Below are 72,089 nucleotides of genomic sequence, written 5' to 3'. Positions count from 1 at the left end.
TATTATCTAAGGTCCCATGGGGCAACAGTCTAGTCAGGAGAAACACAGAGGTAGACAACACGGAGAGAGGCTGGGGCCTGTGGAGAAATTACTCTAAGTTATTGGCGTTATCATGACTTAAGTAAGATTTTCTGTCCTCTAACCTTCAGCAAAAGTCTCCTTGTGGGTACAAGTACGTTACATGCATGGGGGGTGTGTGTGTGTGTGTGCGCGCGCATGCGAAAATTGAGGAAAAAGGACTGTATTTCATCTATGGGTGTAGCCTTCTGTAGAAAATCAGCATACATAGGTGCAGGGATGTTGATCCTTAAAATGAATGTCTTCAAGAGTAGCCTTGCATTTGATGCTGAAGAGGAAATATGAATGTTCTCAGGCCTCCTCCAAATCTCAGAAGAGCTTGGTAGGGCACTGGGCATTCATGGGGAATCCATGCCAATTTATTTTGAATTTTAAAAGTCTGGGTTCCTCTGCTGACATTCAGTTTATCCATAAATACAGTTAATATTTATGTATTACTTCACATTTTCTAAAACGTTTTCACATATAGCACCTCAACTGAGATACATATTGTACATATTTTGCATCTTTACTTTGACATAACAACATTCTTCAAGACCCAACTAGAGGATCTCATCAGATGCTAGACCCTGTTCCTTCTATATCCATTGACCTTGACACGTATTTCTATTAGAGCACTTAAACCATAAAATCAATAATGTTTTTTCCTTTACTAGGATGAAAGCTGATTAGAGGCAAGGACTATAACTGACTCACTTTGTATCACTAAATCCTAGCATGGTGCCTAACACCCAGTTGGCATTTAGTATATGTTAATTGAAAAATTAAAAAAATGTATAAAGGTGACTGTCTTTTCAGTTTTTAAAGATGCAATCAAAATACAACCATGTAAAATGTGTTTTTATGCTATTCCCTAAATTATAGGCTGTACAGATTATCAAAATGCAAAAGGAAGGAAATAGGTAAAAAAGAAAAGGCAACATGCACACTTGTTAAGTGTATGTTAATACAAAATGTGTTTATATAATTTTCTAAATGTGAATGTTTAAATGTGATTAACCTTGAAGCACTATTGAAATTATCTTCTTTGGCTTTTATTGGTGGTAAGTAATTATTCTTCTTAGTTGGAATAATAGCTACAAACAAGGAAAGTGTGAATATGCTTGTTTTTGTTCACAAAGATTTTTGCTCCAAGTTTATTAATGTGGACTTGAAAAAAAAAAGAAATTTGAAAAAAACTGTTTTATCTTATTAATAACACCTCATAAAAAGCTGTTCTATTGCTGGTGCAAAGCGACTTTCAAATATTTGTAGCATCAGATCATACCTTTCTTGTAGTTACGAGTTGCTAGCCCTGAGGTACATTTTCACGTAGTTAGTTAGATGCTTTGTCTTTTATCTCTAGCCAGACCTTCCTTCTTTAATCACTTTGGTTTTACGTGTGGAGTAGACAGTTGTTGTTAGGTTTCTGCTTTAAAAAAAAAAAAAAAAAATTATGTCTTAATTGGGGGAGGTGTGGGTCAGAATTGGGATTACTCTGCTGTGAACTTCTTCCAACCCGTCTGGGGCTTAGATGCCTCAAACTGAACTCAGCATCCAGGTGTGGTCTTCTCAGAATTTCAGAGACCTTGTCAGTCTGTAATGGGATGAAACATGTCTTCATCTGTCACTTGGTAGAACTTCTTTGGTGTTTAAATGCTGTCTCCTTGGTTCTCATGTAGATTTGAGTCAAAAAGTGGGTATCAACAAGCTACTATGTCTATGAGTCTTAAATAGCTCTTCCATAAAGGTGCTTTTTGTTGTTGTTAAGTAGTCCAGTTATCTATGGTTGTGTAACAAACTACCCCAAACCTTGTCGGCTTAAAACAGTCATTTTGCACATGATTTGTGGATCAGGAACTTGGGAAGAGTTTGGGTATTTCGTCACTAATCCACGTGTCATGAACTGGGCAGACAGGGCCGAGCAATCCATTTTGAAGATGGGATCTTCACTCCCACGTGGGACACCAACATGCTTCTTGGCCCCTCCCTCTCTCTTTCTCATGGTTTCTTGTTCTCCAGCCCTCTCTAAGTGTCTTAGGATTCTCACAGTTTCACCTTCAGGAAGGGTTTGTATCCCTTTAACCAGCAGCAACTGTACAGAACTCCAGGGAAAGATCAATTTAGGTGCCAACCATCCAGGTCAACATATTGTAGCCAGGGAGGCAGGGTCCCTGTAAACACAGAAAGTCTCATAATCCTCATTATGGAAGAAGAGAAGTAACTTTTTAGGCAAGAGGAGAGCACCATCAGTAGTATTCCCGTCTTACAGATGACTCACCTAAGGTGTGACAAGAGTGGAAAGGTCTCGTGGCTGCACAGCTAGCAAGCAGAGCAGCTGCAATTCAAACTGGGCAGGCTATCCAGGGCTCCGGAATCTTACCCCGGATCTTTTCACCATTCCGTGTGCTTTTCTGTGTTTCCAGATCAGTTATCAGTTGCTCCCTAGTTGGGCAGAGTTTGTTTTCCCTTTAAAAACAAACAAAATTCCTTGAGATCACTGCATCCCTAAGGTTTCTGAGTAATTTACAATGTGCTTTTATCATTTTCTCTTTAACTGTAAACTATGTCAGGTAATGAGCTCTTTTTTTCCTGCTTTACTATTTTCTTTGCTTCAAATCATAGAAGAACAAGATTGTGGTCTTCCAGTTACACATTTGTTGTCCAGGCATTTTCCCAGTTGCTAAGGTTTCTCTCCCATTCTGTCTATTGAATTGATAGGAATCTAGTTCTCATAAAGGCATGACAAAATCAGACTTTTTGTGTGCTACAGACCTCCTCCAGCTTGCAAGGGAGTCAACTCCACAGGAGGCTGCCTCAAACTGGGGCTTTCCTGTAGAATGCTACAATGTTGCTTGACAAGCACCCCACATCACAATGCAGGCACTTGTGCCTGTGTGACTGCTTAACCTCTCCTCACCTGAGCAAAGCCCTCAGCACAACTTTCTCTTTGGTGTGAAAAGGGGGCTCCAGAGAGTAGCTGCTTTACGGATGCTGATGAATATCAGGAAAGAACAGCAGGATTGGGATAGATAGAGGAAGAGTTATCAGAATAGGAGCATAGGAACTATACACCAGCTCTGGCATTCCCTTATCAAATGATCATACATAATTAAATTGGGAAGGGGAAAATGACTATTTTTAAACAAGCACAAGAAGTATTATTTTGGAGACTGGTAGAATGTGAGCAAAGCCAGCTATTCATGCCGTACCCAGGAGCTCAGACAGAACTAAATTATGCTTCAGATTAATGCATTGGTCAGTTCAAAGGTTAGACAAACAGCTGTTTCTCAAGGAGGCACACTACAAAGCTCAACTGTTCATTGGAAGGTCTATAATGGTCTCAACGGATTCCCAAAGGAGTCACTGTTATTTGTTTCTGATTGGGAGATACCCAAAGCTGACTCCATGCTACCGATGACCTTTATTGCTAGGGCAGGAGGGCCAAACTCTGGAGCCAGTGTGATTTGACCAGTCTCTGGGAAAGAAAAAGAAAAAAAGAAAGAAACCCACCCACACATACATGTCTTCAGTGACTCAAAGATTATGCACAAACCTGAAGTTTAGATGACTGAAAGTGTACTTGCTCATTTCTGCAGAGATGTAAAATAACTTAAAATAGTAATCTATTCAAGAATGCAGTTTATAGTAGTCAGGTTTGATTTAAGGCAAAACTATGTGACTGGCAGTAAAAATAAGAAATAAAATAAGTTACATCTTTATTCAATATTTACCATCATTCCCTTGATGATTTTGAAGTACTTGAGTTGAGTAACTATCCCTATGAAACAGTTAATTGTAAAAGGAACAACAAATCTATAAGATAATGTCACAGAAAAGAGGGAGAGAATTGAAATTAAAGTTGTAGATTGGGATATATCATATATTCAAATATGATTATATTTAAAGTTAAAAGTATTTAAATTCAGGTGTCAGAAAGATAAGGTAACTTCTCGAAGAAGTCCTGAGATATTTTCAAGGGTTCTTCCCAGATGATTTCAAATGTCTCCCAAGAATGTGATCCAGCCATTTATTCACCTGCAGAATCATTATCTGACACCTACCACTAGTTATTAACTGTTATCTTCATGCTTCTTTACCATAATAAATTCCTAGGGCTTATTTATTTATTTATTTTGGGATTTTTTTCTCATACTTAAGTTCTGTGTTAAAATTAATAACCTTCATGAATTTATTTCATTTCCACAAGGTCATTCAGTATTCATGGAACTCAAAAAAACTCTTGAGCACTTACTAGAAACAGAGCACACTGAGATTTAGGAGAAGAGAGGGAAGAAGTTTCTTAGTAGAGGTGGCCTCCACCTAAGATGAGCCCAGCAAATTCATGATTTTCCTGGGGAGAGGGTGGAATAGATATTCAGATATTTACTTATCAATGCATCAAATATGTATTCATTAGAGTACTCACTAATTTATTCAACAAATATGTCCATGTTATATCTTGAAGAGAGGATGTTAGATTCTTTACTGTTTTAAAGTAATTCTGTAATTCTTGGCTGGTATAAGCATGAAAACAATTAAGATGGCATCAGAAGTCGTTATTGAGAAATGAGTTTGGCCCTTGAGGAGAATTCGGGTAGGTTAAGGGGACCACTTGGCAGAGAATACATCAAAATTGAGTTTATATAGATTAGAGAACAGTGGTGCCTCTGACAGACTTAAGGATGTGGAGAAGGAACCCAGCTCCAGGGAATGAGAGTACTGAATAAAACACATTAAGTTCCAGTAGCATTTTCACTAAGCAGATAAAGATAAGAAACTTGAAATTGGGAAAGTCGAAAAGACTTAGTAAGGGTTTTGAGAGTCATACGTTGATAACTTCATTTGAGAATCAACAGGAGGAGAACAAAAAGATTTTTGAATAGTAAAAATGGCCCAATTTCAAAAGCTTACATTTGTAATGAAATGGGTTCATATAATCAGCTGCACCTCGAGGTCCACATGTAAAGAAAACCCACAGTCGAGATTATTTGGGTCTGAGAATTGTCACAGTGGAAGACCAAGGAATGATACTGTCCCGGGTACAAGCCAGGGCTGTAGCAAAGTCAGTGACAAGCTAGGTGGTCCAAGCTAGGAGGGAAGAAAACTAAAATCAGAAGGGAGCTTTTTTTAATGCAGACATATTGATTGCAACCATGTGACTAAAAGAGACCAATGAGCAAGAAGATCAGGTTCAACTGGGGCTGTCAAGAGGGAGAAACTACCAGAAAGGTGTGTGATGTGGCACAGTGGAAAATATGGAAGAGGCACCAAGACTGTGGGTCCCCATCACTATCAGGCATAGGGTTTCTCATCTGAATAACAAAACCACTTAACAGATAAAATGAGACATATAGGTAAGCCCACTACATACATGTGAACTTGTTCTCTCTCATTATTCTGTCTTCACAACTTTTTTAAACCCACTTTGAAATGAGTTAGAAGTTGTGTGCAGAAGACAAAGTTTTAAGACCTAATTTTTATAGAAACCAGAGCAAAAATACATTCAGATCCATGAATTGGTGGTACTACTTCGAAACTACTTTTATAGGAAGAGGAATATAAAGGAAAGAGAATTATGGCTATTGAGATCTTTCTTTTTTTTTTTTTTTTTTTTGAGACAGAGTCTCACTCTGTTGCCCAGGCTAGAGTGAGTGCCGTGGCGTCAGCCTAGCTCACATCAACCTCAAACTCCTGGGCTCAAGCGATCCTCCTGTCTCAGCCTCCCGAGTAGCTGGGACTACAGGCATGCACCACCATGCCCGGCTAATTTTTTATATATATATTTTAGCTGTCCATATAATTTCTTTTATATTTTTAGTAGAGATGGGGTCTCGCTCTTGCTCAGGCTGGTCTCGAACTCCTGAGCTCAAACGATCCGCCCACCTCGGCCTCCCAGAGTGCTAGGATTACAGGCGTGAGCCACCGCGCCCGGCCGAGATCTTTCTATTATATATACTTTTTATTTTCTGGAGATTAAAAAGAAAAGTGTTACTGTATATTTTAATTTCAATTTACTATAGAAATTTGCCATTTTGTAATTTGCTTAATGTTAAGTTTATAACTGAAGTTTTATAAAACTTAGAAAGTCTGTCAATGAAAAAAACTACTTAAATTGATGATATATTTCATTTGGGTATTTATCTATTTCCTATATCCTAGAAACAATTGGACTTTTTTTTAGGAAAAAAGAGAAACTTCTTTTGTTTCTAGTAGTAATTTACTTCTCAAAAATAAGACAGTATTCAGAATAAAGTATTGGGACAATTAGTATTCAACATTTTTGAATGTTTTATACCTCCCAATATGTTTCTGCATTAGACTAGGTTAATTTGTACTTATAAGAAGGAACAATATATAATAATATTATTGTAAACTCAATATTATTTTAAACTCTCCTTTGAATTGGTTGTTGTCTGGTCACAAATTCTCAGACTTAGGGCTCCTGAAGATATTAATGATTAATGGAAGGAGGCACAGGATGAAACAATTTGGAGCCCCAGTATAGAGAGTCAAAAATCTTCTACTCATTTTCATTGAACATGTTGATAAGTTTCAGAAATCTTGACAGTCTTCCAAACTGTGCCCCTATTTCTTTCATGAATCTACATGAACATTAAGACATTGTGCTCTTATCTTCCTGAGGATTTGGCCAAATTATTGAGAAGAAAAATCATAATCCAGTATTCAAAAACACATGAATGACTATAGTTAACAATGCTATATTGTGTAGTTTCAGATAGTCAGAAGGAGGAGATTGAATGTTCCCAACACAAAGGATAATGTTTGAGATGGTGGATATGCTACTTATCCTGATCTGATCACAATATATTATATGTATGGAAACTTCGCTATGTACCCCATGAATATGCACAATTATTATTTGTCAATTAAAAAGGTACATGAATAAAAGCAACAATGAGAAAATCAAAAGGACATTGTTTTGTACCACCTTGCTTCTTTTTGTGGCTAGCTTGGGCTTTCTGGTCCCCTACCCTGGGACTATGTCTTGTTTCCAGCATGGTAGACCAAAAGAATTGGAGATTTTCAACTCAATAACCATAAAAAAGTTTAATAAAGTTGAATATTATTTATAGAGCCACTTAGAGTGAGGTGGATGTGTGTGGTGACAATAGTTAATTGATTGGGTAGTAAGTTCCATATTTTAATATTCAGATAGGCAATTGTCTAACAGAAATTGGCTTTTCTTATGACATGAAATTCAGAAAGTAAAGAATTATAACATTTACCAGTTTTTTGGACATGGTAGAAAGTTTGAAGGCCAGTATGTGATGTTATATATTGTCACACTTTTTGAACATTTTATGAGAAAAGTTAAGGTGTTATTAAATTATTCTATGATGTAAGTTGAAAGAAAATATTTGCAAAATCTCATATAGCATACATACTGTAGCTGATTCCTTTATTCATTTAGGAATTTCTAAAATTACTTGCTTAGTCATGCTATTTATGATGAATCTGATTGTTTAAATTGTTAAGCTGCTCAGTGGTTAAGAGTACATCTCCTAAAGATATTATAAACTCCGAAACTGTTAACTTTGCTCTCAAGAAACCTTTGATGAATATATTTCCAACTGAGGACACATCCAATTTCTTCCCAATCACAATACAGGTTCGGACTTGAGAGTGACATAATCAGCACAGCAAAGTCATCCTGTCCCCTGTCCAACTGAGGAGCCTTCATCTCACCCTAAATCAGAAATGGTTGGTCTGTGTGATCCACACTAGAGCAGGAGAAAAAAGGTGCATTGTAGGCAAACCCTTTATGGCTGACAGCAAGTTACTTTCTTCTTTTTATCAGCACAGTGTCCCTTTTCCAGCCTTTTCTGATCACATTTTTCCACAAAATGGGTCTTAGTTCTCACTTTTGAAGGAAGGAAACGAAACAGAAGAGCCCACACTATTCGGAGAGTTAACCCTGATTGTGGACAGTAACAACAGCAGCTTGTCCTGCTGACTGTGCTACAGGCTCTCACCAACTCTCTCTGCAAAGGTCTGAAGATAAAGAGAGTTCGAAATCCCATCTCCCTTCCAAATCCTGGGGATTAACGCTGTTGTTATTTGCTCTTCCTGTCAAGCCAGCCCAGAAGAATGGGCAGGGCCAGTCGATGGGATAAAATCAGCAAATGGAGGCAACTGCTCAACTTTCCTCATTCTCACTGAGTGCTTGGTTTTCATACACTGAAAGTTTCCATCTCCATATGGGTAACCATGATAATGATAATACTCAAGTAACTGAGACGTGGAAAGCACTTTGAAGGATTTGCATGCGTTCACCAAGGGAAGTCAGAATCACAAGCAAAATTGGAGGAATTTTGGAAAAATTTTTTCCTGACTTTGGCCATAAACACGAAACCATGAACTGTTCAAAGAGAATTAGCAAAGTCTTAGATAATTGAATAATTTCTTTTAACTTAACTGACATGGCCTAGGAAGGACTGGTTAATTTAATGTGGTTTTCATTTTATTTTTTTTAAATAACTAGATAACTCGGTGGAGTGATTAACATTCTAAAACAACAAATGATCATGTTACTTCAAGGTCCTGACTTACTGTAAAGGCTCAGAGGTAAAAATGCTCTGAGCCAACGGTGAAACTCCATCCTCTTGTACTTAGGTACGGCTCCACATAAGGTAGAATGCGTCTGGTGCCCCGCTGTTTGGAAATGACCCAAAGGCAGAAGGGAAAGATGAAGTTTCAGCAGGAGAGACTGAGTATCTCAGAGGATTTGCTCTCTGAGGCAGAGACGCTTGCCTGTGAGTTACGATTTCCAAAGAAGGCTTCACTGGTAGTTTTGAACAATTGTGACTGTTTGGGTATTTTGCTGTGAGTTGGTGATGGGGGTCTCTGCATTTAATATAGTGTGTTGACTCCGGATGGCAACCCTGAAAAATTTTAGAAGCAGGGAAACATCATGTGGAGTCTTGAAAGACATAACTCAGACATGTAAAATATATTTTCTCTAACATTCCTGTCTCTCTTTCTTTCTCTCTTATACTTTATCTATTTATTTCCTTCTTAGCAAAAGTCATGCATTGCATGAAATAAAATCAACTCTAAAGTGTTCTCTCTTCTAAATACATTTTCCTTACTTATCATACCAGAGATAATACAAGAGAAATATTATAGAATGTTGACTTTTCTAGCCACTTAAAATTGAGATTTCTCTAAATAAATTAAGTTACAAAGGGAAAATTTTAAATCTGGTGGCATCTTCATGTTGCAAATTATCATTTAGAAACTTGCTACTTACTGCCAGGTGGTTTTAAGCGTTAATATGGACGCCATTAAGTCTTGGAAAACCATCACATTTATAATGCAAATGCTGGCTTGCAATTGTGACAAGCTGAAAATAAATGTGGAATTAGGCTCCCATTAGAAATGCTGGCCTCTGGTTGCCTGAAGTGTCCATGAGGAGGGTAGAAGGAGGAAAAAGTTCTTTTGTACAGTAAAACTTGCCATATGGGCCCTTGCCTATGTGAACCCTCCCCTGCTGAATAGGATGAGAGCCCGGTTTTGGAGCTGAATGAGCAGCTGAAATCTGATCAGCGAAAGGCTAGTCTGCAGGAGGTTGTCATCGCCTCAGAGAGTTTGCAAAACTTAAAAGGCAAACACTTTCACTTTCAGGGTTTTTATAGAAAAGATCATTGGCTATTTAAATACTGAACCATTACAGCAAGTCTCACCTTTTGATTAATTTGTATTGTTCATGGCTTCTCATTTGTTTTGTTTTGAACAACTCTTGATTTCTCTATAAACCCCTCATTGTATACACTGTGCACCCAAAGACTGGATAGTTTCATCTGGGAAGATAAGATTACCTGCAGGAACTTTCATTCTGGCCACTTTTTCCTGTTTCACTCATCCTCTTCCCTGCTGCTCCTGCTGCTGCTGCTGCTGTCTTACAATATCAAGGCCATACTTTTATTTTCGCCAGGGGTTTACAGAAATGCTTTGCTTTGAAATGCATGCCTGCAGATGAAACGCTTGTGAATCATTCTGCAAAATGTGTATGTGCTTTAGCAAGATAGAGGTAATATCTTTCTTATAGAGACCAGTGAGTCAGTAGTTCTCAGTGAAGCCTTCTCCCACATGAGAGGACAGCAAACCTCCATCCCATGATGATCACACCCTTCTGACATCATTTCTTCTTTTAGGTGGATTTATTTTGAGAGGGACAAGAATCAGGATCGTCTGCACCAAGAAAATTTGCTCTGTAATTCTATGAGTATTGCTTGCAATGTGATCTTTTAAGTTCCAAATTATGAAAACATTTTCACAAATACATTTTTTCTTCTTTTTGCAATGCAAACTTAAACTTTAGAGTATACTTATACCAAATTCTTAAAACAACATCACTTTGGGTGTTAGAATTTCCAAATGCACAGAAAGGAAACATTGTCAGAGAGTTCAAAAACGGCTCAGGCTTATTTTGGTTATTTTAAAAGATTAATACATGTGAGATGGTGGTGGAGTTGGAGAATGAGTTCTTGGCTTGGATTCTTCCATGTTTGGTGTAAGATTTAAGTTAGACAATGGTTGTGGACTGGCCAGCATAAGACCTGGAATATTAGATGTTCAATACTGTTAACTGTGTCTGAAGTTGAATGGTGCTAGGCCCCAATACCATGAATGTAATTGGCTATTACCATAAAATAAGTCTAAATCGTTAGAGTTAAAGCAAAGATGAAAAGTATATTCCACGTAGTTTAATAATTAATTGTCATGAATCTATTTTCTTTTGATGGAAATATTTTCACCAACTCACTTAGAAAATATAGGGGCTACCATGATACAGATTTTCAAATGTGGGTTTTGAAATTGAAAAAGAGGAGGAGGAGGAGGAAGAGAGGGGGGAAGGAAAAAAAGAGAAATAGGAGGAGAGAAGAATAATTAACTATGTACTATGCTAAGCACTCGAAGTGGGAAGCATTGTAGTATAGTGGTTAAAAAAAAATTCCTGTGAGTGAGACTGCCTAGGTTCAAACCCTACACTAATATGTAAGAGCTGTGTGATCTCAAGCAAGTGATTTAATGCCTCCAAGCCACAGTTTCCTCTTTGAAATGGAGATGAAGTGGTACCTACCTCCTAGGGTTGTTGTGAGGATTAAATGCAATAAGTCTAATGCATTTAAACAGCACCTGTTTCTTTGTAAGTAATAAAGACTGGCTATTGTTACACATTATCTCCAGTGCTTATAACAACCTTTAGAGGAGGGCACATTTTCTCCACTTTTCCAAAGATAAGCACATTTCTTAATGGCAAAGATGAGAAAGCTTAGGCTGAATTCACATACGAAGGGATGAAGGTGGACTCTTACACCATACACAAAAATTAACTCAAAATGGATTGAAGACCTAAATGTAAGAACTAAAGCAATAAAAATCCTAGAAGAAAACCTAGGGGAAAAGCTTCATGACATTGGATTTGGTAATGATTTCTTGGATATGACATCAAAAGCACAAGCAACAAAAGTGAAAGTGACAAATGTACTACATCAATCTCAAAAACTTCCGTGCATCAGAGGAAATCATTAACAAAGTAAAAGTCAACCTACGGAATGGAAGAAAATATTTGTAAGTTATACATTTGATAAAGGATCAATACCCAGAATATAAATAACATCTAAAACTCAACAACAACAGTGTAACTCAGTTAAAAAATGGGCAAAGGACTTGAATTGACATTTCTCAAAAGAAGATACACAAATGGCCAAACAAGGACATGTAAAGATGATCAACATCACTATTCATTAGAGAAATGCAAATAAAAAGCACAATGAGGTATCACCTCCCACTCATGAAGATGGCCATTTATTTAAAAAAAAAAAAAATAATAAGTGTTAGTGAGAATATGAGTAAATTAGAACCCTTGTGCACTGTTGTTGGAAATCTAAAATAGGGTAACCACTATGGAAAAGAGTATGGAGTTCTAAAAACAATTAAACATAGAATTGCCACATGATCCAGCAATCCACTTGTGGGTATACACCTAAGAGAATTGAAAGCAGAATCTCCAAAAGATATTTGCACGCCCATGTTCATTGCAGCATGATCCACAATAGTCAAGAGATGGAAGCCACCCATATGCCAATGGACAAATGAATGGATAAAGAAAATGTAGTATAGAAATGCAGTGGAATATTAGCCATCCTTAAAAAGGAAAGAAATCCTATCACATGCTACAACATGAATGAACTCTGATGATATTACATTGAGTGAAATAAGCCAGTCATAAAGCAACAATACTACATGGTCCCACTTCTATGTGTTATCTAATGTTGTCAAACTCACAGAAACAGAAAGAAGAAAAGTGGTTGCCTAGAGCTGAGGGAGGGGGAAATGGAGAGTTTTTGTTTAATGGGTACAGAGTTTCAGTTTTGCATGATCAAAAACTTGCAGAGATCTGTTATACAACAATATGAATACAGTTAACACTGCTGAACTGCACACTTAGAAATGGCTAAGAGAGTAAATTTTATGTTACATGGGTTGTTTTTTTTTTTTTGCCAAAATTACAAGTAATTAATAAAGGAAAACACATAAAAATTATATAAATGAAAGTATGGAGTATTAAATAAAAATGTGGGTAAAAAGGGCATAGTTGAACATAGGTCATTGAAAAAGTCTACAAAGTATTTTCAAAATTAATATTGAAAAAATGTGTTTTACTCAAATTCCATCCCACTTGGCATTTTTCAAACAATTCTGTTGCATAGTAAAATGCTCAGCATGGAATGGGCATTTTATACTTGTTGAGTAGATGAATCTTTAGTATATATGTTTTTAAATGATGTTTTCCAATGATTACAAATTCATATAAAACTCTTTCTATAAAAACATCTACTTTATTAGCATTTTCCCCAAATCTTGAAGAGGTTATTAGCTCTTTGAATAATAATTTTTAGGATTCAGTTGATTAAAACTCTTTGGGAAAAAGCAATTATGAACATGATAAATTAATTCAAGTGAGGGAAATCTACACGTTGTACCACTTGGAAAAATGAAATCCCATGGTGCTCTGGGTGATGCTTTGCAAAAGGTTTTTTACTCACATTGGGATGAGAGATAAATAAGTAGAAAGGAGCAATCAAAGATGGGAAGAGAGAAGGAAGAAAAAGATGAAAGAAAAAAGAGATGTATGGATAAAGGGAGTCATATTTAAAGAGAAGGAAAATTATGTTTAAGTTAAAGAGAAAAATGTAGGAGTTGGAGAGCCAATGGAGAGAAAAATTACCCTATTTAAAAGTAAACTCCATTGGACTGAACTAAAAACAGAAAATTAGCACATTTAGAGAGCATGTGGTGCTGCTTCTAATAATATAGAATTATTAGGAATGAATTAGAATCATATCTGTGAGTGGCCTTCACAAATAGAGAGATGAAGAAACTTGACCTGGGTTCAGAGAAAGGAATGTAATAAAAGTAATCTCAGTTAGCAAGGTGTGGTTTTTAAACACAAAAATAGAGAAATTAAGAATAAGAGATAATATATATTTTCTGATAGTTACATATATAGTTACAATTGTTTCAAAAAGTATCTAGGAACATTTTGAAAGACATGTAGAGGATGTGTGTGGTCCATGCCTCCTAAGAAGCTCACACCTTCTCAGAAGAGGAAGTCATAAATCTGGGTTAGTATCTCAGGCAAAGCAGGGAGCAGGTCTCAACGACAGAATGACTAAGGTGGAAGATGAGTTGAGGGTGACTGAAGTTTTCATCTTGGCGATGCAGGCTAGCATGCATTCTTTGTCTCGGACAGGCAAACAGATTTTAATAAGGCTCAGGTTGCACTTTTTCATAGTCTTTGAGGTGTGAGTTGTGCCTGCGGACTTTCACACTTTCTGTCCAGGAACCTTCTGGGAAGCTGAGGTATATACTTGGTCTCTGAACTCTGAGCTGTGGTCCATTTTTTAAGCTAGGAAAGTCCAAGATAAGACAGGGATATTCTAGGGGAAGATAAAATTTCTTTGGATGGTGAACACAACTTCAGAGGCAGATCTGTAGTGAAATAAAGATTGATTAGAGAAAAATAGGGAGAAAAAGATAAATTCTGAGGTGAAGAGCAGGAGAATAGGTGATATTTTCAGAAATATTTTACCAAAACCTTTAAATATTTATTAAAAATAAGTGCCTGAATTATATGCTTTTGATCATCTGCAGAACTGTCAAATTTATCCTTCCATTGAAAATATCTAAAACACATTCTCACTCACTCTCCGTTTTGCACTCACTCTCTCTGTCTCTCTCTTGTTCTGAGTAAAACATTTGCATTTGCTTGTCAGAGCTAATTTTCTTAAGTCATGGAAAGCAGCATGGCTTGCGTAAGCAGCCACCTGGAACTTGGTGGTGGAACTTTCAGCCTGTGCTGCACCCCATGACACACTGGACGTGGAACATCATCATTCTTCTGTAGTTTGATAATAAAAAGTTTGTTGGATTATTTGGAGATTATCTCTCTCTGTATTTATGTGTGTGTGTGTGTGTGTGTGCATGTTTGTGTATACAATTCTCCAGACAAAGAATTATTAGGCACAGATCAACAGTCATTTTTTTCCTTTCCTTTTTCCTTTTTTCTTTCTATTTGACTTGTTATAGTTGGGGGTGGTGTGTTAGAGTTGACCAGGGGAGAATAATACCTTCAAAGTGCAGGTCTCCAGAGGCTCAAGGAACATTTCCAAAGACTAATTTCCTTCAATGATTGAAATAAACTAAATTATAATTTGGGGCTTCTTGCTCATGTATAAGAACCAATCACTGAAGACAAATCATTTTTGTAGTGTTAACGAAAATCTGACTAGATCAAGGTGTGGTACAAAGCAAAGAGTAACAAAATGTGCATCTACGTAAAAAATACATCATTAATCCCCATGATATATATAGTTAGGAAAGATTGCCAACATAGTCATTCATTTTAACTCATTCCACTAACATTTACAGAACCCCTGCTATGTTCCAAGCACAGTGCAAAGCACCAATTGAAAAAAACGTACCCTCATGGGGCTTAGCTTCTAGTAAGAAGAAACACACAATTAAAAAGAAAATGTAAATAATACATCTAGTAGTTATGCAGTAAAGGCTTTGGACCAAATTAAATCAAAGAAGAGCAGTAGGCACCCTGGGATAGGGTGGTTGTCGTTTTAAAGGGAGTGTCAGGGAAAGCCTCCCTTGTGAAACAACATATGAAAAAAGCTGAAGGAGGCAAGGGGATGGGGGCAAGCCGTGGGGATAGTTTAGAATAGATGATGAGAAGAGCAAGTACAAAGGTCCTGGGGTAGATGTATGCATAGCATGTTCAAGGCAAAGTCAGAAGGCCAGTGTGGCTGCAGCAAAGTGACTGAGGGGGACAGCAGTAGGTATGATCAGAGAGGTAATGTAGAACAAAGGCCACACATGCAACTTTGTAAATCCTAGTAAGAACTTTCACTTTTACCCTGAGAAAGACAGGGACTTCAGACTGTGTCCACTGAGGTATAGATGGCACTGTTACTCATTCTGATGTTTCTCTTCATTTCATTGTGCTAACCACTAATGTTTGCCCACTCAATGAAGAGAATTTAAGGAATGTGCTTTGACATAACCTCTACTTTTCACTTCTGCTTATCTCTTCTTATCTTAATGAGCCACAATCAAATAATCCATCGTCCCTCTTTCACTGATTTATCAAAGCTCTGAGCCCCATGATGGATTCAATCCAGGATAATTCTCAGACAAAATGTACCTGCATATTGGGTAACCTATTAGCAGCCTACAGTCTTGCTATGAATTACATTAATGGGCAATTTATCTAATCTCTTTGTGCCTTAGTTTCCTAAAATCCAAAATGTGCATAAAAATAGTACCTACTTCATAAGCTTATGTAGGGATGGTGTGTTACATGCAAAGTGCCTAGAACAGTGTCTGCTGTGTAATAAGGGCTGTATAAGTATTAATGCCTTTGTTATTATTACTGTTTTTATATAAACAATGGGGTAAAATATGAACAGAGGCTAAAACATCTCATAGTATACACTTTATGTTGGCGGCATGATTATCAAACTCTTTGTAGATACAAATGAAGAGTGGTTAATTTGTTATAAATAAAATTACAAATGTTTTACCCTTTTCCTTCCGTATGATTTTCTGTTTGATTTTGGGTCGATGAAATGGATAAAGTAAATATAACAAGAATTTTGGAGAGTGGGATAGGGTTTAAATATCAGTGGCAAGTTATGAACCAAATATTGTGTAGGGCAGAGATTTTTGTCCCTTATTCCCTATTTAATCATTTTGGGTGATACCCATTATTTTTTATTTGGCACAAACTTAATAACTGTTTTTAATCATCATAGAACAACACTATATTCTGTAAATGACATAGGAATTTTGGAGAGAAAGGAAACATTGAATAACTAGAATCCACTGGCATACAGGGAATAAATTGAAGTAACCAGATCCAATTACCTAGTCACTCAGTGTATTTATAAAACTGGAATGTGGTGAAAACTCTACCGTTATTATCAATACTATGTGAAAAACCAAATGAGATATCTTTAACAGAATTATTGCCTTGTCTGATGGGCTTCATGTCCATGAGAATAGGATCCCAAAGTTAAAAGAGTACTACTGTAGTTACTGAGAGATGAAAGTCCAGATAGTTCTATCAGCAAAACTGTTATCTTCAGCGTTACAGCTTTTTCTTAGTAGCCAGTGCCAAGTGTTAATAACTCCCTCCCTACCAAGATTTTTTTTTTAAAGATTCAATAAAGTTGAGGCATCCAAAACCGTAATCAGTTGATGCTCATTCTCAATTATTTGAGAAACATAAATAGTTTTCCCCAAACAACAAAAGTTTAAGTAGAGTATGATTTCAACAACCTGAGCTATGAAGGTAACAATGTGTGTTTTTAGTTCTTTTCAATGTTCTTTCTGTTGGTCTCCAAATCCATTTGTACCAACAGCAGCAACTTTCTTTTTTTCCCATATCATCGAACATTGAGCATTGCAGGATTATTAATCACACTTTGTACTTGGGTGACCTCAGTTGGAAAAGGCATTGTTTAGATTTGTATAAACAGTCATTAATCCTTTAAAAATACTTCAGGAGGTTATGTGCTTTGTAATCATTTTATCCAAATTATTCAGCTTCTAGAATTATCATATGCTTTCCACTTTTCATAGGATCCGTGCTCATTAATGTTGTTTTCTAGATAAGAAAACTAATGATCATTTTGATACAGTCAAACTTAAAATTGTTTAAAGAACCTGGTCTTCTGGCCTACCTAATAGTCATCTTTTGCTCTTTCACATCTTTGCTGAGATCATTTTTTCCAGGAGGCCTTCTCTAACTTGGGGGTTAGCTCCCCCTACTAGGTACCTCCAGTATCCTCTATGAGTTACGTGCCATAGTACCCACACATACGATATCACTAGCTTATGTAATTATATTTTTCACAGTGACACTGTAAGATCTAAGGATGTAATTTGTTTTATTCATATTGCTTTTTCCATCCCTAGCAAGGTGCTCATAGTAGACAGTATGTTTTTGTTTCTGAAAAATGAATCCTGAACTCCAGCTCTGGAGTTCTGAGTACAATCCAGTCTCTATTATGAACTAATTGTGTGACCTTAGGCAAATTCTTTAAGCTTTCTAGTTATCAGTATCCTTCTTTACTAAAAACAATAATGCTAACATTTTTGGAGCGATCTTCATGTACCAAGTGCTGTTCTTAGCAATGTACTGACTCATTAAATCTTATAAAAATCCTATGGAGTAGATAATTATTTATGCCTCATTTATAGTTGACAGAATTAAGGCCCAAAAGGATAAAATAACTTGTGTATTGGTAAAGTTAGTAAGGGGCAGAACTGGGTATTTGAATCCAGGCATTCAGGCTCAAAAGACCAGGCTTAGCCATGACACTATGTGGCCAACCTAGAGACTTAAATGATTTTTCAGTTCTGTTTCAAAATCAATATTGAATAATAGTAAATCTTTTAAAAAAGAGTTTTCAGCTGATTGAACCTGGCTATGAAACCTAACTAAATTTTTCATTTCTTTAATAGCTGTAAGCTCACAAGCTTGCTGATTTTTAACATTCTCCTTTGGAAAATAGTCATAATAACATTTATCTTGCTGCGTTTATCTATTAATTAAATAAAGTAGTGCCCATTATGTACCAGCATTTAACAAATGACACTGTTTTAATGTTGGAGAAATAAAAATGATACGCTCATGTGATTTGATTCAGACAAAATAATGAATAGCGTCAAAATATATTTTTCTGAAATGCCATATAATTGGGAGGCTAGCAAGTACTTATTTTCTACCAGAATTGTTCAAGTAAAAGATTTACAGATGCTAAGTTATTTGGGAAATTACAAGTTTTCCAATTGCTTTGGGGTAACACTTCACCCAAGCCCATAGCAAAGTCTCGATTAAAACACAGATGGTACTAACAGCAAGACGAAGGAAAAAAAATCCTGTTTTATTTAATTAGGCAGGTCGTAATGTCACTAGTTTTCAGATGAGGAACCCGAGGCCTGTGTATTCCTGGTCAAACTGGGAGTCAGCGAAAGATGCAGCACTGGAAGATGGATCTGTCTGAATCAAAGGCTCTGTACTCTTAATTGCTACATTATATGCTATTTGAAAACATGGTTTTAGATAATATATACAGTTTTCCACCAGGCTCAAATGGCTTGACCTAGCTTCTGTTCAGGGTACTCAACTCCAAGGAAGCTCATTAATTCACTCCACACAGTATTGACGATGTGCACAGTTGAGAGGTCTGTGTTGTGCAGACATCACAATCTCTGGAATAAAACATATCAAGGAAAATTACTTTGTTTCACTTCTTTCTAAGAAAAGAGATTTACTACTAGTGTTTTAATTTGATAGCATTAGAGTTTAACTACTCTTTTTTCCCCCCTAACTTAGCGGACCTGAATAAACTTTGTTTCCAGATGTACTAGTCTAAGCAGGTCAGGAGGCAGAATCTTCCCAAAGAGAGAGAGGGGGAAAATGCTTGTTAAATGGGCTTTCAGCCAATCTTCAGGAATGAACACAGCATTTTCAGACTCTTCAGAATATTAAGAACAGTTCATAAGTAAAAGAAAATAGGAAATAAGGACCGGAGGTTGGGAAGCCTGGAGTCAGTTCAGACTGTCTGGATCACTTATGTTGTGGTGGTGATTTGAGCTGACAAAATGTTATTGGAGGGATCACTCTCCTCAACTCTGTTTGCTTTGGGAAGTCAGGCAGAGATTTATTATGGCTGAAAGCCTTTACAGCTGTCGGATGTAGTCCTGGGTTAAGAGAGTTGAAAATATCAGCTGAAATTAATAGCATGAGTTGTGATTTTGGATATTTGCAACAGTTGCAATGGAAAAAAAAAAAAAAGCCACAGACTACAGTTTTGTTCTACATCTATGAGTTGTTAAAAAAAAACAAAAAAAGGGCAATCTAGTATCCACTGAGTAAAATTCAGATATCTTAAAGGCTTATAAAAGGGACTGGCAATTAATGGGATGGCATTTAGATGTAAGTAAAGATGTTAGAACTGATATGTAGAATGATAAAAGAGAGGAAACCTTGGAAGTGGTATCTTTCCAAAGAATATTCATCTTGTAAAGTAACAGTCACTCCAATTCATGGATGTCTGTAAAGATACTACGTAAAACATATTTGGAAGATGAAAATGGATACATATATATGTCCATAGATTACATAGATACATATGTCTTTTGAACTATTAATCATTATTTTTGTATTTATATCTCTACATAGCAATTGCTATAATTATATTGTCCATCTATTTATCTTTGAAAATGTAAGTTCTATCAAATGCTAAGGGAAATACTTCAAGCTTTGCTTCCATTTCTAGGTCCATAGACATAGTCCAGAACTATACTTATTTTAAAGAATTAAACAGACTTCTGTGATATAGAAATACTCATAGCTAATGTTTATTATGAAACTTTCCGTAGAAGAATATACAGTTGTTTCTGAACTTACTTGGCTATATAATCCGTTTCTCAGGAATAATCTTATGGGTCATTTCCCTCTGCACACACTGTGGGAAATATTTTTTTTTCTGAGTGGAATGTATATGTTGAGAAGTTCTACCATAACTTGTCATAGATAACTATACTTACTGGGTACCTAACTGAAAATATGAATACCCAAACATACTAGGGATTCAATATATTGCTGAATGAATCAATGTGTGTGATAAACATTATGCCTATGCTTTTATCATCTCAAGAGATATCCACCCTGTTCTTGATTAAGAGATATATCTGTCTAAATTTAAACAAATGCTAACACATCTTGTGGGCTCTGGTATGCTAATTCTAATATTGACATGCTGATGCTGTGACTGAGACCACTACCTTGTTGCTGTAGCCTGAAGTGTTATCTAACTGGTTACCAGGAAAATGCATTAAAAATGGGCATGCGTACGTGTAGGTGGAACATGGATATTTTGACTAGATCAGCATCTGATTTCATCTAGTCAGTTATATTTCTATCAAAATACTATAGTCATAGGTTAATGAAACAGTTTCCTAGCTATCTAATATGCCTAAATCGCACATTTATTAATACATGGGCTACCCTGGCTGTTTTATAGTCTTTCATGGCTTTAATTTGGTTCAGAAATAGGTTAGTAAAGTAATGGCAGAAAACACATATGAAAATTCCACCTAAAGAAGCTGAATCTTTACCATGAGTAATTATTTGTGTATTGTAGTCCTTTTTAATCATGGAAGTCCCTTATGACACTCTGCCTCCATTGCTTCAAATCCCCTGTGGCTTCTGAGTAGTCTTAGGAGGAAACCACTCTTCATATGGTTTTTTTTTTCCCCCGTCTCTCTAGTCTCATCTCAACAACGCTCTCACTCTTTACATTTTATCCAGTGTATCTTTTTTTTTTTTTTTTAACTTTCTTGAACACTCCATGCCATTTGCCTTTGCTGTTACTTGTGACCAAAATGCCCTCATTCACCCCAAACAAAGGCTTCCCCCATCTCACCACTAAGCCCCACGCTCTGTTCTAGAGCGAGTCTCTTTGTTCTTTCTTTGCAAAAAGACTACCCTGGTTACTTTCAGAGCACTTACCTGGGGCCCTAATTATACATCCCTTAGTGTTAGTATCTGATGAGTTCCTGACTAGACTTCAAGCTCCTTGAGAACAGAGCCATATCTGTTGCTTCCGTTATAGAGCCCTTAGAAAGTGGCAACTTCTCATTGCTTGAATAAATGTTACCAGTTGTTTTCTTTAACCAGACATATTTTCTGCTTTCTCTCTAAGTATTCTCTTGAAAAGATGATATCAAGTGATAAGTGGAAAGACAGGGCACTTGACTAAAGATAAAAGTAGACTCAGATTCCACCTCCAGCTCAGCATGTGGCCAAGCAGCCAGTTTTTGAGTCATACCTGTTGCCCAGATGACAGCCTGGGCATGCAATCCCTAGACATGCAAGTGAGATTACCCCAGGTAAATAGTACCCTCTACAAAGTAGTCTGTAACAAGGCTTTGTCGTGATGATGATATCAGGGAAGGTAGTGTGGTGTGTTCTATTTGGTGTTCCATACATTGTTTATACAAAGGTCTCTGGATTCTTAAGCCCAGTTAGTAGAAGTGAGCCACATAGACTATGGTTATAGAAAACATGAAATTTATTATAATTCATGGAAGCTGAGTATAAGTTCATATGAATTTTCTTTGAAGATGTTAGCAATCCAGCAGTGGTTTCTTAGGTATGACATCAAAAGCACAAACAGCCAAAGGGAAAAAATAGATAAATCAAACTTCATCAAAATTACAAACTTTTGTGTGTGTACACACATACCTGTCAATTAAACAATCTAAAGTTTAAAAAACATTTGTAAAATGTAGTCCCTGTTGCATACTAAACACTAATCTAGCACCAGAGACATGAAGATGAATTTGACACATTTGAGGATTTAATTATATTATGATGAGTTCAAATGCATTCAAGATGATATGATCATGAACTACTTAGGTAACACCTTCCTACATTGTGTTCTAGTACAAGTTAGATGCGTGTTAGGATATCAGTAAATATTTGGTTGATTCGTGGTTGTTGCTTTAGGCAAACCTTGTTTTCCTGAAGACCTTGAGAGATATTCTATAACTAATATGTCTTGATTTCACAGAATTTTTATAATAGTTATCTACAGTCCCCATTTTCTTCCAAAGATATTATTAATAAATCTGGTTGGAGTGGGAATTTTTTGATAAAGACAGATCTATCACAACCTATAAAAATAACTCGAGTTATATCAAATTATGGTGCCACAGTTACTGTGGGAAGTACTGGCTCCCTAAGAAAGCATGATCTTAAAACAATTTTTAAACAATTTGTTGCTTACTTGATTGCTTTATGAGGAACAATTTGAGATTTATCATGCTTAATTGCCCCTCAGGGAAACATTTACTATTTTCAACATGATATACACAGGAAACCTCCCCACACACATCTCACTAAGACAAAATGCATCCTTTGAGATTGTAGATTTGGAGCAAACCATGACTGATGTGTTTTATGAAAATAGCCTATTATTAATAGATCGATGGATTTATTGCAGGCTCCTCCAACTTCCTATATGTGGCCCATCATTCCAAGATAAGGTCTCTTATCAATTATCAGCCCTGATAATAATAATCTATATGTACTTGCCACTTTACAGATCACAGACATTTTCATATAATGTCTATCACTTCATGTAGTATTTGAGTATACTGTATAGAATATAAATAATCAAAAATAATTTACACTTTTTTGGGGAGCTGTTTTGGGGATGGGAACAGCAGTTTTGTGGGCCTACTGTGTAGCCAGTGAAGCCAGTACTTTCCCATGTTGTCTCTTGCTAAGAGCGTAGGTTTTAGAACCAGACAGCCTGATTTCTATCCTGGTTCTGCCACTTACAAACTGTGTTACCTTGGGCAAGGTATTGAATCTCTCTTTCCTAAATTTCCTCAACTATAAAATGCAGATATCTGTACCTACTGCATAGGATTTTTGTTAAGATTGTAGGAATTAATACATGTGAAGTGTATAGAAAAGTGCTATCCCAGAGTAAATACTAAATAAATGTTAACTGATTATTCCTCAGTTAACGATTATTCTTATTTGTGTTTATGATATATAAATGATTTCTGATTATTCCCATGTCATGGTAATTATCATCTTCATTTTACAAATAAGGAAAATAAGTTGACACAGCAGGTTATTAGGGGTGGCCTTCAAATATAAATCCAAATATTCTAACTTCATCTCAAGTAGTGGCGGTTTTTCTTTTTAATGAGATCACAGGTATTTTCTATTATTGTTGCTGATATTTATACCATGCCCCCCCCCAAAAAAGGAAAAAAAAAATGAATAACTTAAGAATACGTCGTGTTGATTTGTTTTCTATTCTTAAGTTTTCTGTTGTATTTTCTATATTTTTTCATTTGATTTTCCCTTTGGCGACTTTTCTTTGTGACGTATGTTTTACTTACATTCTGCTTCTCTTTCCTTCTGTTTTACCACAGCTGAGCAAAATGTCAGTTATAAAGTGGATGTTGAATGAGTGCAGTCATTTTAGATTTTTGATCTAAAATTTTAATCACTTTACCCTTCTTTTTGTAAAAATGATTCTTTCTTTGTGCCAGTAGTAAAACCCCCCACATGGCCCGTTTATTTAGTTAAGTTGATTCAACCATCCTGTGAGTAACAAATGGAGCACCCATAGACGGGGGAAAGGATGTTGACTGAAAAATGTTGTCAAAAGATAGAGATAGTTGAAATTTGTTCCATTTCAATTCAGGCAGCATTTTATTCTAGACAAAGCGATGTTCAGCTGTTCCTTACCTTCTTTGCAAAGCTATTTTTTTTATCCTTAATGAACACGTGTGATTGTATTTTCAGATCTTTGTAAGTTGGAGCATATGTCCATAGAGTTAAAGCATAATAAATGTTTTAGTATCTTAATATATCTACATGAACTCAACTATATTTTGGTCATTTATTTTAAGAGAGAGCATATTCATGTGAAATATTTTCCACCTAGAAATACCAGTTTATCTCTTTATTTTACATCATTTTCATGGTTTTTCAAGTAGGAAAAAAGGCTACTGTGGGGATGTGAACTGTTGGAGACTCCAAATACGAGTAAATAAATGTGTAATGAGCCATCCTCAATGCAGCATAGGTCAAGGTGCTCCTTCGAAGGGTCGGTGTGTAATTTTATAACATAAACCAAGATTCTTGTATACTTTATTGTATTTGAAAATTGGGGGAATTAGTAATACTCTTAAGGTGGGTTTTACTCCATGTTGCAAAACAAAGCTCTTTATTTGCCTTTAAAGGTGAAAAACGAACGGAGGGAATCAGAAAGGTCTGTGAACATGCTATTATACAGAGACAGGGCAAGAAGGATCACTTTACATTCCTCTTGTCTGAAATTATCTATTTCCATTCTATAGCATCTTTGTTTGTCATTCCCCTGGTTATGTGCTTACACATAGGCTGGCTTTGTTTCCCTACCCAAAACTCTTATCATGTTACCTTTAAAATTTGGCGTACGGCAACAGAAGGGTCAACAGTGCCACCTTCCTCATGGTGTGTATGACTTCATTAGTGAAATAGAACTGTGGGAACCAATTTTCTAGGCGACCCTGAAGTCGTTATGGGCAATGAGACTTTCATATCTATCAAAATAAATAATTTTAATGGAATTTGACCGTTTAAACAGCATTATAACTTCAAAGAATTTTAATAGGTTATTGTTAAGATATTTAGAACGTTGAGAAGTATATATTTTATAATGTATGTTTTATTTCATATGCAAAATAGTGTTTCAAATTTACTCCTCAAATCAGATTATTAGATTTTTAAATAGTTTTCTAACACTCATGACATGATATTATTAAAAAAATTTGCAAGGACATTTCTGTTATATTTAAATAAAAGTAAATAGATGGAAAGTTAGATAAAATGGAGAGCTTTTAAAGGGAAAATTTATTTTAACACTTTATTATAGAGACTCTTTCAATTCTAAAATTCTGTACTTTTATGGGTTTGGAGCTGGGTTATCACAAAAGAAAACCACTCAAAGAAAATTAATGTGAGTCAAGTATTTCATTCATTTCAAATATCTTAAAAATTTACAAGACTACTGTTGTTGCTGCTGTTTTTACACTTTAATGCCTGTACGTAAAAGACATCATCTTCAAATCCAGAAGACTGTGTGCACCACAGTCTACTTCTTAGGAGGTAGATGCTATTGAAATCCAGAAATCAATCTATTGTTTTTGTTTATTGCTTGTATCCAGAAATAAAGCATATAATCAACAATATTTCAGTTTCAATAGGACATCATATCATTCATGCAGCAGACATCCCCTCTCCTTTTATAGGAAGGGTTGCGAGAAAATAGCTCATTCTCTGCCAGATGGCGGGAGCCAGAAATGAGAAATTGGAGCTGAGAGGACAGATGAGGTCAGCTGGGCCACCTCCCCTGCCAGAGCTGCCTCCCAGGGCTTCTGAGGGCCCCATCTACCCTGTGTTCAGTGGGCATGGTTACCTACCCAACGGGCTCTTTGTGGCCTTTTAGATTCCAACAGATATAGTCACCAATGATTTTGTCTTTGCTTCTCATCACATTGCAAGGCTGCACCTTGTAACTCCATGATGTTATCTTTGTTATTTTCTCTCACTGTATTCTACTCAACCTCACCTCCCTCTGGTCTTGTCATGGTCCTCCATGTTATTTGTTTAATAAGAGAGTTCTATAATACCATGACAAGGACTTTAGAGGTCATTGTGTAGGAAACAGAACTCAATATATGAAAGATTATAATTTTTTATAATGGCAAATTTAATCATAATGGGCATGTTGTCATATAACCTCAGCCATGTGTTAGTGACTAGCTCAACACTTTATCTACTTTTACATGTAATAGATGGTTTGGTCATACAGTGAATTTGGAGTTAAAAATAACTTTTAACTATCATTGTGAAGACACTTACTTCCCTACCTCTGGGTTTGAGAATTGCTGTTGATAAGACTGAAGCTGTTCTGGTTTCCATTTTGGGGTATGTGGCTTTTTTTTTTTTTTTTAATTTTGAAACTTTTTGAATTTTCTATTTATGCCTGGTGTTTTGAAATTCCCCAAGGTGTGTTTTGTTGTGAGTCCCCCTTCTTACTTACTTAGTGTTGGGGAATACTTGGTGGTGGCTTCATGCTGTAAATTCATGTCTTTTCATTCTGAGAAACATTACTGTATTTTTTATGTTAGTCTAACCTCCACTTTGTCTGCTGTCTCTACCTAAAATTTCCATTAGTCATTTCATTCTATTAGTTTATTAGAATATTTTTAGTTAGATATCTTGCATTCTGGACTGATCAATTTTCTTATTTTTTTAATCTCTTCTCTCTTATTTCCCATTAATTTTTTGGTTTGTTTATTCTTCTTTCTTGCAGAAGTACTAACCTCTTATTTTCTAACTCTTCTATTCATTGTTAGCTTTCTGGTACATATTTTTTATTTCCACACACTCTTTCTTGGTCTTTGAATGTTCCTTCCTTTTTAGTTTTGCCAGAATCCTGTTCCTTTCTCATGGTTACTTTTTTTTTTTTTTTTTTTTTTTTTATGTCTCTGAAGATGCCATAGTTTCTGAGAAGTTTTCTTCTGTCTCCCCCCTGCTTTCTTTGAGCTTTGTTCTGTTTCTTTGGTCTTCTGCCTTTCATGCTGGAGGATTTCTGCTCATTGAAAGTTCTGCGCATGAGAGTGGAGTTTGCCCAGTGCTCATGGGTTGTTTCCTTGTGGAGTGCTTCCAGTATCAAAATATCATTTTCTGAGACTTTTTTTTTAAGATGGTCTCACCGTGTTGCCCAGGCTAGAGTGGTGTCATCACAGCTTACTGCAACCTCAAACTCCTGGCCTCAAGCAATACTCCCACCTGGTCCTCCCAGAGTGCTAGGATTATATAGGCATGAGCCACCGTGCCTGGCCAGATCTTTTCTTTTAAGGCTTTATGTTTAATATAACCAGATCCCTGATTCACTTTCAACATTTATGTTTTTTATAATACTTCATTTTAGAAAGCTCTGATGATACTGCCCTATGGTATAATATTTTGTTGATTTACGTTGCCAGAATTATATTTGTATGTGAGTGTATATCAATACACAGCATTACCTCTATTTATAAAGGGAGGGACTGAATCCTGCTGTAAGTACCCTGTTATGGGATTTCTAACTATAACAGCATCCTTGCACATGTGAGCTAAGGAGAGCTTTTGGAGCCTCTATGTGCCTATGTTAGATATGTATGAACAATTGTTTTATGTATAGAAAATATCTTTTTATATATATTTTATATATTAGATTCAGGAATTTCAACTTTTCAGTTGAAAAATTCAGTTTTACTGTTTGGTAGAAATATTTGAACATTAATGAATAATTAATGGGTAATAGTGAATAAATTCCTAAACATTATTTTTAATGGAAGAAATAAATGTTTATTTAAAGACTTTCATGAGTCACATAGATACTCTGTTATTTTTGTTCCCCTTTGAATTATTCCAACATCTGTCATATTGTAGGCTATAGGTTGTTTTCCAATTCCCTTTTTAAAGTAATGGATCATGTAATGTATTTTAGCTCAAAACTGTTGACTTGCTGGAATGTGTAGCTATTTTCAGTTATTCAGGCCTGTGTCAGTCACGTATTATGCCAATCTTAGTCTGCTAGATAAGGATTTAAGATTTAACGTGCATAGAGCACATTTCCAACATCACACAAATAATCCAAAAAAATATCTCAGTGGAGAAGATTTCATTAGAACTTTTTTCTGGGTGAAAATATCAAAGAGAAGCTTAAGTGCATGAATTGCCCTAAGCAAAAGAGAAATATATTGTGAAATAGTCCTGTTCTTTCTCAAGCCTTCTTCCAGACATCTTTCCTCTGTACCTCCTGTTCCTAAGAATTTGAAGCCCAAGTCACAGCCAAAGATGATTTTCTGATTTCATGTCAGAAAGCATATCACCTATATTGTTAGCTGATAAATTTCAAACAGATTCATCTTGCAATGTGATTGACCCACGGCAAAGCTCATAAAAAGACAGCCAAGTTTTGCTTCATTTGATTGGTCAACGGTATCACCTGGAATTTTTCCTTAAGGTCCTTGAAGATCTCAGAACACATACCATCTGGCTGATGCCACTAGTTAAAACAAAGAAAATCGGGTATGTAGCCATGCATTTGTTTCTGAGGGAAAGTAAGACTCCGTTTGGTTCTTAGAGTTGTGCTAATGCTATATCCACTCCACTTGATTTAATTGGCCCTGAAAGATTTATCTTTTTTGAATTTTCAAATCTAATGACAGAGTTAGCCACTTGAATCTGAAGTTATTAATGTAAATATTAGATTAATTGAATCTCCAGCTCTTTTAATTTAGTTTCTTTTACCTAGGCATAAACTGAAACTATACGATATGGCCTGAGACAAGATTATTTATGATGTGAAACTGAGGAATAAATAGTATTATAGAAAAAGACATTTTTTTTTTAAGGTGGAAGAATCTTTAGATCCTTTAGTAGGCTTCTCAGTTAACACATGAGTAAACTGAGGCATGGGAAAATTAAATCAGTACTCCAGAAGCACAGATTTAGTGAGAAGACATGGGGCTAGATTCAAAGGCCCTGAAATCCCAGTTTAACACCCTAGCAAGCACAATTTACTCTCATTATAGTTCTTTCTTTATGTGTAGGGAGAAACCTTGCTAAAATATTCTCACAAACACCATAGGACTTCTGTATTCATCAGTCCCAATGCAGATATTGCCAAAACTACGATACAGAGAAAATAGACCCTTTGATCTTCAAAACAGTGTGTTTTCTTAAGACCTTTAAGACCACTGAAACCAACCAAGTAGTTGTAACAGCAATAAAATAATTAACTAAAGTAACCCCTGCTAAATAACTCCCTTTATGATTCCAAAATTATGATCCTTTCCTGACATAATGACTGTTCTAACAGAAAGATCTTGAATATTTAAAACCATTTGGACTCTAAAATTCATATTTTATATTTGAGTATAAATTCATATTTGTAGATTATTTTGAATTGTTATATTTGATTCTCACCAAAATGCGATGAAGTAGATTAGATCAGCATTTTTTTTCCTTCTGTTATAAAATGAGGAGCCCTGAATTCAAAATAGCTGAAAGATTTTGGATGAAGAACTGTATTTAAATAAAATAGACAGCATTAAAATGCTTTAACATTTTTATGTTCTGAAACTCTTACACAATTTTTCTATACATTTGAATATGATCACTGGCCACATTTAGTTAATACACAATAAGATGACAGCTGAAAATATAGAGGTGAGCACCAATGAAAGTTGAACTCTACCATTGTTTTTTAATTACTAATGGACGTTAATTGCTATTAGAGTAATTAGCTATTATTTAAGTTAATCTTAATTTAATTCTTAGTTTAATCTTAATTCTGAAATGTCTGCTGGGTGCAACATTTACTGAACATGATATTTTAATTTTGTCCATTTATGAATTAAGGTGCCAAGTCACACCAGGGCCATGGAACCATCCAAAGATAAAGCCATATATAAGTCTGTTGTCATGGCCGGCAGATATTCATGTATCTGCTGCTTTGTTTGGCTTCACCTATTTGAAATCGAATTAAATCTGCAAATTCGTATATAGGGTGAGACTTTTACAAAGATAGCATGTTTGTCTTTATGTTTTTAATTTGTTATAACAAATGAAAAATCAATTTATGCTTTATGACAAATTATTCAGATGATAAAAAGAAAAGAATGTTTGGAGTTTTTTTTTTCTTCAAGTGAATTTTAAACATATGCTTCTGATCAAAACAATTCTTAAATAAAACCGAACATTGGTATAAGGTCATTCTAGATGTTTAAATTTGAGATGGTGATTTTAGAAGCTGATTTTCTTACCAAACCTCATTGTTCTTAATGTCTATACTAGCCTTCTTATCCCAGCATTGAACCAATTTAGTTTAAATCCCTCCTATATTATAATTCTTGCCACCTGTAACTGTCTCTCTTGTGTGTATGCCAAGCCTTACCTTCTATTTTATTGAAATTTTTTTAATAATTACATTCATAGTTTCTAAGAATTAATTTTTTGAAATACGGATTTAAAGAAACAAAGCATGCATCCTTAAACTGAAGACATTATACAAATATCATATTAAAATTAATTCGTGAAAAACATGTCTTCCTTACTGACATTTCTTTGTGAGATTTTTTTGCTTTCTTCATAGTACAACTTGTGACATGCAATTCAAAGACTAAAACAAGATGCCATTCTTCATTACTTCGGATTGACATCTTTATTATACTTAAAATTTATACTTTATTTCCTTGAATAACATGAATTTTATTTGTATTTTATGTATATACACACAGATATGTATCTAGTTTTATTTATATATGTAACCTACATCTATTTATATCTATCTGCATATTTAAAATATATATTTTTAAAATATCCATCAGAATATATAAAATGAAACAAATGATAGCACCATCAAATAAAACAAAATCTTAATCCCCTAGAATAAAGTTAAAAATAAGAAACCTATCTGCTAAGATATAAAATGCAAAAATAGGATTTGAGAAATGTGTGTTATCTGGTATTGAATCTTGATTATCCATAGATTTATAATGTCAGCTTTTAAAAATATAGCCACTGACTATCCATCATGTATCAGACACTATGTTAAGTATTTTTCCACTCCCCAACTCTTCCCCTAACAGCAGTCCAGCTACCACTGTGTTTTACAGTTGAGGTAATGTAGGCGTAAGCTCTTTTAATTCCTGGCTTATGCTTCTACAGCTAGATGTTCTTACTGGCACACACTGCTGCCTATTAGAAAACATAAGAAACCCCTTACCTAAGTGAAACATAGCAAATAGCTGCAAATTACTAAATAATCTTAAATATTAGTAAGAACATCAGAAAGATTTTAAAAACTCCTTCACTTTATATGTTGGTATGTTTGTTACTTTCTTTAAAAAAAAAAATTGGTACTATTTAAATATCTGAAATTCAAGTAATAACATGTAGAGAATATCAGACCATATTTACAGAAAGTTAATGTGCTGCTGAAGAAATCATAGACATATATCTTAAATATTTTCTTAAAATTATGTATCAGACTGGAAACCCTGTATGAGTTGTAAATATTCAGGAACTGTAGGCATTGTTGATATGTATTTATCACTACAGGGACTGGGGCAGTGGTCTCAGGCTTTGTGTCTTTGAAAGGATAAGAGAAAAATTTGTAACAGGTATTTCTTTGATTTATGTAAGGAGAAAATGAATAAAAGAGGATAAGAATAATGTTAGGATCTATATCTCAATCATTTGAGTTTACATTTAGAAATATAACCCTCATCTACTATCATTGACTTTGTAAACATCACTAGAAATATAATTATTAATCCCTACTAAGCATCTGAGCATCTGCCATGCACCTTTGTCATGCTTAAGGAAAACAGTAAATAATATGAATTTTTTAAAGATTTATATGTATGTGTATGTATATAGAGAGAGGAGGGGGAAGAGAGAGAAAGAAAAAAATCGTATTTTAAAGGATTCTACCTGGAATCCTGGAATCCTCCTGTGGAGCTCAGAGACAGACTTCAATAGATGGTTCTAAAGAGGAAGATTTCAATCAGTGCTTCAGAAAGCCTGATTGTTTCACAAGGACACCATAGAGCAGGATGAATTCTTTGGAGAAAGTATAAAAAGCAGGTATAGGTAATGAGGTAATAAAAAAATAATTTTTCTGTAAAAGCTTATCTCAACAACTATTTACAGTTAGTAATCCAAAGACAAGTGTCCGCACTTTGTAGCAGGTTCAGAAAAGCACCCAAGAATATCAAATAGTGTCAGCTTCTAAGACAAGTAAGCCACTGTTTTGTAAATCATAGAGAAATTAAAACATTTTATACCATGCAAACGTGTGTGTCTGTGTGTGTGTGCGCGTGCGTGCGCGCGCGCATGCAAGCTTACTTGCTTGGAAAGGATTTCTATGAAAAAGAACTTGTGGAAAAAAATCCACTAACAAGTTCCATACGTGTTGGGAGACTTTTCCACCAGTTCTGAACAGAGAGGGTTAACAGGTGAAATAATACGAAGGCCTTTGTAACCACACTGCCATTACAGGATGTGACGTAATGCCGTTCTGCTCAGACTGGGTAAAGGGGTGGCTTAGAAAGGATGAACTCAAGCTTCAGCCAAAACTAAATTAATTAACTCCAGCTACTCTGAAATTCTGTTGTGAGGAAGCAGTGGCTGAAGCCAGGTCTCAGAACTGTACATTGTCATGGAGGGAGAAGAGTGAAATGATCAGTACACACATTACTGTGATGGAGATTGGTCAGGCAGCAATGTCACATAACTCTGGGCCAACTGTGATTCATAATTAGCTGTAATTGCTTAGAAGCATCTCTGATTAGAAAACCCAATTCAGAAATAAATTCACAAACATTAAAATAGTTGCAAGATTTGCTTAAAATGGATAAGAAGTGCTTGACATAATAAGGTACAGTATTTATTATAATATACATTTTACAAAGTGTTATATCAATAGTTACTTTAATAGTTTCTTCAAAATTTTTAAGGTATAAATAGACTATGATAGAGAAAAAATAAACTTAGATTACCAAAGCATTAACATTGTATACAGTTTAGATGAGATGGAAAAACAGGAGATTCAAATTCAACCTGTAGCATCATGAAAACATACTTTCTGTTAAATACCTTGAGAGTGACTTCAGAGGGCTGTGAAAATCTTCTGTCAGGTACTAAAATACAGATGTTACATAGAAATTAATAACAATTAAAGTTATATCCAGTGGAAGAGAAAAATTGCAAATGGAATGAACAAAATTGTGACTTCTTTTTCAGTTGAGTCCCTAAGCATGACTTGGTCTTCTAATTCAGATTTCCTCACCATTGTTCAACAAAATAGTGAATTCACTGATAGAATTTAACTTTTATTCCCATAAGCTGTCTGTAAATAGTTCTAGAATAAGCATATGAATATATTAGATAGGGAGAGTTACAAAGACATTTTATCCAAATCTGTCTGACCTTTGGTTGATACCTGGAAGCACTTTGTTTTCTCCAAAATTCAATTGGCCTTCCTCCCACGTTGATATTATCACAGCAAAATAGCGTATTTTCTACACATTTTATAAATCCCTTAATTTATCCTCAGCCTTTCATTAGCGTCTTATAGATGAGCTTCAAGCCCTGTTACATGAACTTTTTATCTTTCAGATTATCCTGAAGCAAAGAAGGCATCAAGCTGACAACCTAACCCCCAATCAAATCCTTATAATCAGAATGGGTTGATAATTCTGATTAAATCTTGATGCCTCATATAGCCAGATTTTGCTCATGGTCAGCATTCTATGGCTTCATAAATGATTGAAAATACTTGGAGGCGAGAGATACAAAGAAATGGATTCACTGAAACTTCTACAAATTGAGCTATGTGTTTGGTAACTCTATAGCAAAGTATGTTATAAATGGACACAAATGCCCTCTTCCCACTGGCCCACAGTGTACATAGTGGGGTGCCCAATCTCAGTGCATAGGAGTGCTGGTGCACACACCTAGCCAGAAATGTTGCAATGCCCCCAGTGTCAGGGGGTGACTCTTGTAGCTTTGTGGGCCTAGGGCATCAGGTGACAACTGCATTAAGGTGACTATGGTTGTCAGGGCAACAGTGGAATTCATGAGGATGCCTCAAGGTATTCTATGGGCAGCTGAGATCTCAGTATGCAAACTCATTAAAGAAGGTTGAAGCAGAAGGAAGTTGATCAACCTACACACAAACATATATACACATGCACAGATGTATTATATAACTGTGACTGTCCCATTACATTGGATAAATATCCATTCCTCCTTTCCTTCTCACTAGCAGACTACCTTAGACAGTTTGCACTCCATAAATATCGGTTGACTTGAAAGTGTACTTGAGACATTCATGTCCAAATAACTTTATCCTTTTCATTTTTTCAGAGCTTGATTTACATCTTCATTAAGATGAGAAGATGGAAGATTATTTGTTGTAATTTAAAATTTATCCCCAGATGTTAAAAAAAAACCAAATTATCCCATTTTTTTAAAAAAGTGAAATAACACAAACAAAGTAGGGAGTTGTGTTATCAAAATGAGAAAAGCATTGTGCCATTGTCTTAAAGTGTGCTGCTTTGTCACAAGCACCCAGGGCTGGTCAGTATCTGAGCTCCTTGCTTCTGAAGCTCTCTGAGGAGTCGGGCTGCCATTAGACACCAAGGGCTGAACTCAGCTTAACAGAAAAGACAAGGTGGTGACCAGGGTTAGAGTTATCTCCTAAATTGGTGTAACTGAAACTCTCTGGTATTCCCAGAGTGTGTCTGCTGTCTCTCCTAATAGACTAAACATATGTGTCTTTTCAATCACTTAGGAAAAGATGTTATGAAATAACTATAGTCATAAATGGATCATAGATGGTTTTAACATAATATCATCCATTCATAATTTCTAGTTGACTGTCAAATGCATCACAGTTAGCTAAGATACTTATTTTTAGTGCCATATTATCCAAGAGAGGTCATAAAAGAAATCAGGGGTATTTTCTGTTCAATGCTACAAAAAAAATTATGGTCATCTGTTTAGTTTTATAAGAAATAAATATGTTTATCTTTATGATTTAAAGTTGTTGCTTGTGTTACATTCTTACTAACGAAGTGAAAAGAAAATGTTATTTTCAATGGAGTTGCATGTCATTTTCACTTTATAGTTATGTTGATATCTTTTCTGTACAGTGTATTATTTGTACCAGGCTGACAATCATTTATTATGATCAGAGTCCCTTTTGGATGTGGCGGGTGTGTATATGTGGTTGTCTGGAAAATGTCACTACTATCGTTAGATGAGATACTCTCACATGAAACTGATCAATGTGAATTTTTTTAATGGATGCATTTGTTCTTTAGCTGATTAGATTGGTTCCTCTAATTTAGTGGTCTTTTTGGGCTAATATACAGTTATGTACTGCATAAGGACCTTTTGATCACAACAGACCTCATATTTGATGATGGTCCCATAAGCTTATAATGGAGCTGAAAAATTTCTGTTGCCTAGCAATGGGACAATTGCCTACAATATTCAGTACAGTAACATGCTGTACAGGTTTGTAGCCTAGGAGCACTGGGCTATCCCATACAGCCTAGGTGTGTAGTAGGCTATATCATATAAATTTGTGTAAGTGCACTCTATGTTCACACAATGATGAAATCGCCTAATGATGCATTTCTCAGAACATATCCTCGTCGTTAAGTGATGGGTGACTGTAGTTCATCTCATAGCTCTCTACAAAGAAGTTTTACTTACGGCATTTGGGTTAGAGTTTCTATCTGGTAATGATATGTGTTTTAATAATTGTAACATATATTGCTACATTTATTTAATAACATCCTATAATAATCGAATGTTCAAGGACATAAGCACAATTCTAAAATATCTAAACAAAGGAAGGAAACTTTACTATTTTGGAGTTACATACCCACTGGGGGTTGAAGAAAAGCCATGGACAGTCCCCTCAATATGAGGGGATACAATTATTAAGCTCCTATTCAGATAGGAAGAAATGGTAGCGGAGTTTTAGTATTTCCTGTGCACATTTGCTTTCTTCTGGTTGAGAATTGAGAGTTCTCTGCTTCCCTTGTCCATTTGCTGGATCGACAAGGATCGACTCGCCCTCAAAGCAGGGTCTGTGGAGTACGCTTCAGCCACCCTCAGTGCCACATGTCCCTGGGTACATCCTTATGGCTAAGAGAAAAAACCATGGATATGATAGCAGCTTATAAAAGATATCCACACCTAATTGTGACTTTCATCTTTATGTCACTAGATATAGTAATATATATTTTTTAAATGAAGAACTTAGAGCAGCTTCCTGGAGGAAAGGAGGGTTTCTAGTTTTTTCTAGCATTACCAAGACTCCTAGAATTAATTCCTCTCCCCCAACCTGCACATACACAAAAGCCTCCCTTTACAGTCCTTCAGAAATGTGGAATGAATTCTTTCTGTCTCTGTGAGTGTCTATTCTTTGAGACAGAACGTATCAATGCTCCTCTTTTTGGCATAATCCTGCTCGGGCTACATAATATGGATAAATTACAGAATCTTGTGTGCCCAAGAAGAATGTTTTGGAAGAAACTCTTGAGAAAATGTCCTTCTTATCCAAAGAAGAGAGGCATTAATCCAATCTTATCATTAACTGCAAATTCCACTTAAATATTATATGCTCAGTGTTATAAACAATCCAAAGGCCACAATTTCAACACTTGAAATCCTCTCAGTATCTTTATTCGCCTTCTCCAAAGTGGTTTCAACAGAACAAAAAGAATACATGCAGTTTCAACATCACTGATCGTTTTACCTACTCTCCACTTTCAAACGTATTAACTGTGCTTGTTTCAACAAAGACTTACTGAAAGGAATTCTGCCCCGAAATGATTAGATTTCACAGTCATATGCCTATTTCACTTATTGCTACCTTTTTCATTTCACCAAAAGTGTCTTTCAGGATTCACCAGCATATACAGTCTACTGATTCTTTTCCCCCAAACACACTCAACACTATTCAGCACTATTTTTCCCCAAAAACTTTTTAATATATCTTTTTTTTTAAGACTCTGTGTTTTATGCCATGATTTCTTCTAGGAACTTCCAGATTAACTTAATTATATGCATTACTCAGATCCCAGATTATTTCCTAATTATCCAGACATTTAACTGTAGATGAGTGTGTATGTGTGTGTGTGTGTGTGTGTGTAAATTTTCTCAATGCTTGGCTTTGTTTGAAATACAAGGAAACATTAATTTATTTAAGTTATCTGGGCTCTTTATTTGCAGACAGGGAATTTTCTCTTAAATCCCAAATCCCAGATCTTACTTTGTTGCTGCCTTCTCTTCTCTACTTCTCAATCTTTATGATCCGCCCACCTCAGACCCAGGACTCACTTACCCAAGTTCAAAATTGGAATCCCCACCAGTCTATACAAGACACATCCATTGTGGGGATTATGCTTTTTGTGACCTAACTGATTTTGGGCAGTTACAAATGACCATTTGCATCTTTATGGTTTGCAACCTTTTCCTCCACCTCACCCTCCATTTTTCTTCTCCCTTCCCTGCCTCCCTCCTTTTCTTCTGGTTTATCCTCCTTGACCTTTGCCCTTTTCAAGACTGGGGCCTTCTGCCAAAGGTACCCTTCTTTACATACTCAACTTTTCATATGGGGGCTACTGTGTTCTCTACTCTTTCTCATGCTTCTTAGTGGATTCAGGATCTTATATTCTGATGATAATGTTTATAAATTTATGAGCTTTCAAATTATAGAAGAATAACTACAGTGGTATTTATAAGAGAGCATTATTAGAATGCACATTTGTTTAATTCCTGCAAAGCAGTGGGATGACATGCACATCATAGCCACTGTAGTGTCCCTCTACTGACTCACAGTCCAGGTAAGGCCTCACTTGCATATTTCAGATCTTAATGATAATAAGGAGATTATAAGTTCCTGAAAGGTATAAAACGTTAAGAGAAAGGATTTTATTTGGGCTACTCTTTTAGAAATCAGCATTTTACACTAATTATAATTACTTGCATATTCACCTACTTAATTTATGTAGGTGAATGCTACCCATTCATTCATATATTGTAAGTAAAGTTAATAGACCTCTTCAAGTGCATACTCATTTGACTAGGACCCATGTATCTACATACAAACGCACATTAAAAAAAAAAAATTAATGTGCCCTGAAGTTGGTTATTTAGTCATTCAACTAGGTAGACATCATATGTAATGACATTATTTCTAAGAATTTGGCTCCCAAATTTAAACAGAAAATTCTCCATCTGTAGATAATGAATTATGGAAATCTAGATCTTCTACAAATACTTACATTCTGAAAGCGAAAACCTTGCTCACTTAAAAATACTACCCTATGAAAATATTTAGTTTATTTTAATCTCTAATTCATTACACTAGCATATTTTTAATATAATTATTTTATCTAGGTCTATCGTAAAAGTAATTTTTTAATCCAGTAAAATATTTTCAGGAGAGTAACGAGTAAAGAAAAGAATATTAATGGTTTAATTGAGATAGAAACAAGTTTTAAGCAAAACCTTTATGAAGTAAATCTTTTATAGTTATGATTTTTTTCTGAAAATGGGAAGTATATCTAAATCGCTTATTTGTGTTGTTATGACAAGTGAGAATAAAATCAGTCCCTTAAACCTGCATATTTTCAAACTTTTTATTTTGTAATTATTTTAGACACAGCGAAGTTGAAAAAACATTACAGAGAGTTCTTTTATAGATTCTTAACTGGACCTATAATAAGCATATATATTATGTATATAATTTAAATTTCTAATATGCGGTACAAAACTAAACAAAGCAACCAAAGGTGCTACTTGTGAGAGAAAAATGTGAAAGTATTAATATAAGCTGTAGGTAGAGACAATGCTATTGGAAACCTTAATACAGAAGAAAAATGTGAACAATCGGGAAATGCTATGGATAGCAAGTGATGTAAACTGCAGATCAGAAAGCTAATGCACACTGAGAACGGCCTTAATTCAATGGATTACACTCACTCAGTTTCACTCAGCAGAGTTGTTTCTCCATTATAATTCACTTTATTTAAATTACTCAAACATATATATTCTTTTTCAAAGTAAGCTTCAGTGTAAACTTAAGTGGTTTAAGATCCTGGTATGAAACATACTTTGAAAATTTGAGAATTTGCCTTCTCCAAAATTTGAATTCAACTAGGAAAACTGGAATTGCTTTGCAAACAGTATTTCTATGCAAAACTGAGCTTTTCACTTTTTAACATCTCTGATGCACAGGTAAACAGGTCACATATTTTATGCTATATTTTTGTCTCACAAGCATGGAGAGGTGGCCTAACTCCCTCTAAAGTGAATTTCAGTTTTGTGAGTAGGTCATGTAAAGCGTGATGAGACTAAATGCAGAAGTATCAGACATTTAAATACATCAATTTAGCCAGGTCTAACTACTTTACAGAGAAGTCAGTGAAATTCCTACCTGGGATTTACTTAATAAGAAAAATAAAGCCACTACTTACAATGAAATGGACAAAAAACACAAATGGGAAAAAACAAGATAAAGCATGTTTGGGTTAAATATGTGATTTCTGCCTATAAAATGAGTCTTAAATCTCTTAGGATTCTTCTTTAATTAGAAGGCCAGTGTCTCAAGAGGAGAGCAGATGCTTGCATTACTAAAAAGGTTGCAACTCTCAGTGAGATCTTCCATGTGTACAAACTACCCAGACTTAAGTGTTAATACTTTGGAAGTTTCAGGAATTGCAGCAAGGTATTATTACGTCTTTGCAAAATATACCAGTCAAGGGACATACTGGGATGCATATGTAAAATTAATAAAGAAACTCCCCTGGGAATGATAGATATAAAATTGATACCACAAATAATAAAAAATCGGTGACTCAAAAACTCTAATGTCATTGAGGATGTGGGAAAATAATTAGACAAAATAGAATAAGTATGGATAAGTAATACCAAATATTTAAAACCTCGTAAACAGTAAGAGCAAAGTCTTGGAATTGCAATAGAGAATTACACACCCAAGGTATAATTAATATTGCTGGAGCCCAGGATTTTTGAAAGCGCACAGCAACAGAAGACAGATTGAGATAATTCGTAAAACTACAAAAATTATTAATATAATTTATTTTGTAAGTCTTTTAAAGCTTTATTAAAGCAGGCGAATTACTTGATAAAATTATGTCTTTGAAAGATTTTCGGCAAGTGAATTATTAGTGCCATTCCTGGAATTGATGTGGACAAAACCTAAGAGACCTTTGCAGTTGGCTGATAGGAGGTGTTGAGATCAAGTCACTAAATGGCAAAGAAAATGGAAAGAAGGAATAGATAAGAGAGATAATCTGAAAATAGAATCAATAGCTGCTGGTGGTTAAAGGGATACATATGGTGTAATGGAACCTAGATTACACTGGAAAACATAACTGATTTACTTTGTTGTGCTCTTGCTAAATAATAGAGGCCAGTGATAGGGAAACCAAAATCATGATTCTGACATTCAAATACGGGAGCATTAGCAGAGTCTCGGGGAATTTGTCTCGACTGATTTTTCTCAGACCATTGATGAGCAAATTATGAACTAGGACAAAGCTTTACACCAGTATGAAAATATATATATGTGTGTGTGTGTGTGTGTGTGTGTGTGTGTATTTATATATATGTGTCTCTCTCTCTCTCTCTCTCTCTCTCTCTCCATATATATATATATAAAATCTAGCACAGAGAAATCTACCATAAGGAAAGAATTACTTGCCTTTTCTGAGAATAGTTAAGTAATTCTGAATTGTTTAAAAATTGAGCACGTGTTGGATATGTACAGTAAGTGAATATTATACAACTACTTAAGAGCCATTTTCAGACTTTATTAGTGATTCTGTAATTTTTCACATTTAAAACAGAATTCTCTAAGAGAATCTCTGATTCTGTAATAAAATTCTCTTAATTAAACTATTTAAGAGCATTGAGGTAGTTGAGACAAAAATGATCCAGCCCCCCTTTAATTTGGAACATAAGCATTTACTAAGTTTTGTGTGTGTGTAATTATTAAACTAAAAATGTAAATATCAATATTTCTTTCATCCCTGTGTTCTCAAAGCATGTAACATACTATTTTTCATACTTTTGCTCTCATGTAATTTCCTCAGATTGCAGGGGAAAAAAGTAATTATTCCTGGGCTATTTCTCTGTCATTATTTATTAAATGTATAACCCTTTCACTAAGGAATTAGTGAGGAAGGCTACTTTACACCACTAGTTGATAAAAGGAGCCAAGTACGAATTGGTATTATTCATTATCAAGTTTTTGTTGTTGTTGTGGTCTGGTCTTTTTCTGAACTTGGACTTGCTCTTACTTTACTGAAACCGTATACCAACAACAGGGAGATGGCTGATACGGAGAGGCTAAAAAGTTCAGTCTGTCAGGAGAGGGATTCATTTCAGCCCATCAGTGTTGTTATTCTGCTAAGTGGTGACATAATCCCAAATTCACATTCCCAAGAGATTGGCTCTCAGGATCTCTCCCATTTGCTGACTTTACTGCTAAAGAATGCCAGCTTCTGCCATAATTGAGGAAAAAGGTTTTCAGGCCAGATTATCATTTCTGAAATGGATCACATAACGTATCTAAAAGTGTTAGTATAAACCCAACCTTCTGCCCAGAGATTGTCTTCTTTTCAAATGAGTAAATATATTTAAGAAAACCTTTTCTTCTTTGTATGAGCACCATATATTGGGCTTATTCATCTTTTAAATTCTGATAATTTTTATTTTCTAGAAGAAAGCATTAGGCAAAATAGCAGCCTGGATCAATATTTAATACAGCAGACAAAAGAGAAAAAAAACTGGAAACGGCATATATGATTATCACTAAATATTCTGCAGTCATTAAAAAGAATGGGATAAAGTTATAAATACTACATGACATATTTTTAAGTGAACAAATCAAACCAGAGCAGAATATATACGCTGTTAGCCTGTCTGTGGGAAAAATGTTACATACACATATACAGCACACATGCAAGTATTCACATATGTGTGAATGAATATGTGTAGACTACATAATATATAGGATAAAGTTAATAATGTTTACTTCTGAATGAGCCAGAGAGCATTTTAATGTGTGCTTCATAACTTTCTAAAATATTTGACTATTTCAGCCCGATGCACATTTATAATTTAAAATATGCACTGAAAATTTATTGGTTCTACATTGTCTTTTGCAAACTAAAATTTTGAATGTACGTACTAAAGAATGCATTTAATGAATTATGTATTCAACGTTAACTTTACTCAATTTTGATACATATTTAATAGATTTTGCTAAATGCCATATGCATTCAATGAGTGTCCACAAACCACTAAGGAATGTCAGTAACACACAGAAGTGAGGGTACCGAATGCCAGCAATGATAGGAAATGCTTGTGAAGGGCCACAATAGGGACTTGAGACCAGCTAAGGGTTGACAGTATCTTTCAGATATTTGGGGTGGGCGAAAACCCAAAACACATTTGGTCAAGTTCTATATTTCAAGATAAACTTTACCCATATGTTTTTGATTCATTTACATGTAATTCATTGAACCGACATTCTGAAAGAGTTATTTGATGCATAAGGAGATTTTTGTGCTGTAATTATATGTGATACATATAATGCATAATAATTTATAGCAGAACTTATGTTTTGCGGTGTTAATGATTCCAGGCACGTGTTCCTTCCTTATGATTCACTATGTTTGAACTGAGGTGTTGAGTGACTCATTGAATCAAGCTACACTCGAGATTTATAGTCCAATCTGGCTGCATTGTTAATATTTCTTTCTTTTTTTTTTTTAAAAAGGCAGTTTTTATGTGCCCCAGTTGACAGAATTTTCAAAGAAACATGACAATCTTTACTAATTTTTACCATGATCATTTATCAGAACCTATAAAATTTATTAATACATTTGAAAATAATTAGTTCCTAAAATTGATAGAATTTTAAAATCTGATCGTACAGTTCAAATATGCATTTGTAAATATATTTAAATACTAATCCCTTATATTAACTCTTTCAAGCTAGAAGACAGGATTGCTAGAAATCTCATGAGCCATGAACTCTCTCTTAGAAGATTTACAGATACTCAATTGTATCCATAGTTGTTGCAGGGCTAAAAATGAAATAAAATTTCACAGTTAATTCATATCTCTCATTACTTCTTTGAGCCTCAGACAGTGTAACCTACTTTGGGAAATAAAACTCTATCACCTTTCTCATTCATTAAAAAAGTAAAATACCAGCCAGGCGCGATGGCCTATAATCCTAGCACTCTGGGAGGCTGTGAGGAGGATCACTTCAGGTCATGAGTTCAAGACCAGCTGAGCAAGAGTGAGACCCCCATCTCTACTAAAAATAGAAAAATTAGCTGAGCATTGTGGCATGTGCCTGTAGTCCCAGCTACTTGGGAGGCTGAGGCAAGAGAATCGCATGAACCCAGAAGTTTGAGGTTGCAGTGAGCTAGGCTGACGCCACTGCACTCTATGCAGGGTGACAGAGTGAGACTCTGTCTCAACACCAAAAAAAAAAAAAAAAAAAAAAGTAAAATACAGAGCAAATCAGGGGATTTACTTTTGTTTGTTGTATATAATTAGACATCTTTTCTCTATTTATAACTACAGATTTTTGACTTAAAATTTTTTCTGTGTTATAATTTTCCTCTGCAACTTTCTGAAACCACCTGGAATTTATTTTACTGTGTGGAGTAATGCGATGATAGGGGCAAAGTACCTCATCTACACTTGCAAGTTTTTATATTTAGTGTCATAGTAAAAGTGATCACTGTTGTTTCCCTATGTTTTCCTCTTTCTAGACTTGACATGCTATTCCTCAGACTCTCACTTTCAGAGTTATAGTTGGATATTATGAAGCAATGTCCCTGAGATGAGCTCACCATAAACTCCCTGAAATAACTAAGGGAGGCAAAATAGAAAGACACCCAGTATTCCAAAAGCTTCAAATTGGACTATAACTAAATCATAACAAATCAATTTGATAAGTATAGGTTGAGTCAATGTATAACCACATTAATTGGTTAACGTGGTTAATGGCAAAAAAAAAGCATTATCTTCAAACAAATTCAATTTTAATATAGTTTTGGAAAGTTATTAAATATTAATATTAACTTGTAATGATATCGGGATATGACTTGAAAATTAAATTGCCGTCTTATGACTATTTCTAGGTTACATATTAAGGTTAAGAAAGAATAGTTTCATACCCATTTACCTGAAAAATAGATACATTCACATACTTGAAGACTTTTGCAGCTGAAGAGCAGAGCAGTCTGTGTGTATTATTCCTCAAAATGCATGCATTAGACAGGACTGTAGTGTTTGAGGATGACAGAAATACAACTCTACCTTAAGCCAAAAAGGGTTTATTGGAAGGATACTGGTATAGTATTGAATCGAAGGGAGTGTGGTCATCTTTTTTCTCTCCTTTTGTTAATGTCATTCTGTCAAATGAGTAGTGGATTCAGGATCTCTAAACTCAAATCCTTAAATCTTCATGAGCAAGAAAAAAAAGAAAATAACCTTGTCTCAGCTCTAGACTGAAATCACTGGGGAGAATAATCCTGATTGGATCCACTGGGGTCAGATACCCTTCCCCAGTCACTGTGGCCAAGTTTGTCCGTCCTACCTACTAATACTTCTATCCAATGCTTGTGACATACCAGGCACTGTGAAAAGCACTTTACATGGATTATTTCAATCATTATGGTAGTTCCATTAGTTGGATGCTATTATTATTATTCCTAATTTACAAATTAAAAACTGGCACAGAGACATTAAGTAACTTACCTAACGCCACACAGCTGAGAAGTGACGGGCCAGAACAATCTGAATCCAGAGCTAGGCTTTAAACCTAGCCTAGCTAGGTGGACTTGAGTCTGACAAGGAGAAGAGACCCTCACATCAGCACAACACTCTCAGCAAAACTCAGGAGTGGTCAGGCTGACTCTTGAAAAGCCCTTCAAAGACAGTGGCCAAGACTTTGTTTACAGTCGGTTTTCCCAGCTCACACCCCTTCCATGACATCCTTGCACAGTGGCAATGATGGCAGTGTTAACACTCCTGGATGTATTTTCTTGTCTTCTTCCTCCCCTGCCTTTCTTCTTGTATAGCCTGTTCATTGAAACACTCTAGGTTCAATACACGTAAGGACCAATGTGACTGCAGCATGCTACATTCTCCCTCCAGGCTTGAGTGAAGGTTGGCTAGTATGTGTTAGTGGGGGTATGGGAGGGCAAGGACATGGAAACTGTGGAAACCATCTGAGATGGTGTTAGGAGGGGCAGGGCGTTTGTTCTGGGAGAAAAAGACAGTACACAGAAAGGTGGTGGCCTGGAGGACAACTTGATGGATTTTACCATTTTTTTGTATAGGCAGGTCTAATAAAAAAAAATAGGGGAAGAGTAATGTTTATTTGGTGCCTTCTGTGTACCAGGTGCTCATAAAATATGCATTAACGCTATTCATCTTTATAACCCCCCATATAAAGGAGGTCTTACCATCTCCACTTTATAGATTAAGTGTTGTGAAACTCAGAGAGATTAAATAAGTTGTTCCAGTTACATAGCTAGAAAGTAGTCAAACAGTAAAAGGGAGAAAAACAGAGATCTGACTCTAAAATTTGCTGTTTTCTACGATAACAGACTGACTCAGGAAATTAACCCTTTAAATTCTAATTAAAAAAAAAAAAACACTTAAAATTCCTGGAAAATGGTCTTCAAGGAAACATAAAAGTACATTCTATGTTAGAGAAGAGTTTGGTAATTGAAATATTGATAACCTTATATATATATTTTTAATGGAACTATGAAACCTTAGGGAAGAAGTGCTTGTCAAACAGAGGTTATTCTGAAGATTAAACTTTGACTTACTGTGTGAATAGAAAACAAAACATAAGTTTCAAGTACAGAGAGGGTTTTTGTCTCAACAACTTTTGCTAGCTGTTAAAACCAAAGTGCCTTGGGCTCTCTCTAAGGCTACACCCAAACAGTTTCTAAACTGAAGAGAACAGACTGAAATTCTGAATAATTTAGGGCTGCCTGACTCACCTAATGCTTTGCAAGGGAGGAATTTTACTTTAAATAAGATGGCTTATGGTCCATTTCCTGGCAATTTGCAAAGATTTGCACTACACTGATAGCCCATTATGCAGTAACTGTGTTTTGTTACATACTCATTTATTTTAATGCAAGTTTGCTTTTTCCAGTCAGTTTGTTGACTATTCCTTGCTGAGTAGGTCTGTAATCTAAACTTTAAAGGAGGATTAGCTTCGTGATATTTACCTAACTAAGCATTGTCATTGTTGTCATTGTGTTATCCTCGTATATATTTGTTACCTGGAAAAAAAAAAGACTTTTTTTTTTTTATAGGTCTTCCTGTTACATTTGAATGAAAGCTTTTGTGGCTTTTGAAAAAATTGTTTTATGAACTGTCATTTAAATAGAACCAAGAGTTAGCTTAAATGACAATGCTTTTAATTACTTTTATTTTTGCTGTTCTATGCACTCATAAATATAACAGGAGAAATACAACATAGTTCATCCTGTCTTTTAATCTCTGAAATACCATGAATAGTTAGTAGGCCAACAAATAATTACAATTCCGCTAGCCATATTTGGTCCACTTTTCAAAAATCTTACAGGTTTCCAATATCCCTTTGAAAATAATCCACGTTTTTAATGGAAAACTTGCTTATTTCCTCTGCATGACTTATACCCCCAAGGCAAACAGAATATATAACTGTGTTTTGGAAACTTTTTAATATTAATTGTTCATAAGTCAGAAGAAACAGAACAGATGAGTAAATGTTTGAGAGAAAAGGAGGGAAATCTAATTTTATTTTGAATAATTGCCACAAAATATATTTGCTTCTCATGAAATCCTAAATTCACCAGTTTCTCATGTTCTTCAAGCCAACTTATCACATTGTATCATTCCCATACCTTCTTTTTAAACATTTATTCCTAACAGAAACACTATGTGCCTCAGTGAGACTGGAGATTTCCACAGCTTCAGGGGTGAATTATAATGGGTTTTAGCTAGTTTATGTGACCCATTTCCCTTCCCTTCTGGGATTGGTTTAGGAAGGGCAGATGACCTGATTCTGGATAATGATAATTTGGGGAGACCTGTTGGGAAGTGATTCCGGGTTCTTAAAAAACAAAAAGATTCAAGGAAGAACTAGCTCCCTGTGTCTCTGAACAGCATGTGTGAGGGTAAGAGCCTTAGAATTGCTGCATCCAACTTGCCACCACAAGTCTACGAACACAAGGACAAGAGCCAACTTGCTGTGGTTAGCAGAGAACAAAGATGAAAAGAACCTGGCTCTTTGAGCTGTACATATGGAACTGACACACAGGCTTCCTGCTATGGGAAATGATACACTGTAGTTTAAGTCATGTAAGCAAGGAAGTTCTGTTACCAGCAGCTGAGAACATCCTAACTGGTACCTGATTGTATAAAATGCTATGGACAGATGGATTGCCATAGGTCTGTCACTTCAGAGCTTTGTAAAATCTGAGGGGGCAGGCAGAGACCAAAGAGAAATGGGAAAAACAGGGCTTGTATAGGCAAAGGATATAATTTATAAACCCCAGATATTATCACTGAACACAAAAATGTGCTGAGATAAGCTTCATAGCTGAATAGGGAGAAAAACTGAGCTCCAAGAGAATATTTCAGAAGATAGGCCCCTTCATAATTTCTCTTAGGAAGAGAAACGCTCCAACTCATGATTTTCTGTACACTTTGCAACACAAATGAGGTAGAAGCGCGAACTCTCTTGAACAATGTTTGTACCTACTGAATTTTGAGGACAGGTAGCTGGAGTTAACAGGTATAAGAGTACAGGTAGGAATCAAGGCCAGTGTACCTGGGCTTGAGAAAACATGGAGACCAGACCATGAACTGAAATTGAGCTAGAAAAGGAAGCAGGGATCAGGTTATGGAGAACCTGGCAGAGCATGCAAATAATTTTAGTCTATTAAGGTTAAAACTAGTAAAGGGTGGCAAATAAGAAAAAAAGCAGATGTTTTCTTTTTCCTCAGCAATGTGGATCTTTGAAATTTGTATAGGAATACATTACTTTGTTGACTGACTAAATTATTCATTTATTAATATTAAACAAAACAAAAAACTAAAATTAGACGCATTTTTAGATCCAATGATTTCAATTCAAGGAATCTAGTTTAAAAAAAGAATCTGAGATGTGGTAGGAGATTAGGTACAAGGATGTTTATCACAGGATTATTTATATTAATAAGAACAGGAAACAACCAAAGTCTCCCAAAAAATTGGAAAGTTATTTAAATCATGGAACATTCTTAAAACTGAATATTATTGAGCAATTAAGATTATTTGAAGAATATTTGATGCTCATAATAAGAAGTTTAGGTGGGACAAAAGTATCATAGAAAACTAAATACAACATAAAGTTCTTATTTGGGGGAAGAAAGGAGGCAAGTGGAAAGACATTTATATGCATACGAACAACACCACACATATACAATGAAAAAAAAATGACTAGAACTAAATTCAACATAGCAACAATACTTTTTCCCAGATAATGTGCAATAGACAATTTTCTTGTGCATAGGCAAATAAACATGGTTTGCTTTCACATGGTAAAAACAATAATTTACAAATAAAAATAATTTATAAATAAAAATGTAAAAGCTAAAATAGTTCAAAATTAAATTTCAAGAAAAATATTTAATCATAATATAATTAGAGCAAGGATAAAATATGGCATTTTCAGGAAATAAGCAACATCATAGCACCAACCTTAATATAGAGTACATACCAAAAATGACTTCAGGAAATTGGAAAGCACGATGCCATAGTGCTGTGTAAATTATTAAGTCATAGTTAAACTAAATAAGATTTTGTATGTATAAAATAAAATATGTATACATTATGTATAAATAAAATTAGTTTCATATATCTATGCATTATGCATAAACTATATAAAATACATCATGTCTGTTATATACATATATACAATATAATTTTATGTATACTTATATAACTTTGTATTCATTTAAAGGAAGCGGCAATATCTCTAGCAGCAGAAAACAGCTAATTGATGTGAACAGAAAAACTTCAGACAAATTAAATTTAACAGAGTTTAATTGAGTAATGAACGATTCATCAATTAAGTGACCCCCTGAACCCAAAGAGTTTCGTTCAGAGCCACTCTGGTTCTGCCACGTGGTGGGAGAGGATTTATAAAGAGAAAAAAAGGAAAGTGAAGTTAAAAAAATGGAAGTGACATATCATTGTACAAGAAATAATGTATACATTATGAGGACATACTATATCTAACAAGATATACTGTTAGACTCTTTGATTCTGTAAAATTAAATTGAAAAAAAAAATAAAATAAATAAAATAAAATAAAAAACTCAAAAAAAAAAAAAAGACAAAAAAAATGGAAGTGAGGTACAGAAATATCTGGATTGGTTACAGATCAGTGTTTATCTTATTTGAACACAGTTTGAACAGTTTGCCACCTTGATTGGCTGAAACTCAGTGATTGATACAAGAGTAGGTTACAGTTCACATATCCAGTTGGTTACAGAATTTACAAGGATGCAACTTTAGGCTAAACTTAACATTGATTAAAAAAAAAGTGGAAGTAGTACAGGCCTAATGCTGTGCATTGTGCTGCTTTTTTTTTTTTTCCTACAAAAACTATAATGTACACCTTTATTAACTCCCTATAAGAATAATAAGAATGATAGCTCTAAAATTGACCTTTAAAAAATAAGTATCTTGATCAAAAATCCTTATTTTAGACAGGAGAAAATACAGTTTTTTTCCAAGTTGCAAAATTATTGACAGGGAGCATTAAAGATGCTAGGTTCTTGACACCCAAGACAGTTTCTCCTAAACTATGATGGGTCACTGCTTGAGGAAAGGTTCCACATCACCAGACATGTTAGTGTGGCTCATAAAAAGTGGCTGGTTTTTTTGTTTGTTTGTTTGTTTAAATAAGTAAATAATGTAAAATACACAGAACTGGGTATAAGAACGTTCTGGATTCAAGTCCTAGTTCTTCTGTTGGTTATAAGGATGGCCTTGTGTTTATCACAGAACATTGCTGTGCCTCAGTTTCTCATCTGCAAAATAAAGAGATTGTAGTAAATATTCTTTGATGTCTTTGAGGATTGCCTAACAGATACTTGAGGAATTACATAACTGGGGAAAACAATATCATACTGACAAAGATGTATTATAGTATTTATCTTGCTCATCCAAATACTCCATCTTCCTGTTTAGTCTGTTTATGCTATTATAATAAAATACTTGAGACTGGGTGGTTTATAAAGATCAGACATATATTTTCTCACAATTCTGAAGCTGGAAAGTCCAAGATCAAGGCACCAGTAGGTTGGGTTGTCTGGTCAGGGCTGCTCTCAGCTTCCAAGATGGAGCCTTGTTGCTCTGGAGGGGAGTAAGGGCTTCAATCCTGTTCATGTGGGAGGAGCCCTCTGCATCACCTCTAAAAGGTTCCACCTCAATACTATCACATTGGCAATGCCTGAATTTTGGAGGGACTATATTCAAACCGTAACATACTAGGAGTCCAAATAAGTTGCCTGAGATATTGAAACCAAACAGTAGCTGAAAAAACAACTATGACATATCCATGAGCATTTACAGTAAGTGGAAAAGAAAATATAAATGAATTAAGGAAGATTTCAAAAGTTGAAATATAGAGAACTATTCAGTTGTTTTAATTGGAAAGAGATGTCCATTGTAATGTCTCCTTTGTCATTTCTGATTTTATTTGAGTCTTCTATCTTCTTTTCTTCATTAGTTAGCTAGTGGTTTATTCATTTGGTTTATTTTTCAAAGAACCAACTTTTCATTTTGTTGATTTTTTTGTATCTTTTATTTTTGTCTCCATTTAGTTCTGCTCTGATCTTTGCTATTTCTTTTCTTCTGCTACTTCTGGATTTGGTTTGTTCTTGATTTTCTAGTTCTTTGAGGAACTAGGGAGAAACCATACTAAGCTAAAGAGAACTAATTTATTCTCAAAGTAAAGAACTGTGTAACTATAACTGGATTTAATCCTGCCCCTCCAAAATTAGAGGATATGGTAAAGTCTTCCCAAGTTAAGCTTTGTTTGACAGTGGGAACAGTGATAAGAATAATAATGGAACCTGTTTTATGAGGTTATTGTAAGGATTAAATGAATTAATACAGATAAATCCCTTAGAACAACGTCTGGCACATAGTAAGTACTGCATAAGTGTCCACTATCATTGTTATTGTTCTCTTTGTCACTATTGCTATTTATCATTATTTGGTCTGAAACATATCCAGATTAATCTCTCTGAATTTCTGACAAAATAAATTATAGTTTTTTGGTATATGAATGTACTCAGTAACTTTTCAATTACATGGTTTCCATTTACTTTTGAATAGAACAATCCATTTTGTCCACCAGATAAATCTATTTATTTAAAGTGAAACATTTAGGTAGCCTGTTACTTACTGTAGCAAAAGCACATGTAACTACATTTTTCTGCTGATCAAGATGAAATAAAAGTCAAACTACTAATGTTTGAGTTTCAGCCATTAATGCCTAGCTTTCTTATCTAAGAGATAAACTGCTCTTCACAGGGTATTTTGCTAGTGGGGGGAGTATTGAAGCCATCTCAAATCCATGCTTGATACTTAAATATCTTCCCACGCAATTGAACTTTAATTTCTAAGAATCAGATTTCTGTTTGCAAGTACCTAAGAAATATGAGTCACTTTTTAGTTCACTGAATGACACAAATCTTGAGGTCTTTGAATATACTCGTCAAGCAATAACAAGTCACTTTCACATTTTAGAAAGCAACCACCATACTAAAACAAGTCAGGGGAGTTAACCAATCATTTCCTTTCTGCTTTCAGTATGAATGAAATCAGTCCCACATAATGTCTTCTAGGTCCTAAAGAAAATTCTAACTAATTTCCTACATGGAATAAAACTTTCTGAAAATAATTTGTAGGTTTTTTAGTTTTTTACAGACTTCTATTAACTAAAACTACAGGAAAATAGGTGTTTTGTAGCTGGTGAGATAAGGAACATATTTCAAAGTTTATAAATTCAATAAAGAGTTGATTTAAAGAGTTTTGAAACTTTGAGCTTTGTGTGAACCTTAAAAAGTGACATATAAAAATGCTTAAATACTAACTAAGGGAAAGGAGCAGAAAATTAACAATGATGGGATATATGAATGTGTTAGGCTCTAAGTTCTTAGTTATGTAATTTATTTGGCAGTTTTTTTGGTTTAAATTTTAACTATTCATTAGCAATAACATATAGAAAGTATCATAAAAATAAACAGTGTTTTAAAGTCTATATTGTCCTGGAAAGTTGGTAAGTTTTGACTTTAAAAAATATCCAAAGAAAGAGGGACTACTTCGCTCATTTCTTTGTTTTATTTGGCTTTCCCTTTCAATGCAGATTTCTAACCCAACATTCTACATTGTTCTTACCTCAATTCTATTTTTGCATTAAAAAGTTTGGATCTGTTCTGTGACATTTATGCAGTCAACATGGCAGTGTTACTGAAGAAGAGTGTCTAAATTCCATGAAAACTGCCCCAGAACTGGGTAGGTAATTCCATGAAGATATCATGTCTGTAACTACATAAAATGCCCACCCAAGATACTTTGTTTAGATGTAGCCATAGAGTGTTAGGGATGGAAAGTCTATTAGACATCATCTGTCACAGTCTTCTCTTGAAAAGAGAGGATTGTAGACCAGAATGGTTAAATAGCTTTTTGTAATGAAAATCAGTGATAGTCTTTGGGCTAAATCCAAAGTCTTCTAGCTTCTAATTTCTGATTATATATTCAGTGTTCTTCCAATATATTTGCATTAATACATTGTGATGGGGGTGTTTCCATTGATTTCACAATATGTTCACCAGCACTGATTTTATTTTTTCCAACTATATAATTTTATTTTTTTTTCTGTTTTTTTTTTTTTTAATTTCAGCATATTACAGGGGTAAAAATGTTTAGGTTACATATATTGCTTTTGCCCCACCCCAATCAACACTGATTTAAAGGTTAAAATTAACAGTGGCCAAAGGCACACATTATTCGATTTGAGTGTCTGACCAAATATCCATGTGTATTCTGGCAATCCACTGATCACAGGTGTTACCTCTGAGAGATGACCTCAAATCATTGAGTGCTAAAGGAAACTTTCATAGTCACAAACACAGGATGAACTAAGGAGTAGACACTGCTGTTACTACTAAACACCAAGCATCCTTTGTAATCCAGGCTGAATAACCCCATTTCAGACTGAAATAGTATGAAAAGTCCAGTCTATCTGAATCTTCAGATAGCAGCTGAGGTTTTCTCTTTACTTATCCATATTTACAGGTTGCTTTAGGCTTATATATCAACCAACATGCATTTTAAGGACAACTGATGTCTTTAAATGCTGTCACAGAATTTTAGAGCTGGAAGAGACTCTAGTAATTACCTAATCTTACAAATGAGGAAAATGTAGTCTAAGGAGGTAATCCAACTTGCTCATGGTCATGTTGTGAATTCTTCACGTAGCCAAAACAAGTTTAGAGTTGGAACCCATTCTACTAAGTGAAGTATCCCAAGAATGGAAAAATAAGCACCACATGTACTCACCATCAAATTGGTTTCACTGATCATCACCTAAGAGCACATTTAGGATTAACATTGATCGGGTGTCAGGCAGATGTCGGTGGGGGAGGGCATGGGTGTATACATACATAATGAGTGCGATGCGCACTGTCGAGGGGATGGACACGTTTGAAGCTCTGATGGGGGGGGGGTTGGCAAGGGCAGTATACGTAACCTAAACTTTTGTGCCCCCACAATATGCTGAAATAAGAATAATAAATAAATAAAAATTTTTAAAAAACATCAAAAGAAAAAATTATAACCATAAAAGAAAAAAAAAAAAAAGAATGATTAGGTGAATAGGAAGAAAACCAGGGCATTGGTGTCCCTTAAGGTGAGAAAGAAGATTTTAAAGAAGGATATTTCTCAAACCATCTAATGTCCCCAAATTCAATTTCCCCTCATGGGTGAAGACATATGGCACCTGAGACTAAGATTCAACCCAGAAAATCTCTGAGACTATTCTTATCCTCTGATAGGGACTTTTTGTTCTTTTGTCTCATTTTGTTTTTTTCTTAGTGTCTCTAGTTTCTTGCTTGTCACCTAATAAATGGTATCAGTCTCTTCGACAAGCTATTTAAAATTTCATTTTCAGTTGTACTATCTCCATTGTCCAGTCAAAGCTTCTCAACTGCCTTATCCAGAACACACTCGGCTCCAGGATCTCAATCTTTCAGGGAAGTCCCTTGAGCTACAAGTCAGCATCTCCAGAACTGCAGCTTAGATTCCTGGAGTCAGCCAGTCTTAGAGAATGGGAAATCAGTTAAGAGCCAAAAAGTCATCATTATATTTGGTAACCAGAAAGTCATTGGTGATATTTGCAAGAACATTTTCAAAGAACTGGTTTGATGGTAATCCTGATTACAATGTGCTAAAGAAGTTCCCAAGGAGAGGTCAGGAATTAGACATAGAGTAAGAGTGGTAGAGTCTTTGAATTAAACTTCTAGGAGTATAAAAAGGATCGAGGAAGGTTTTGTTTTATTCTTGTTTTGGGGGAGACTTGCCAATATTTAAAAACTGAGGAAAAGGAGTCCTTAGAAAGGAAATAGTTAATAATTTTAGAAAGAAAAGGTAATATTTATGAAGTAAGGATTATCAGAAGGGGGTACTAATGAAAGTTGAGATTTGATAGTGTCTGAATAAATATAGGTCAAATCATATTCCTCAAAATTTAAAAACGACATCACATGAATTAAATAAAATATAATATAAACAGCAATTAATTGTATTAATTGCTGTTTATAGAATAGTAGAATACATTCAGGATTACTTTCCAGTTTATGTTTTTATTAGCAGTAGATGTAAGGTAGCTTCAATTGAACAATATTTCTGTGCCTTTTTGAAGCTACGGTTGAAGTCACTTCCACTCTGCTGTTTAATTCCCTCATCTTTAATATAAAGTTGGTCTCTTCCATCTATTTTATATGTTTCCATTTTTTAGGCTGTAATAAGCATTTAACTGAGTATGTTTCTCTTCAGAGAGCTCAGAACGACATAAATGTCTCACTTTCTGATGATATTACCACATACCTCTGGAAAATGTACCACCCACTGCAATGACTATTTCATCACTTTTCCCTTCTTGTTAAGCTATTCAAGTCACCTCTCTCCACCTCTATTCCAACCCACAATTCTGATAATTTAGCTTCATGTTTTATTGAAAGAAAGACAGACATCAGTAGACAGGACCTCCTCATCCTCCCAGTACAAAATTTACACCAGTATCCACATTTGCCCCTATCACCCCCGTCCACATATTCTTTTTTTTGACTTCCACATTATATCTTCTGATTTCCCACCTAAGAAAATGATCATTTCTTTTCAGTCTCTATCATATTTTCTTATTCTAAATCACTGCACAATAAATTATCCTGAAACTTAGAAGCTTAAAACAGCAAACATTTATGACCTCACAGTTTCTGTGAGTCAGAAATCCAGGTGAAGCTTAGTTAGGAACCTTTGCCCCAAGGTTTCTAATGAAATTGCAGTTAGGCTGTGGTTGAGGCTTACAGTCTCATCTGAGGAGGATCGTCTTCCAAGCTTATCTTTATGGCTGGAAATTTAGTTCCTTACAGCCTGGAGATGGGAGACCTCGCTTTGTTTTCTGTCCTGTGAGCCTCTCCATGAAGTAGGTATTAATAGTAAAAGAAGCAAGCGAAAGAGCAAGAAGGGACAGCAAGATAGAAGTCAGAAGTCAGTCTTCTATAACCTAATCTCAGAAGTGAGATCCCAGCACTTTTGCTGTGTTCTAACTGCTGGAAGTAAGTCATTACGTCCAACCCATATTAAAGGGGAGGAAACCACACAGGGGCATGAGGACAAGAAGGAAGGGAATCACTGGGGCCATTTTAGAAATTGTCTGGCACACCACAGCTTTGGCTTTAGTCTTTTTAAAAATTCTATCTTCTCTACTTTGGTGATACCACTTACTGCCCTTGGTGTCATTATTTATATTCCAAATCTCTCAAAATTGATACTGACAGGTGAATATCTCTCTTCAGATTCCTATATCTTTTTATGTGGCATCTCTACTTAGCTTTACTACAAAGTTTCAAAATTAAAATATTCCAAACAAAATGTTTTAGTTTGACTTGCCCTATACTCCAAATATTCTATTTTTTCTACTAATAATTTTTTTATCTTCATAAATTAAACCTCCATTCACACAGCCTCTGAGGCCAGGCAATAGAAAATTGTTCCTGACATTTCACTCTGCCTTATCCACTACATCATTCTATGGCTAAGCCCCATCAACAAACTTTAAAATTATTGTTTCCTGGATGTCCAAAGAATCTGTGAATATATTTGTCTGCTTCCTTCTTGTTCTCAATATATTTGTTGCAATCTCTTCTCACCAGCAAACAGATTAATCACTCAACAATGTAAATAAGAGCTTCTGCCATCCCTTCCTAAACCTGTCAAAGGCTCTGCATTTCTCTACAAGCTCCTGGGTGAGCTCGTCTCTCCCTATTTCACTAGTCTTATCTCATGCAGCTTTCTTTCTCTCTGAGTTCCAACTACACTTGGACTTCTTTTATTATAGTTCCTAAAATTCTCTCTGCTTAGAAGACATTCCTATACCTCTTTGCCTGCCCACTCCTTGGTCAACTTTCAGAAGTATCTTCCAAGGAGTACTCAGTCTTACACACATTTTGAATGCTCAGTCTTTTTCCTTCCTAGCACTTATATTTTGTAAACTCCAGGGGAGAGGAGATAAAATCTATTTTCTTTCCTGCCTATAAATGCCTAGCTAGCACCATGCCTAACACACAACACTCTGTAGATAACTTTGGCAATGAATAAACATATCATTCCAAGAGGACATCCAAAAATCCTGATAACGCTTCCTCTGGTGCTTTTAAACTCCAACTCCAGTTATAATTATTCTCAATTTAGTCCATCAATATTGTATTTATATATACATATTGCTCTTGGGTTCCTTCTGTTAGCCTTTTTATGGAAAGAGCATTGGGGAAAATTCCTACAGAAAGATTAGAATGTGTTAATCTTTAGTAAAGTGAAGAGGAGTTACCTTGATAACAATGCTATCCAGATTGGCTTTCCCTGAGAGACTTGTAAGATTGAGTGTTTATTCAGGAGGAATTCTTTTAGGATCTCTTTTTGAGGGTCTTTTGGAGACTGGGGAGCTGGGAACTGGGAGAAGCATGTTGTTTTGTCAGGGAGAGATGGTCACCTTCAGGCTTTCTCAATTATAGCCTTGTTGTTCATATACCATAAAAGAAAACTGAAGAGACCCACCTGACACCCACATTGACATTGCAATCTTCCAGCTGATTCTTCTGTCCATAGCTTTTATAAACTTGAGAAAAGATGTAACAAACCTGAAATGGATCACCATGCCAGTGACATTCTAGTTAAAGTTGAATGGTTCTGATAAAATGTGCTCCTGTTGTGTGAAGAACCTGAACTACATTTAACAAATAATAAAATCACAAAAATACACATGAACAGAAATGGAAAACATTAACACTTTGTTAGCCAGGAGAACTTTCTAATAAATGTAAGGTGGATGTGTGTGGGTGGGGAGAGGGGGTGTGAAGTGTTATGTAAGGTGTATCAAAGTACACAGTTAATTTTCTGCAACAGAAGTTATTCTAGGAAGTTATTCTGTCTTTAGGAGAGACCTTCACTGTAGAAGGGATTAACCAAATTATGCTATCTCATTTTTTATTTCCTTTTGAATATTTTTATCCTAGAAGGAAATGCATTTTTCCCAGGGTTCATAGCTACTTATTTCAAGCCTTTGCTTTCTTTCAAAGAACAATAGTCCACTGCCTTCAATTAGCGTAGGTTGTTCATTTAATGTTAATGCTCCTAATGAACCATTTTAAACAGATATTTAGAAATATAAGAGAAAAGAAAAATAGAGAAAGCATGGGAGGGAAAGAGCTGAATGTAAGTATATGGAAAAGGACAATATTAGTAAGAATGTGGAAAGAGGGAAGATGGGGAGAAGAAAAGAATTAATATGATTCCTATATGTTGGTATTATGGTAAATATATATATAATGTATTTTATAATACATTATATTTGCCCACATCCTTACTTCCCACTTATACTTTTTTAATGTGTGTAAATCTCTGTCTGCATGAGTGAGAAATTTCCATCCGTTGCTGTGAAAAATCAATTGCTTTTGATTGGGAAAATAGGAAACTATCAATAGATATACCAGTGCTTTTTACTATTTCTGATCTCTATATAACAAATTATTTCTCTTAAATGATAAAGTTTTATTTTTATGTACAATTACAACATTTAAAAATGATAAGTGATGTAAAGAAAAATAAATTTATTGTTTCCATAACTTAAAAGTAGGACTAACCTGATCCTGCTTGACCTGATACCAAATTGCCTAAGTTTGGAGGAAAATGACTTAAGTAACACCATTGCAACTGTTCTGTGTTGCACCAGATTTAAATTCTAAATAATTTTCATTGATGAATTTGCATCAATTGCAAATGACTGTCAATAACCTAATTAACATAAATTTGAAAGATCACTGATATCAGACAGCTGTGATTATCTGGAGTGAGCTGATATTTAAATGTGTATTTAAAGATACAAATTTTATTTGTTTTTAACAAACTGCAGCTTCTTCACATTATTTTCAAATAATACTTTATCATTTTAGGAAGTTGATGAAAACTTCTGTTTGATGCTTAATAGCATCTTCTTTAATAATGGGAGTGCATCTGTTAATACAGTACTGTAGCAAAGTCCTTCCAATTGGCAACTAGTTCTGTCTCAAAAAATCTGGGATAATACAAAGCTAAATTCAATAGGGATTAATCTTTATACTAACTTTGTAGAAAGATTTTACTAGCAAGACAGTAAACAAGTTTAAACAAAGTCGTAAAAAGAAAGCTAAACCTCTTAAAATGATACTCATATGCTATCATTTTATAAATTGAGACAATCATTTTGGAAAGCAATTCTACTTATGAAAATTTGCCTTAGGGAAGAAAACTCAGATTGTGTAAAAAGCCATATACACAAATGTATCCATTACAATATTTTTAGAATATTAGATAAATAGATATGATTGGTGGTCATAATAGGAAAAAGAGTAAACTTGTGGCCAAGCCTATTAGTGGATAAATAAGCAATATTTAAATACAATATATATGATGCACCTATATGGAAATATGTTTAAGATATAACAGTAAGTGAAATTGGTTGAATATTAAAATGTTTTGAGCATGTATTTGAAATAGTGGAAAAGCACTCAAAGATCAAATTGATCTTTTAAAATAAAGAGTGTATGGGTATTTGCTTTGTCTGTTTTCAAAGTGATGTAGAATCTGGTTAACTTTGCAATTTAAATGAATAAAGGAACTCATTTATGGATTGTCTTAGTACTAATGGGCAAGTACATAAATTATACCTTATTTTATCTTACGAGAACTTGATGAGATAGTTATCATATCCATTTTAAACAATAAGAAAATTTGAGCCAAATTGGGAATAAGATCTACTCAAGATCATACAGGTAGCAAATGGAAGAGCTAGGATCAACCAAGAGCTGAGACCACACCCAGGTTTTTAACTCTTCTACAGCAAGGCTTAAACACAAGTGAATAATCTAAACTCAGATATTTTTAAATGCCCACTTGGTTACAAGCTGTTAATATTCTTGAAATAATTTTTTTTCTTGCTTTATAATAACCAAGTGAACTCTTCTGATCACTAAACCACTTGAGGAGCAGTTCTCTTCTCTCTCTCTCTCTCTCTCTCTCTTGTTAATAGAGCAAAAGATTGTCATTTAAAAAGCATAGATAAAAACCAAACCCACAAATGAGGACATATGACAAAAACTAACAGCTTATGTAATTTAAATTACTGAGAAACTTTAGGTAAGCAATGACAATACACATTATCTGATTGAAATGTAGCCAACTGAACTCAGTTTAGATGAACAGGCAGGCGCACTCCTGAAACGAAGAGAAATATGAATAATACGCTAGTGTGTATTTTACTGTGTTAGCAGTTCTTTTGTATTTTTGGCTTTAACCTTGACCAGAAATGACACCGTTTCACCCAGTGTTCTTTGGTATTCTTTTGCAGCTGCTTATGCTACTGACATCACAAGCGTGATTTCTGGTTTCCTTCTGACACTATCACCATCCTTAGTTGTGTGGGTCAACTGATGGTGATAATACTTACGACTTAAGCTTGGGTAATATTTTTCAATTTCTTTAACTCTGCATGTTTTTTTGAAAATAAAAATCAAATAAAATTTGTTTTTGCGTTTTTAATAAAACAAAATACAGAGACAAAGAACTTGCCAAAATGCTTCTATAGCTTATTGGATAATTATAGGGCAGACACCCTTGTACCCATAAATGAGGTCAGGAAATAGACCTCAGCCAGCCACCCCAGACACCCATTTATGTGCCCCATCCCTATCACCATCCCTCCTCCTAACAATTTCTCAACTTTTGAAGCAAACATTTCGTTGCATTTTAATAGATTTATCACCCAAGTGTTTATCACTAGATTCTATAGTTTAGCTTTTTAATTGTATTGTCAGGTATATTTGTAAAGATTTTTTTTAATTTTCAGATTCCTTTTCCATCTCTTTGTTTTCCTTATAAATTAACTATCTGCTGGTCATTTAGTCTGCAAAATGTCCTATAGTATGTATGGACTGCAATTAAAATAATCCATACTGTAAGGGACCCTATTGGGACAGTTTAATATGTCCCTTTGTCCTCTGTATTTCCTCCAAATTGGTGCTGGAGTCCTGAGACATAATCATTCACAATTTTTGTCTTTTATAAAGACTATAGGTGTTTGGTTTGTTTGTTTGTTTGTTTTTCATATGGGACAGTATCTTGCTGCCCCTTTAGACCTTGCAGCCTAACCCCAGCGCTCACCCTGACTGAGTTGGGCATAATCCTCCCATCAGTTAAGCTCTCGTCTCAAGCTGGCCCATCGTGCTTGTCAATAAACAACTCTTGGCTCTTTGAAGATTCTTCTGTTTTCAGATACATCCATCACTCTGTACTTTCCTCTGCATCCTGCTGTCACTAACTCTGAAATCATAAGGATTTAGGATTGTTGGTAGTTGGTCTTGATCTGCTTATATTTTGAGGTTCATAGGGATACCTTGTAATTTAATTTAATATTAAATATTATCCATGGGATTTTGATTTTACTACCTAGTTGCTCTATGTGATTTTATGTGGGGATGCAGGGAGATTCAAATCTACGTAGTCATCATCGTCTTTCCAAACCATTTTGCTTTTGTAGTTCCTACAAGAAGGAAATGAATGAAAATCAGTGAAAAACAATGGTATTTTAATAAAATGCAGAACTCTTGAAAATCACTGGTTTTCCAAGTTATGCTATTTTTTTCTACCTTTTGTGTTGAAGCCACAGAAGATAATCCAAATATCAGACTGGACAGACAGGCTTTTTACATAGATACTGTTGGAGAAAATAGCAGTCAAGGTGCTACAGGTGGGTATTACAAATTTTCTCTGCTCAGTTTGCTTGAAGGAATAAACACTCATGATGAGAAGGACCATACAGTGTTCATAGTAAAAATATTATTTGCTGTAAATAGGTCTTTGACAAATCCGTTCTTATCAATAGACGAACGAGAGCTCTAATTACCAAACTCCATTAATATATTGAAAAAATATTTTCTAAATATTATAAGGAGTTATGGACAACAAACTTAGTAACAAAAACAAATTCAAAGTAGGCATAAATTCGCCGGACAAAGTCAATGACAATTTAAGAGAATGCGTATTTCTAAATCCCCTTTTTACCTGGAAGCTACATTACATCTTCTGTCATTATTTTCTAAAATTTTTGTTTTGTTATGTATTTTCCTAATATATACAGTGACATTGTATGCATATACATACATATATTGTAATATGTGTGTGTACCAGGAGTGGTGATAGTACTAATAAATATTTTTAATTTCATATAAATGATTCCCCAATTCATCCATCCCCAATAATGCTACTTTAATCTTCCATTTTTTTTCTGTGCAAACTACTGCAATAGCTTTTTAATTGGTTTCCTTGCTTGAACACTTGCCCTCTATAACCTATTTCCACAAAGTAGCAATTTTTTGAAAATTAATCAGAACTGTGATTGGCTATTTAAAACCCTCCAATGATATTCCATTGCATGTAGAATTATATACAAGTTTTCTGCATGATCTAGAAGAACACACATCATTGAACTCCTGTGGCCTGCTATACTTCCACAGATACATGCCTTTCAATACTCACTCTCCTACTCACTGAGCACATCCTTAAACGTCAAACCCTTGTAAAATTGTCCCATTCCAGTCACTCTATGTTAGGTTTTTCTTCATAGTTCTTGACATTATGATACATTGTCTACTTATTTATTTTTATGAACTCCTTCTTGTAAGCTTTGTGAGAATGGGAACTTTTTACTTTTTTTGTTGTTGCATTCGCTACTTAGTTAACAGATGAATAAATCTGGGTTTGCACTAAGACTAACAGGCTATCAGTCAAATAATTCCACTATCAAGTAATTTGCCATGATAATTTAAATTGACACTGGACATCAAAACTAAAATTAAATAGCGTTGTTTGGATCAAGAGAAACTTGGCCAATGGGAAAGTTATAGGTAATTTTAGTATCCTGCTTTTTAAATTTATCTCATGCTGTATGTAAGTCACAGCAAGCTACCCTGTCAGTGCATTTATTGCTTCCAACTTTCTTTACCTTCTTTAATTTGACATTATTGCAAATAGAAAGAAAGGAAATAAAAGAGGAGGAAGAAGTAGCCTAAAATAAATGAAAAAGAGCCTCACCCAGAAAAGCTAGGAGCAAAACAGTGCTGAGAAGGGAAACCTGACAGCTGCCCAGGGTTAGGTGTTCATCAGATGAAATACAGACGGAGCTGAATTTTCCCGGTGAGGAGCTTTCACGGGTGGAGATCTCTGTGGGCTGAGTTACTATTACTCATCAACTTGATTTTTTTAAGTCGTCATATTCTCTGAATCAAAATTTTCTCAGGCTCTCCATTTTCATTTCTTAATGAACTAAATGGATAAGGTTTGTAGGACTACCATGGCTAATACAAATACAGTATATGGAATTTTATCATTCTTGTTATTTTTCTCAAACTGCTAACACTAGTACATGTAGAAAATCTACACTGACCCCCCCAAAATACTCATACTTTTTAAAACATAGGGGGAAATATCTGCATAAGATAGTTGCTGTTCCAGACAAATTCCTAAGCTAGGATAAGCAATTGCAGAACTTGCCAGTTCTAGCAAATGATATTTTTAAAAGTAGCGATTTCTTGTGTTTTATGCACAGGGTAAACGTGTAGGTCATGCTCATATAATGTTCAATGAAAATTCTAATCAATTAAAATAATGATAAGAGAATAATGATCTATCTCATTTTTGAAGTCTCTTTAAGAACTGTAACATGTAAATAGATTAGTGTTTAACTAAAATTAAATCAACTGTTTAATATTAACTTGATTAAATGATCTTGAGAAATTGTATGACTACAAAATGCCTTCTGAAAAGCCAGACATGTGATGAATTGATAAGATTGCTAGCATGATGGGTTAATGCACTAGATGGCACTAATTGTATGCCTTTAAAGTATTATAAAATAGAATTTAGTGGGGAAGAAAGTACCTCACACTTGAAATGTTTTTATCAGGTATACTTTATGAAATTTCTTTGATATGTTATTTGTAATTTCTTATTACCATTTTTCAGATCATCACAAAAAAGAATTAATTATAGTCACTTTGATATTAAGTGAATTTCAAATTGAAAAATATAATTCCAGGATTTTTTTTTTAACCTAAAGAAACTAATTTACTCCAGGCAAGATGCAAAAGTATTCTAGTACAGAGGATTATGGGATTCAATTCAAGTGAAAAGTTCTACACCAATTACATGGTTTTCCATGAACTTTACTTATCAAAAAGGTTAAAGTCTCAGAAAATAAATAAATTCTTTAGATTTTTCTAAACAAAGTCTAAACCTTAAAGCATGAAAGTAATTTTGTGCTCTGCAAAATTCTTTCCTTGTGATTTTTAGCACACAAACTGGGAAAGAGGGAAAGTGAATGAAATCTTGTTTCTTAAGGAACAAAAGCAAGACTATAAATGAGACAAGTTTCAAAATAAGCAGTTTCTATTTAAGGTACCTTTCAGAGACAAACTTTAGTTACCACGGTTTTATTTATTAATAAATATAAGGAAGGCCAAACCATTAATTAATCTATGCCTACTTTAAAATGAATAAAATATTGATATTAGGGGCATCATGGTTAGTTATGAACCTGTTGGTTTTATTTCAAAATTTGATTAAATAATTTTACACTTTTTGTTATACTCAAAAAGATAACAGTATGTGTTCAGGGTGTGATTTTCGTTACCCAAACTGGACATTGTTATAGTGAGCAGAAATCATTACTGCCAACCAAGGTGTCAGTTACTTCAATATAGACCTGGTTGAGGAGTTTCCTTAAACTCTGGACATCCAAAGTTTCATAAGTTAATTAGCTGAGAAATGGTGAACACACACAATAGAGTGGAATATATGAAATTCCAGATCATTAATAAAATGCTGACACTCGCACACACAGGCACATAACTAAAACTGCTTGGGGCTTTCCAGCCATTTCCTTCTTATAGACATCACTGTGAAATTGTAGATTCATGGGGAAGTTTTTAAAAACTCCTCCTTTTTTTTTTTAATTTTATTTTCAGGTGGGGCAACAGTGGGGCTGGTGGTGGAAGTGACAAGACAATAGAGTGGTAATGATGGCAGAAGGGGAGGTGTGCAGGAGGAGGTTATGGAGGACTAAATTGATGGCCACAACCCAGGTGAACACGCGACCTTACCTCTTTGGATCAGAATTCCCGGATATGTGGTTGACTGTAGTCAGTTTTGCGTCCAAATTAATCCACACTCCTTCATGTTAGACTGATGATTTTAAAAAATCAAAATAAATAAGTTAAATGTAAAGAATAAATCATTCCTCTTGCTCTTCCTCACTTGCTTTCTTGCTCTCTCTTAGTAATTCCTCAGTGTTCAGTCTTTAAAGTATCGATTTTTATTTTAATGGTTTTTATTTTGATACTGATGAGTCTGTGCAAATACTGGAAATTCAGTACACTGAAAATGCTCTCTACAAAATTCATTCTTTTATGAGTTACAGAAATGATGGAAGATGTTTTGAAAGGCACTCTAGGTTTGAATGCTACCTAGAAAATTCCTCTACTACTCAGAAAAATTACTCTATAATGATTTCCTTTCTCTCACTACCATATATGAGGTTCTCCCTCTCTCTCTAGTACTACGTTGGATTGAGGTTAACTTCCCAAAATGCACAGTGGAGCCTCATCCCTTGTCCCATCTTCTTGTAAGATTGCTCATTTTATCTTTATCCTCTTTCAGAGATTAAAATATAACTAAAATATTAGGGGATATAAACTCTTATCTGTGAGTCTGAAAGCATTTAAATGTAAGAAATAGAAGGAGTCTCCTAAACTGGTCTTATAGATTGCTTTAATAACTCAATTTTTTGTGTGTTTTGAAAACATTTACAGTTACATCATCCAAAATAATTCATAAAGTTAGAACTTGCAAAGCAAGTAAATAGGTTAATGACTCACATTATTAAAGGATAGCTTATTTTTTTAAAAAAAAACTTTTATTTTTAATTATCATGCTTACATAATAGTTGTGTATATATACAGGGTACATGTGATGTTTTGATGCAGGCATGCAATGTGTATTAATTAAATCAGGGTAATTGGGGTATCCATCACCTGAAGCATTTATCATTGCCTTGTGTTAGGAACATTCCAATTCCATTCTTTTAGTTATTTTGAAGTGTAATTTATTATGTAATGAAGACATTTAATTTTCGATGATTAATATACTTTTCTCACACATAGCATTAATGGGTAAACAGGAGACTGTACTATATATATTTCTTCAAATATTTCTGCAGGCTACTTGCCACTCACCTTATTTCATTTGCTCTCAGTTTACCTTTGGTAGGTTTGTCAGAATTTTTTAAAATTAAATTTTCAAAATTCTCTAGAAAATAACTCTTCCTATATAAAGTTATTAATTTATAAGTATATTATAATTCACATGCTCATTTTAGACCTTTAATTTTAAAAACTCAAAATATAGGCTCTTCGATATGCTCTAAATCCATGCTTCATTTGTCAAATTAGCAAAATGTCTGTTATATGAATATTACTTATGTCAGCTATAATACAGATTTTTGTCATTCACTTAGTAAATATTTACTAAGTGCTCACTATGTTTGAAGTACAGTGTTTTGGAAACAAAATAGCAAGCTTACTTGTTTCCAAAATACACAGAATATCTCTTGGTATAACAGGAAAGTCTACCATTCAAGAAATGCTCTTAATTCCTTCCTCAGTTACAATTCTTTAAAATCTTGTTGAATAATTAATATTAGCATTAAGCTAAAAAGAAGCCTCAGGATAGCCTAGGTGTATTCCTGATTATTCAGATCAAGGCATTGTGTCCCAGATAATGAGTGTTGACTTTTCCAAGTTCACCTATTTAGTCTTGGAAAAGAACTAGAATACAGAACTCCTACAGCCAGGAGAAAAACTATCCCAGCTCCTTAAGGACTGGGTATTGTATATAAAATCTGTCAGTAAAAAATAAATCGATGTGTTCGTTCTCTCCCAAATACCTGGTGTGACAAATTATAATTGTACATACAATAAGCTTTTAAAAACTTATTCTTTACAATTTTGTCTTCATTCTTCCTTGCAGATTTGGTAAATGTCTATGTCTTACAATTCAACTGTTGGGTTCTGATTTAGAATGTTGAGCTGATTCAAAATAAATAGGTGAATATGGCCTTCAAAAAAAGAGCACATTTTCTTCATAGGTCACAGATTACACTGTGAAAATGGCCATTTAAAAAAAATGATGTTACTAAAGGCATGGCAAGGATGATAAGCCTGCTTGCTTTTGTGATAAAGAGAACCTCGACATGTTTGCTGTTCCCAGTCTAGACTGATCTGACTAGAAGTGACTCTATGTTGGGGATTTATTGTTATCCATATCACATTCCAAGGTGTAAAACTTCACTGTGTAACTGCTGGAAACTCGTTGCAATCAAAATAATTTCTAGTGAACTATTGGAAACAGTTAATTTCCCAGGAATTCTGCAAAAAAAAAAAATCTCTATCAAAAAATAAATCGATTTTGACTCACCAGTCTTCCTATTCTCCTCATAGAATCTTCCATTCCATAGCCCCATAGCATCTCGACCTTTGATTTCGCAAGTCTGTTACTATCTTTGGTCCATGTCTCTTCCCATTACAAAAAAAATCATACATACTAAAGAAAACCATCAAGAAGCATAGCTTAGATACCTGACAACAAATCTCTTTAAAAATCTATAGTTTCCTTCAACTTCCTGTGAACTGCTAAATGTAAAGTGTGATTATCTCCACATTGCTGTCATCTGAGCAGAATTCAAAATACTTAGTTTTGGGAGGGGAAAAGCCTTTTAGCAAAACCCGTTTATTCATGAAAAGTAATTGTGGTGAGACATATTTAGCTTATATTACTGGCATTCATCTTGAAGTTCTGTAAATATTTATAGTGAATTTCAATGCATGTAAATACTGTATACCGTTTCAGCAATTTAATGGGATTCATTTAAAGGACATGAAAAAAATGGACTTAGCTGCCACACTTCGAAGAACTGAAGATATTTTTCATTTATTTTCAAATGTGTATATTTCAGAATAGTAAGGTCCACATGGAAAGAGAATGTGTGTCTGTCTCTGTGCAGAATGTACTTTAGATGCACCATTTTAGTTGTAGGTATTTGAATGGGATGCAAAATTGGGAACTTGGAATCTGAGTTGAGACAACTTTACCATCCTTGGCATTTTAACAGAAAAAGAGAAAAAAAAACAGTATTGAGTTATGGGACGATATTAATTGTCCTTTTTTTTTTTTTTTCTTCACTTCAGTTTGTACAAAGCAGTCCTGAAGATTACTTTCATACACGTGGACACACACCAACACACTTGTATAAAAATTTGCATATTCATTCTTGGACAAATTATGACAAATTTTTGATCAGTAATTTGAGAAATATTTTAGTTAGAAAATTAGTTTAAATTGGTAAAAATAAGTTAAATTTGATTTAACATTTGGTAACACTTTGGTATGAGCTTTGTAGTCCTAGTTTTGTGAGTATGTGCTACTCACTCTATTTCAGAGAAGAAAATATAATTAATAGGAAAAAACATATAACAACTAGAACTATCAAAATTGAGCAGCTTACCTAATATGGCAACAAGAGAAATAAAAATTTCTTATTTAATGTAGGACTTTTTAGGCAATAAAGTGTCTTTATATACAATATAATACTCAATTCTCATAAGAAAATATGCAATTAGTGTCATTATACCCAGTTTATGGATGAGAAAAAGGAGACTTAAATAGATTAAATAATTTTTTGAAGATCACACACACATCTTGAAAGTAATACTGATTTGAGGTCTGTGCTTTGTCCATTTCTGCCTTACAACTTGATACACAAAACTATTGCAAGAGCAAGATTTGGGGAACAATAAAAGTATAAATTTGTACTTTTGCTTGGACAAAGTGGAGGACATACAACAGAAAATTTTGTTGAGAAAAATTCCACCAACCAGGTAGTAGTGCTAGTTGTATATCTAAAAAAGATACAGGCCAGGTGAGGTGGCTCATGCCTGTAATCCTAGCAGGGCATTGTGGCATGTGCCTGTAGTCTCAGCTACTTGGAAGGCTGAGTCATGGGAGGATCGCTTGAGCCCGGGAGTTTGAGGTTGCAGTGAGCTATGATGAAGCCACTGCACTCTACCCAGGGTGACAAAGTGAGACTCTGGCTCTAAAATAAATAAATAAAATAATTAAAAAGGTATAGAAACTCTGACATGCAGTGACTCAAAATCCATGGAAAAACTAATAAATTTATAATTAATAATACTATAATGTAACAAGTGCTGAATTATTAATAACATCATAAATAAAGTATGTAAATTCAGAGAAAGCAGATAATAATTCATTTGATGACAGAAGTAGCTTGGGATACTGAGACACCAAGATTTTCTGGACAATACATAAAATTTTAGATTAAGAGGGAAGAATCTGTAGTCATAGAGTTAATCATTAAGTTGATCTTAAACAAAATATTTATAAATAAATCAGTTACTTCATTAGGTATAGAATTTGAATTTTAATATCAGGCATCCAGAACCTTTCTCACATTTTTTTTGTAGATAGCATCAAAATATTTCTTTATTGAACTGAATCTAAGTTGACCCTGCCAAACCTCTCATATTGTTTTTCATATTCAGAAGGTCTATTCTTTGAAAGATTGGTGTGTGTGTGTGTGCATGCACACTTGTGTGTGTGGGTCTGTGTGTGTGTAAATGCAATGAAAAGAACTATAGAAGTTCTTTCTAATTTAATCTAAATTTAGTTTCAATACCTACCATTCTCCATTAACGAATATATTCTCTTCATCTTTATGGTGAGTAGAGTGCACATTTTATAGGTTGTGACCTAAAACGCAGTTGAAAACCTTCATGTTAAAGTATATAGATCCTCCATGTCTGAAAACTGCAAGGCTATATTTAAATGGTTTGCCAGCAAGGAAGGGGGCTCCTGTGGGCGCGGTGGGTGGCTGCTCTCATGTTATAACACGCACAGGGTGGACTTTGCTCCCTTCCGTGGCTCCAGACATCCAAAACACTGCGTTTTCTCTGTCAGTCCTATTGTGCCAAGTTAGTACTGCCAGCCACTATTTATTTTAAAAAGTTGATAATGACTGGCGTCACAGGGAGTGCTTTCAGTGATAAATATCCTTGAAAAATGCCATTTCCCTAGTTGCCATTTTTGTCTTTTCAATATTACATAATAGCCAGCATATTCCAGGGAAAGAAAATGGCTAGGTGTTTGTAATATATGTCAGTCAACGTTTCCATTCCCATTATGGTGTGGAATGTTTAATTTCTAAACTCTAAGTGCTTAATGGCTACTGGTTATTTTCTCTTCTCTACAAACATTACCTGTTTCAGCTGCAGTTCGTGGATGTCTGCCCATATAATAAACAGTAATAGATGAATCGCCTCAGGGTAGTCTCTGTTTCTTGGTTGCACAGATAATTTCTAAGTTACTTTTCCACTTAAAGATAATACGATTTTACTTGGATACCAGGGCTGCCAAATTTGGGCTTACAAACTTTTAATATTGCAGTTAGTTTTCTGTAATAATGCCTTTTAGCAAGGTATGCCTTTCTCTCAGTATGAACCCCCACCCTCAACATAAAAGTGCCCTCAGAGTTACTATTTGAAGTACTATTTTTCAAAATACTACATTAATTGAGAGAACATTATCCTTCAGGAAAGAGACCTTCTAAACAAGACTGAAGGAAAATCAAGAATAGTAGGACCAGGAAAGTATTTATATCTAACATTAATGCTGTCCTTGAATGCCCTAGCCTTATAATTTAGTGAACTATGCACACATATTTCATTTTATAACATAAATGTGTGTGCTAACATGTTGTGATTATATAAATAATTTTATTTCAATATAAATAATTTTGAATGGAAAAAAATGATCTCTGATTTTAGAAATTCCAGGGTTGCTCCTTCAGTAATGGAGAGAATTCCTTTAGGTTAATAGTTTCTGTCAACATTGGTATTTTAAATTTTAGGTTTTGCCTGCATGAAATTTCTGTACATGAAAAATACTTGTTCAATATCAGGGTTTTTTTTGCAATAAAGTACATGATTTGTATTAAGTACAAAATTAAATGGTATTAAAAGTGGACTTGTTCTGTTGCCCGTCTGGTTGTGGCTAGTTTAGATGATGATATTTAGCCACATCCCAGTACACTGAATGAAACAGAGACATTCCAAATTCTAATGTTGAGAAAACATCATTCCTCTCATTCCCAGAAAAACAAGCTAATAGCTCTTAAGTTGAAATGCATTTATTTATCTAGGTGGTCCAGAAAAGCACCCTAAAGTCATTTATCTCTTCTGTGACTGTAGGTGTGACCAATAAGATTGATAATCAAATTAAGATAAGAAAATGACTGTTAAATTTGAACTGGGATATGTAGAGAAATGTGTAGTATCTAGAATAATTATATTAGTAGACTCTTTATCCGAGAACTATCTTTAACTTTTCCTAAAGCAACCCTGAACATGAAATGTTGCTTTAGGAAAGAAGCCTTGGTTTTAATTAAGAGATAAAACAAATATACATCTATTCATCAATGAAAATACTGTCATAAATGTAACCCACCTATGTTCAGACCAAAGTCAGAGGCTCATGCTAACTATCTTCTTCAACTTCTGGAGGTTTTCTCACCACCAGAGACAGACACTGACAAAAGATGAAGTCCGGAAAACGATGAGAGTTAAAAACAGATTTAATAAACCTAAGAGTGTACTCTTGTTAAAGGAGTTATTTGATAAACAGAGCACTATGAATGTTTGCCACAGGAAGTAGCTGGAAGGGCTTTTTTAGTGCATTATCTGATACTGCGTCTAGAAGGATTAATGCAGACTTTTTGGTATGTCATGTACATTTTTGATTGCAGTGATTAGAACCATGATTAAATGACCCCACACAAAGCAATAGGAAGAAAAACAGAGCTTGCCCTTTGACTTACATTTCATCTGTTGTTGAGGTTTCTGTGCTTTAAATGTGGTATGGCTCTTCTATAAATATGTTTCAATTGTCTGAACCATTTCCATCAAAAAAATAATTAATAGATTGCAAGTGTATTTTTTAATATCTCACTTTCATATACTCAGCTGTGTAATTCTCTTGGCATGAAATATTTTTATATAAAAATGATTTAGTAGTAAAAGTCAAACAGGTTTTTGCAAAGGAAACAAATTGCTTGCCACTGGTATTCTCTTAGGGCATTTTGAGGTAAAATGTGAAAAGGATATTCATGCTAATAAAAAATGACGGAAAATAATTTTTGTAGAAAACGTAA

This window comes from Eulemur rufifrons, chromosome 25, assembly GCF_041146395.1.
Source record: "Eulemur rufifrons isolate Redbay chromosome 25, OSU_ERuf_1, whole genome shotgun sequence".
In the NCBI taxonomy this organism is placed as follows: domain Eukaryota; kingdom Metazoa; phylum Chordata; class Mammalia; order Primates; family Lemuridae; genus Eulemur; species Eulemur rufifrons.
Note: the sequence above shows the minus strand (reverse complement) of the source record.